The sequence below is a fragment of the Thalassophryne amazonica genome, chromosome 6, assembly GCF_902500255.1.
Source record: "Thalassophryne amazonica chromosome 6, fThaAma1.1, whole genome shotgun sequence".
In the NCBI taxonomy this organism is placed as follows: Eukaryota; Metazoa; Chordata; class Actinopteri; order Batrachoidiformes; family Batrachoididae; genus Thalassophryne; species Thalassophryne amazonica.
The window spans coordinates 129,333,735-129,405,823 of NC_047108.1; the positions used below are offsets into that span (position 1 = coordinate 129,333,735).

The following is a 72,089-nucleotide window of genomic DNA, read 5'->3' on the forward strand; positions in this document are numbered from 1 at the left end:
CGGTTGAAGATGTATGTATGCATAAATTAAGGTACTTAAATTTTGTGAATTGTTAAGATGGTATTTTGGCATGCCAGGGTATTGGTAAGCCCCCTTCACGTTAATGCACCCCCTCTTTTTACAGCCTCGCAAAGTAATCTACTCCTAGGAAAAAACACCACCCAGCATTTTGAACAAATATACAAAATTGTAACATCCATTTGGCACTCTATTTTGTCTATTTCATTAATTTCTCAGTCTTTGTTTTTTAGTAATCTTGCTCAGACTTGTGTCAAAACCAAACAACAACAAAAAACAATGAAACTGACTGTTTAAATATAACTATCTTTAAAATAAATCTTCAGAACAGCCGTAATTGAAAATTTCCTCTTGAAACATTTTTGTACCATAAAGAAAGTGACACGTAAAAAACAAAAAAAAAAAATCTTTATTTTTTTTTTTTCCCTTAGGTTTTCATTATTTATGCTTCAAGGTTTTCTTTCCCATTCGACCCATCCAGCCTCTTCATCTGTGTGTTTCTCTGATTAATCGGACAGCCGTAAATTTGTCCCTAGTTATCATGTACAACCTTTTTGTTCGATGATTAAAATAACCTGATGTCTTTAAAAGCCAACCCAAGAAAGAACAGTACAATAAAACACCTGTGAATGCCAGAAGGAAGACTGCAGCAAAGCAATTTCAAACAGAACTGGCTAACATGTTAATGAACACAGTCCAGCTTCAAACACAATACTGGAGTGTCGATAAACCCAGCAGCGGCACATTAAGCCGCTTCCAAAGGTCGACTTAAGAGCAAGCTTGAAACATTTGTGTGAAAGACCTGAAATGCAGCTGGCTGACACCAGCTACACACAAGGACGCTGGGCGAGACATACAAGATAGCTGCAGTGATTCTGTTTGTTAAGCGTTCAGTGACCTGTGAGGCCGAGCGCAACAATACGGTAAACTACAGCAATCGTGGTTACTACAAGCAAAATGTAAGCGCAAAGCTTATACATTCAAACTATACATATATATACCTATATACAAAAAGTATAAATAAAGCTCACAAAGATTTATAGTTTGTACATATTCAACACCAACAAATTCTGTATAAAGGGGCACAATCGTCCTCAAGTTTCTATTGCTACAAATTAGGAAATCCAATCAAGCAAGTGCTCATTTTGGAGTAGGCCATGTTTAAAAATCATGCTCCTGTAGGGATGTAAAGACGTGAAAGTACACTCAGGTAAGGCGGGGCTTCCAACAAATACAAAGCTCCCCCCCCACCACCACCACCACTGGACACATTTTGTTCAAGCTTGCTCTTAAGGAATTACATCGGCTGCCAATAACACCCTGTGTTCAAACATTTGGTAAATTCTTATCCATGATTCTCCATCATTCCAAAGACTCACAGAAAGTTATTTTGATCAGACAGGTTATTTAAGTCAAGATTAATTAGAAAAATATCAGAGAAAAAGGGGAAAACTTGAGATTTAAAGGGGCAGTATCTTTCAAAATATTTTAAATATTTTATTTTTTTACAGGACCTTTTTCCAAACTGGAGTGTTCACAACAGGAGTGAAAGGTGCAGACAGTTGAGGCGGAAAGACATCTAAGATTTCGTAGAAGAAACTAAACTAATAATCGTGATTGGGTAAAATCTACCCACTAAAATGAAGTGAAACAACATGAAGCCTGAACAAAAAGAAAAGGTCAAGTCAGGTTACGAGACTAACTTTTCAAGAAATACGAATGAAGTGTAATTCTCTCTAAAATTCCCTTTGGAGACCAAACTTGCAGCATCTTAGTGATCACAGACCTAAAGCTGTACATCGTTTGAGCGCGCTGCGGCTGCGTGTCTAAAATTATTGATCCATATCTTCCAAATATTGAGACATGGTGAGAAAACCTGACTGGTCAGCTGAACAGACGTAAACACTTAACGGCGTGATGTATTTCAAAGGCCCTTCTCATGAAATGACATTAAAAGTGTACTGTCCCTCTGAATCCCATGTCGCTGGGTTTGGGAATTTAACATTGGGGTTTAACATTGCATGTGCCTCATCATCATCATCATCATTATTATTATTATTATTTTTTATGCTAACCCCCCCATCTCTTTTTAACTTGTTCTTCAGCCTGACGTGGCTCCCACCAAAGTCATCAGTCCATTTGTGCTCATGGACTTTGGGCGCTCCAAGGGGAAACCGAGGGCTCGACTCCACACCAGCTGGGACAGCACGCCGAGTGCTCGCGACACACCAAACAGTACGGTGTAGTAATTCATCTCAGTCATTCCGTAGTACTGCAGAGGAAAGTGTTTCAGGTCACAACACTGGCCACAACAGGATGACTTGAGTAATTACATGTCACATGTCTCACCTGCAGCAGCACGCCGCTGTGGGCATCCACGTTGGGCCAGGGGTTCTTGGCCTTACCCTGTTCCAGGAGCACATTGGGTACAATCTTATAAAGTTGGGAAACCAGCTTGAACATGGGGTCATTAGGCAGATGACTGAGCGCAAACTCGCGCTGGCAGGTGTAGCGCGGGTCCGTCTTCCTCAAGACAGCGTGGCCGTAACCCGGCACCACCTACGACCACAATCCATTTTTTTTTTTTAATGTGCCAAAATGCTACTTTCTTTTTTCCAAAGTCATCACATAATGTAAAAACAAAAAACATTACTCATAACACTGGACAAAAAAACATTTTGCATATCAATCACTTTCAGAGCTTTTTTTTGTGGGAAACTGAAGTAGCTAGAAAATGGCTCGCAGTAAACCCAGGCGATGTTCATAGAAGTTTGTGTGGTCTCAGACAGTCCAGGTTTGTAGATAATAGCTCTCTGGATTCATCAGTAAAATGGTTCCACAAAAACAATGAATTCATATATTTACATAGATTATGGTTCGTACTTTACATGACATGAATGCCCCCTGATGGCAACTGTGTGAATTAAAAGTACATAAGCAAGGTCTTCTATATCTTCCAGGCAATAAGAGAATATATATTATATATATATATTTAAATGTAAGGACCTAGTTACTCAACACTGGGATTTGAGACTGACAAGTGAATTCTTTGAAATAAGCGAAGTCTAATCACGGACATCGTGCAACTTTACCCTTCCTGACTTGAGTGTGTTCCAGATGTAATCCCTCATCTTCTCATCAGACACTTCTCCACCCAGATCCTTCTGCAGTGCTGTCAGCCACACCAGCACCTCCTGAGAGAAGCAAGAAAATAAAGTTACCCCAACTCCAGAACGCGTCACTATTATCTACATATTTTAAATGCCAACACATGTGCCGATGTTTCAGCACCACGATGACTCTGAACATTCATGGTGCATAAGAAGCACAAACAAGAAACTTCCAGTGATATTAAATCCACAGTCACAAACATTAAGCAAGCACCAATGGTAAATATTCCACATCTAAAAACTCAAGAGTTAAAGAAAAAGTCCAGGAGACAACGAACCTGATTGGCGAGGCCATGCAGCGGACCAGCGAGACCGTTCATGGCAGCACTGAAGGACAGGTAGGGGTCAGAGAGGGCACTGCCCACCAGGTGACTTGTGTGGGCACTGACGTTGCCTCCTTCGTGGTCACTGAAACATTTGAAGACAGAAACTCTGAAACTGTTGACAGCAGCCATGTTCAAAGCAAACAATTCCTAAAGTGGCTTAATTTAAACATTTGCCAGGGAATATGTCAAGTCCTCCATGATAAGGGTGAGAAGGTTTACACTGTAAAACAAACTTTACTGTCCTCCTCTCTTTTTTTACTTTGCTTCTCTGGGAGGTTGACAGATTACACATTATCGAGTTCCCAGTGTCAACACTGAGAGCCATCTACCCCGCTTGCTGTTGATTTATCAACTGGAGAAACACGGGTGCTTTGAAGAGTTGCTGCAGGCCAACAGAGGTTAGTACAAGCTAATGTTCAACAATGTGGTTACTGGAGCATCTGTTAAATAATTACCCATAGTAGCGTTGGACAATTCCATCGTCCATCACAGATGGCTGGCTGACAAACATCTCTGTCTCACTCACAATTACTCACAGGAAATTGTGCAATGATGAAATATATATATATATATATATATATATATCTCTCAGAGTGCACAAATGAAGGATGGGAAATGACTGAGATGCACCATGACTACACGTGGTCGCCTACTGGAGGCTGCCATTTGTGCCATTAAATTAGCAGCAAAATCAGACACCTAGCCCTGAAGACTGAAAATTCACTCATATACGCAGTGGAATTTAGTGCACTGCCTAAAAATGGAATTCAGTATATACACTGATATGAAAGAAACTCATCATTCACACCCGAACACAAACCTGTTCTAAAAACACATAATTCCCAAAATGCTATAAAACACAAATACAAATGTAAAGTATTGCACTATAAACCTGTTATAAACACTTACACAAGATGTTAAATTAATGAACAGATTACAGTGTTGTAGATCGTCTAGAGGCTGTGTGATTTCAGTGTGATGATGGCTTTAGCATTAAAACTGTTCATCTTGTGCCAAGTGCTTTGATGGAGCTCCATCGCTTGCCTGAGGGCAGATGTTCCAACATCTGATGGGCGGAGTAGGATGAATCCTTTAGGATGCGGAGTGTTTTCTGCAGGCAGCAGGACATGTTTAGGTCTTCCAGCGCAAACAGGTCTGTGTTGGTTCATGATTCCGTAGTGCCTTCTTGTCTACTGCAAAACTGTTGCCATGCCATTTTAAGATGCCAGGAGTCTAGACACTCAACGTTGCAACAACAGAACACCAGCAGGTTTGTTCAGGGAGATCTCAGGATGTAAAGTCGCTGTTGAGCTTTCTTAAATCAGACCGTTTGTGTTCTATGTCCATGTGAAGTCTTCTGAGATGTGTGTAGCCAGGAACCTGAAACTAGAGACTCTTTCCACCTGCTCTCTCCTTTCATCTCCAGAGGCGGGCGAACATCTGTCTCTTCCTCCTGAAATCAATGATCAGTTGTTTGGTCTTTTAGCATTGAGAGCAAAGGTGTTTTGCACATGAAGTCCATCAGCCTCTGTACCTCCTCTCTCATTTCACCCAGCGATCAGTTCCAACACTGATGTGTTGTCTGCAAATTCCATGATGGCGTTATGAGGTAGTATGCGGTCATAAGTATACAGAAAGTAAAGGAAAGGCTCAAAAGAAGAGCAACTGGGCCCCATCCTGAATGAGCATGGTCAGTTTAAGTCTGTTAAGTCTGGCAACAGGCAGATATTTATGTTGATGGCCTAAATCTGACATTGGTGAAAAAGTCAGCTGGGGTGAGTATTAAATGCAAAGCTGTGGTGGACAACAACAGTCATGCAAATGCTCCTTGTAGCTCCACGTGGCACAGCACAATGTGGAAGGCAATGGTGACTCAGTCATCTGTTGACCTGCTGGTTCTGTATACATACTGGCAAGGGTCCAGAGTAGGTAGGACAGTAGTCTTGATGTACTTGAGGACCAGTCACTGGCCTACAGTCAGAGGCAAGTTATTGTCCGCTTAGGAATTGGCACTACTGTGGATGTCTTTAGACGGTTGGGGATGAGGCACACATATTTGTAAATGTCTCAGTTAATTCCAGAGCAATCTCTGAGAACCCATTCTGGGACACCATCCGGACCAGCTGCTTTCTTCCCATTTATATTATGAAGTGTGCAGGGGACATCAGCAACCTGTATGAAGATGCAGTTCGTGTCTATAGTTGGAGCAGTGGTCATGACGGTTGAGTTACTCTGCCAGTGAGGCACTGCTGTTGCCAGCGGTTAAATTGTTGGGAGTTATTTTGATTTGTGATGTGGTGTACACCCTGACATCCTCGGCGGGGATCCAAGTTGTTTTGGTGTCCCTGATGCCCCTCTTCAGTTTAGACCTGGCAACACTGTAATGCTGTGTGTTGCCAGACTTTGAAAGCCATGTTATGGTTCTTTGGAGGAGTCAGTAGTGACAGTGTCCATGTAGCTTTTTACACACAAAGCAGTGTAAGTTTAGATATTAATTTCACTATCTTTGAATATGATCCAGTCAGTGCGCTCAAAGTAGTCGTGAAGCTATTCAGAAGCTCCCTCTGGCCACAGTCATAACTAGCAGTTTGACCCGATACTGAGCACACAGTGACACTGCAGTGTGTTTTGCTAGTTAAAGCCCAGGAGGTGTTAGCATCATTCTCTGTACTGTAGACATCTCAGGTATGCTATAGCCAAAAATGCTGTACTTAAGGGTAATTAAATAGTGTGTGATGCCTATACTCAGCTTTAGGAACAGCAGTAAACAAGAGATGCCTCATATGCAGTGTGTGGGGGAAGTTAAAAGAGCAGAGAATTTTGATAAGCTTCAGTTTGATAGTCTGAGAGGAAAAAAGGTTCAGAGACAGCTATGCTGACAGACTAATCAGAGGGACCATGTGTCTCAATACACCGACCTGACTGGGGCAGGAAGTGTGATTTTGGACCAAAGGTCTGTCAGTGAATTTGATGATGATCCACAGCAGGATGTTTTAATTTATCCTCAGGCAGAGAAAAACAAATATGCTAGAAATTTTTTTTTTTTTTGACAGGGGCACATTAAGTAATTTTAACAAGCACATAGTCTGCACTAACCCACGGCACCCTGGGCAAACGCTGATAAGCTTACAAGTGCCTGCATAAGGCTTGTACAAAGTACAGTTCAGCGATTTTGACCTTTGGACCCCAAAGTCAATAAATGGGCTTCTAGGGGGTCAATATACCAAACATACTTGTAGTGTTTACACACTTTATGTTACAACCTTATTCAAAATGGAGTATATTCATTTTTCCCTTCAAAATTCTATTCACAGCACGTAATGACAACATGAAAAAAGTTTTGATTTTTTTCTTTCCAAGTTTATTAAAAAAAACAAAAGGAAATCACATGTATGCAAGTATTCAAACCCTTTGCTCAGTACTTTGTTGATGCACCTATGGCAGCAATTACAGTCTTCTTGAATATGATGTCACAGGCTTGGCACACCTATCTTTGGGCAGTTTGGTCCATTCCTCCTTCCTGCACCTCCCAAGCTCCATCACGTTGAATGGGAGGCATCACTCAGTCGGTGCACAGACATTTTCAGATCTCTCCAGAGATGTTCAGTTGGATTCAGGTCTGAGCTCTGGCTGGGCCACTCAAGGACATTCACAGAGTTGTCCTGAAGCCACTCCTTTGGTATCTTGGCTGTGTGCTTAGGGTCATTGTCCTGCCGAAAGATGAACCATCGCCCCAGTCTGAGGTCTAGAGCTCTCTGGAGCAGGTTTTCATCCAGGATCTCTCTGTACATTGCTGCATTCATCTTTCCTCCTGCTGAAAAACATCTCCACAGCATGATGCTGCCACCACGCTTCACTGTAGGGATGGTACCTCGTTTCCTTCAAACATGACACCAAAGAGTTCAATCTTTGTCTCATCAGACCACAGAATTTAATTTTTCATGGTCTGAGAGTCCTTCAGGTGCCTTTTGTCAAACTCCAGGTGGGCTGCCATGTGTCTTTTACTAAGGAGTGGATTCTGTCTGGCCACTCTACCATACAGGCTTGATTGGTGGATTGCTGCAGAGATGGTTGTCCTTCTGGAAGGTTCTCCTCTCTCCACAGAGGAATGCTGGAGATCTGACAGAGTGACCATTGGGTTCTTGGTCACCTCCCTGACTAAAGCCCTTCCCCCGATCGCTCAGTTTAGACGGGCGGCCAGCTCTTGGATGAGTCCTGGTGGATTCTAACTTCTTCCATTTACAGATGATGGAGGCCACTGTGCTCATTGGAACCTTCAAAGCAACAGAAATGTTTCTGTGCCCTTTACCAGATTTGTGCCTCAAGACAATCCTGTCTTGAAGGTCTACAGACAATTCCACTGACTTCATGTTTGATTTATGCTCTGACTGCCAAATGTGGGACCTTATATATACTGACAGGTGTGTGTCTTTCCAATTCATGTCCAATCAACTGAATTTACCCCAGGTGGACTCCAACTAAGTTGTAGAAACATCTCAAGGAAGATTAGTTGATACAGTAGGCACCGGAGTTCAATTTTGACCTTCATGGCAAAAGCTGTGAATACTTATGTACATGTGATTTATTTGTTTTTTTGTGTGTGTGTATACACACACACACACACACACACACACACACACACACACACACACACACGAGGTCTGTTAGAAAAGTATCTGACCTTTTAATTTTTTTCAAAAACTATATGGATTTGAATCATGTGCGCTTGCATCAGCCAAGCTTGAACCTTCGTGTGCATGCAAACGTTTTTTCACGCCTGTCGGTTGCGTCATTCGCCTGTGGGCAGGCTTTGAGTGAGCACTGGTCCACCCCCCTCGTCTGATTGTTATTGTCAGGGAAATGGCTGAGAGGCTGCCGCTTTGCTCCATGAATTTTTTTTCAGAAAAAGTTAGAGACAGGCAGTTGGAAACCATTCGAAAGACTCAGATGGATTTCGGTGAAGATTCATCACGGCGTTGCTTTGCGCCATGCGGCTCTGCCGCGATGCGCGGAATTCCTCCGCTCCTCTTTCCATGACAAAAACTCCTGTAACAGTGGAATGTGCCATTCATTTCTAAACTGGACGCTGTGTTGATCCGGGACGTCGTCTGACTAGCACGGAAATTGCGGAAGACGTGGACATCAGCACTTTTTCGGCACATTGAGACAGATGTGCGGAGAAATTCCGCGCGTCGGGACGTTTCCGCATGGCGCAAAGCAACGCCGTGATGAAGCCTCACAGGACATGTTCTGGCATGTCCAGCTGATGCAAAATTTCTCTGATATTCACACGACTGAAAAGCAACCAAAAGCCGTCTGAAAGCCGTCCTGTGAGACCAACACAGAGGCGGTTTTGTGCCGCGCCATGAGCGGCTCCGTGGCGCATCCCTCCGCTTCTCTTTCCATGAAAAAAACTCCTGTAACAGTGGAATGTGCCAAAAAGTGCTGATGTCCACGTCTTCTGCCTTTTTTTGTTGAAGTCAGACGACGTCCCGGATCAACAAAGCCTTCACGTTGGAAATGATCTGGTTGTTTCAGCGGGGTGTCAGCCTGTCGATCGGCGCTCGGAGCGCACCGCGCTCTCAGCAGCTGTGGGCGGTCTTTAAACCGGCTGGAGAACTCAATCTGTGTAATCCCCATAAAATTGTCCCTGAAAGCCATATGAATTTTTCCGAATGGTGTCCACCTGGAGGTCTCTCACATTTCCTGGAAATATTTGATGCAGCAAAGATCCAAATCGTTCAGACATTTATTCGCAATAAAAAACGACGAGAGGGGTGGATCAGTGCTCACACAAAGCCTGCTCACAGGCGAATGACGCAACCGACAGGCGTGAAAAAACTCACGCATGCGCACGAAGGTTCAAGCTTGGCTGATGCAATCACACGTGATTCAATATATACATACATACATACATACATACATATACACACATATATACACATACACACATATACATATACACACATATATATATACACACATATACACATACACACACATACACATACACACATACACATACACACACACACATACACATACACACATACACATACACACACACATACACATATACACACATACACATACACATATATATATATACACACATATATATACACATACACATATACACACATATACACATACACATATACACACATATACACATACACATATACACATACACATATACACACATATACACATACACATATACACACATATACACATATACATATATGTAGGACTGCTTTTTTGCATTTACGCAATATCTCTAAAATCAGAAAGGTCTTGTCTCAGAGTGATGCTGAAAAACTAATTCATGCATTTATTTCCTCTAGGCTGGACTATTGTAATTCATTATTATCAGGTTGTCCTAAAAGTTCCCTAAAAAGCCTTCAGTTAATTCAAAATGCTGCAGCTAGAGTACTGACGGGGACTAGAAGGAGAGAGCATATCTCACCCATATTGGCCTCTCTTCATTGGCTTCCTGTTAATTCTAGAATAGAATTTAAAATTCTTCTTCTTACTTATAAGGTTTTGAATAATCAGGTCCCATCTTATCTTAGGGACCTCGTAGTACCATATCACCCCAATAGAGCGCTTCGCTCTCAGACTGCAGGCTTACTTGTAGTTCCTAGGGTTTGTAAGAGTAGAATGGGAGGCAGAGCCTTCAGCTTTCAGGCTCCTCTCCTGTGGAACCAGCTCCCAATTCAGATCAGGGAGACAGACACCCTCTCTACTTTTAAGATTAGGCTTAAAACTTTCCTTTTTGCTAAAGCTTATAGTTAGGGCTGGATCAGGTGACCCTGAACCATCCCTTAGTTATGCTGCTATAGACGTAGACTGCTGGGGGGTTCCCATGATGCACTGTTTCTTTCTCTTTTTGCTCTGTATGCACCACTCTGCATTTAATCATTAGTGTTCGATCTCTGCTCCCCTCCACAGCATGTCTTTTTCCTGGTTCTCTCCCTCAGCCCCAACCAGTCCCAGCAGAAGACTGCCCCTCCCTGAGCCTGGTTCTGCTGGAGGTTTCTTCCTGTTAAAAGGGAGTTTTTCCTTCCCACTGTAGCCAAGTGCTTGCTCACAGGGGGTCGTTTTGACCGTTGGGGTTTTACATAATTATTGTATGGCCTTGCCTTACAATATAAAGCGCCTTGGGGCAACTGTTTGTTGTGATTTGGCGCTATATAAAAAAAATTGATTGATTGATTGATATATATATATATACACACATATATATATATACACACACATATATATACACACACACAAACAGTTGGGTAGGATTACTTTGAAAGAATACTAATAATCTATTAATCCAAATAGTAATCCAAATGTATGTACATAGATGTAATCCACATGTACAATCCCTGGCAAAAATGATGGAATCACCGGCCTCGGAGGATGTTCATTCAGTTGTTTAATTTTGTAGAAAAAAAGCAGATTACAGACATGACACAAAACTAAAGTCATTTCAAATGGCAACTTTCTGGCTTTACGAAACACTATAAGAAATCAGGAAAAAAAATTGTGGCAGTCAGTAACGGTTACTTTTTTAGACCAAGCAGAGGGAAAAAAAATATGGAATCACTCAATTCTGAGGAAAAAATGATGGAATCATGAAAAACAAAAGAACGCTCCAACACATCACTAGTATTTTGTTGCACCACCTCTGGCTTTTATAACAGCTTGCAGTCTCTGAGGCATGGACTTAATGAGTGACAAACAGTACTCTTCATCAATCTGGCTCCAACTTTCTCTGATTGCTGTTGCCAGATCTGCTTTGCAGGTTGGAGCCTTGTCATGGACCATTTTCTTCAACTTCCACCAAAGATTTTCAATTGGATTAAGATCCGGACTATTTGCAGGCCATGACATTGACCCTATGTGCCTTTTTGCAAGGAATGTTTTCACAGTTTTTGCTCTATGGCAAGATGCATTATCATCTTGAAAAATGATTTCATCATCCCCAAACATCCTTTCAATTGATGGGATAAGAAAAGTGTCCAAAATATCAACGTAAACTTTTATTGATGATGTAATGACAGCCATCTCCCCAGTGCCTTTACCTGACATGCAGCCCCATATCATCAATGACTGTGGAAATTTACATGTTCTCTTCAGGCAGTCATCTTTATAAATCTTATTGGAACGGCACCAAACAAACGTTCCAGCATCATCACCTTGCCCAATGCAGATTCGAGATTCATCACTGAATATGACTTTCATCCAGTTCGTTTAGTTTTTCTGTATGTAAATCCCATTTCCTTTAGGCGGTTTCTTACAGTTCGGTCACAGACGTTGACTCCAGTTTCCTCCCATTCGTTCCTCATTTGTTTTGTTGTGCATTTTTGAGACATACTGCTTTAAGTTTTCTGTCTTGACGCTTTGATGTCTTCCTTGGTCTACCAGTATGTTTGCCTTTAACATCCTTCCCTTGTTGTTTGTATTTGGTCCAGAGTTTAGACACAGCTGACTGTGAACAACCAACATCTTTTGCAACACTGCGTGATGATTTACCCTCTTAAGAGTTTGATAATCCTCTCCTTTATTTCAATTGACATCTCTCGTGTTGGAGCCATGATTCATGTCAGTCCACTTGGTGCAACAGCTCTCCAAGGTGTGATCACTCCTTTTTAGATGCAGACTAATGAGCAGATCTGATTTGATGCAGGTGTTAGTTTTGGGGATGAAAATTTACAGGGTGATTCCATAATTTATTCCTCAGAATTGAGTGAGTCCGTATTTTTTTTCCTCTGCTTAGTCTAAAAAAGTAACCGTTACTGACTGCCACAATTATTTTTTCCTGATTTCTTACAGTGTTTCTTAAAGCCAGAAAGTTGCCATTTGAAATGACTTTAGTTTTGTGTCATGTCTGTGATCTGCTTTTTTTCTACAAAATTAAACAACTGAATGAACATCCTCCGAGGCCGGTGATTCCATCATTTTTGCCAGGGATTGTACATGTGGATTACATCTATGTACATACATTTGGATTACTTGTAATCTGATTACATTTCAAAGTAATCCTACCCAACCTTGTGTGATATATATATATATATATATATATATATATATATATACATACATACATACATACATATATATATATATATACATATACATACATACATACATACATATATATATATATACATATACATACATACATACATATATATATATATATTATGGGGTGCTGTGTATAAAATTTTGAGGGGGGGTAATCACCCATTTTGGAATAAGGCTGTAACATAAAATGTGTCGTGAAGACTTTTTGGATGCACCGTACATCAGCTTCATGTATCAACATGAGGGACAGAAAATTAAATTAAAAAAATATAATACTTGGCTGTATTTGTGTGGGTTTTCTTTGGGGGGTGGGGTGGGGGGGTTGGCACATTGATTACCAGTAAATTCTGTTTTTAATCCAATTTTTTCTGCTGCACCAATTCTGTTTTTAACAGAAAAATATACAGCTAAATTTAAAATCCGTTGCTGCTGCTCCAGTGCTCTTAGCTTTCATTACTACTGGTCACGTGGCAACAATGTTCCTATGAGGATCCAACGTTATTCTGATGCGCTGGATTCCTTTATTATGCCGTTAGCACTTATTTTCATTGGAAATATATTTCGGGAACTCAGTGCTATGAAGGCTACGGGTTTGTGTATCATTTCTGCACCATTACTGCAGATCCATGTCTATTCCAATTTCTTTTAGGGAGAGGTGTGTGTCCATCATTGCCAGTGGATGGAGTTGACTTTTTGCCTGGTGACCATCTTTAGTAATGACTGGTAGAGCTACAAGGGGCGATTGAGAGGATTTGAGACTGACTCAGAAAAAGTAGGATGTGGTTCTCCATCTTTTGCATTCTGAGAAACCGACATTTGTCAACACTGCACCTAGTGAGTTAAAACTTTACACATTCTAGATAAATGTTGGTTTCTCAGAATTCAAAAGATGGAGAACCATGCCCTAACTTTTTCTGGGTCAGGCTCACAACATCTTGCCCCTCATACATGATGTGTATTTTTTCATATTAGTTTGAAGCTGTTGGCCATTTAGAATCCAATCAAATTACCAGCTTTCCTCTCAATTTCTCAGTTCCACTATATATAGTCAACATGAAGAACTTGAAAATCCTGGAACACCAAATTCAAAACCAGAAGCTACATCCTGTTCTAGGAATAAGGGTTTGAAGTAGCACCTGTGGATCGTGAGGTAGAGCCGCATTAGCTCAGTGAATTGTGCATCACTGTAGCCCAGCATGTTGGTGAAGTTGTGGGACCAATCCAGGTTGGAGTCAATCGCTCCAATACTACTGCCTTCACGATACAGGTTACGGTAGATCTTCGCAGCAATGCAGGGCAGCTTGGCAATCAAGTCCATGGAATCCTCATAGATAAACTAAAAAACAAACAACAACAAAAAAAAACCCTAGTATAAAAATGTTAAGTCAGAAGACCCACCTAATAATCCAGTAAACAGGCTGTTATTCACATATTCTTATCACAAGGGGAGAATACAAAGAAGAACAGTAGTGACTGTTTGTGGACGTTCAACTCACCTCCCAGTATTTGGACTTGTGGACGCCCTCAGAGTAGGCCCTTGCAAAACTGCTCTCACTGTTCAGTGCTGTAATGGCAGCGCTGAACTGAGACATGGGGTGCAGGTTTGTGGGGAAATTGTCTAACATTGTGACAACGTGAGAGGGAAGTGCTGCTCTCTTCGCCCATTCTTTGGACAGCCAGCTCACCTAGGAGCCCAGGAGCACAGCAACATCAGCAGGTGACCTGAAATACTTGATCATCTACATTTCAACTCCTCAACACTTACAAAGGGTGTGTCACTTCATACACAAAAGTACAGATTTAACAGAAACAAATATCATGTCATACCAAAACCTACATGCAAAGTCCCAAAAGTATTACTATTGATTCAAAAGCAAAGGCTTTGTTAGCTGAGGTAAGAGTTGGTGAAATAAAGGTTAAAGAGTACAACTCTTTCTATAAAAAAGAAGAAAAAAAACTGTCACCTGAAAGAAAACCTTTGTTTGGTAATAAAGTTATTTTTTCTGTGATTGCTGGCAGTTACAGTTATAAAATGCATGTGCACATGCCTCACATGTCAAAATGAAAGTTTTATGCAACAATTTCATGGGGTCACATTATTTCCCAAGCTGCATCCATTAGTCATGGTGTCAAAACATCTGGTGATCTGCCTTTTTATTTTACAACAGACCTACAGTAATATCATCTTGTGAAAGAGCTTTCCTTAAAAAAAATGCAAGAGATTGTGCCAAGTGTCAAATTCGGCAGAGATAGAGCAGCAGCCCAGAGCATTTTGGTCAAACGAACAAGGTACCAATATCTGAGTACAGGATCATGCACTGTGTAACCAAACATATACAGGTATTAATGTCTGGCGGGAAGCCCCTGCTGCTTTTGGCCCCTGGGACCCTGAAGAAGGGGCAAAAAAATGTGCTGGGTCAAACATTGTGGGTACCACATAAAACCAAGTTTTTCAAAATGGGCATACTTCACAGACTTTTGAATAGGCCCTGGCAGACATATCGTCCTCTGCGTAAGGGTCGCCAGACCCCCTCAAAGGGGTCCCTAAATATGGGCTGGATTAAACATTGAAGGTACCACACAAAACCAAATTTAAATGAACAATTACACTCCACTAAGTATAACATGACCAATGCCAGACAAATTGTCTGCTGCATTGGCGCTGCCAGACACCCCCAAAATTGGACAGTTTTTACAGCAGTGGTTGAGCAGTGGTTTAGCTAGGTTAAACTTTAAAAGTACCACCAAAAAGTAATGTCAATTGAAAAGGTAGTTCACACAAAACTCAGAATGACCTTTGCCAGACCGATTGTCCTCTGCATAAGGGTCGCCAGACCCCCTCAAAGGGTCCCTAAATATGGGCTAGATTAAACATTGAAGGTACCACATGAAACCAAGTTTAAATGAACAATTACACGCCACTAAATATAAAATGATTAAAAAAGGGCCAGTGCAACAAAAGATTCATCTGGCATTTACGTTTTATGTTTTACCTTTTTGTGCCAATGCATTATAATACAATAAATGTATTTTGTTATTTTTTTTATATAGTTTTCAATTATTGTATAAAAAAAATGTATCATAAAAGTGTATCAACATAAGTTACATAATTCCTACAGTATGCCATGAATACAATCGTTTGCCGATTCATATCTGACCCATTTTCAGGCAGGAAAAAAGCAGTTTAAATGGGTCAAAGGAATTCTCTCCTGCCTCACATTTTACTGTATTCTTTTATTTATTAAAATCACGCAAAGCACATTGATGCCTACACTTCAATTATTCTTTTAATATTACAAAATGCATGTAGTATTTAAGTATTTGTAATGCAGAAAAATTAATTTAATTTATAAGCTAGGAGCTGGGGGAGGTCTGCGCGGCTTTGCTTGAGCTGCTGCCCCCGCGACCCAACTCCGGATAAAGCGGAAGAAAATGGATGGATGGATGTCTACTAATACACAGTGGCAATTATGTACCATGCTGAAGCTCAGTATGTGGCTCTTGTGATTTTGCACTGACAAAAGGTATTCATTAAAATGTATAAAAATAATAATTTACAATATGTCTGGTGAGATAATTCTTAATTTTTTTGTAAAGTACCTTTTTAATTGATATTACTTATCAGTGGTACTTGTGAGGTTTAACTTAGCTAAATTCAACCACTGCTGTAAAACTGTCTAATTTTGGGGGTGTCTGGTAGGGCCAATGCAGCAGACAATTTGTCTGGCATTGGTCATTTTATACTTATTGGAGTGTAACAGTTCATTTAAACTTGGTTTCATGTAGTACCTTCAATGTTTCATCTAGCCTGTATTTAGGGACCCCTTCGAGGGGGTCTGGCGACCCTTATGCAGAGGACAATCTCTCTGGCAAAGGTCATTCTGAATTTTGTGTGTAGTACCTTTTCAATTGACATTACTTTTTGGTGGTACTTTTAAGGTTTCACCTAGCTAAATTCAACCACTGCTGTAAAAACTGTCCAACTTTGGGGGTGTCTGGCAGGGCCAATGCAGCAGACAATTTGTCTGGCATTGGTCATTTTATACTTACTGGAGTGTAATTGTTCATTTAAACTTGGGGAGGTGATGGTCTAGTGGTTAAGGTGTTGGGCTTGAGTCCAGAAGATTATGGGTTCAAATCGCCGCCTGACTGGAAAATCACTAAGGGCCCTTGAGCAAGGCCTTTAATCCCCTATTGCTCCCGGTGCGTAGTGAGCACCTTGTATGGCAGCACCCTGACATCGGGGTGAATGTGAGGCATAACTGTAAAGCGCTTTGAGCTTCTGATGCAGATGGAAAAGCGCTATATAAATGCAGTCCATTTACTTGGTTTTGTGTGGTACCTTCAATGTTTAATCCAGCCCATATTTAGGGACCCCTTCGAGGGGGTCTGACGACCCTTACGCAGAGGACAATATGTCTGGCATGACCTATTCAAAAGTCTGTGAAGTATGCCCATTTTGAAAAACTTGGTTTTATGTGTCCGAAGAGGAAGCAGAGACTGGGGACTCGGACGCGGACTCATCCATTACCCAGGCCGAAGTCACCGAGGTGGTTAGAAAGCTCCTCGGTGGCAAGGCTCCTGGGGTGGATGAAATCCATCCTGAGTACCTTAAGTCTCTGGATGTTGTGGGGCTGTCTTGGCTGACACGCCTCTGCAACATCGCGTGGCGATCGGGGACAGTGCCTCTGGATTGGCAGACCGGGGTGGTGGTCCCTCTGTTTAAGAAGGGGGACCGGAGGGTGTGTTCCAACTATAGGGGGATCACACTCCTCAGCCTCCCCGGTAAGGTCTATTCCAGAGTACTGGAGAGGAGAATTCGACCGATGGTTGAACCTCGGATTCAGGAGGAGCAGCGTGGCTTTCGTTCTGGTCGCGGCACACTGGACCAGCTCTACACGCTCTATCGGGTGCTCGAGGGTTCATGGGAGTTTGCCCAACCAGTCCACATGTGTTTTGTGGATCTGGAGAAGGCATTCGACTGTGTCCCTCGGCGCACCCTGTGGGGAGTGCTCCGGGAGTACGGGGTCCTTTGCTAAGGGCTATCCGGTCCCTGTACGACCGCAGTAGGAGCTTGGTTCGCATAGCCGGTAGTAAGTCAAACCTGTTTCCAGGGCATGTTGGCCTCCGCCAGGGCTGCCCTTTGTCACCGGTTCTGTTCATTATTTTTATGGACAGAATTTCTGGCGCAGCCAGGGTGTAGAGGGGGTCTGGTTTGGGAACCACAGAATCTCGTCTCTGCTGTTTGCGGACGATGTGGTTCTGTTGGCTTCGTCAAATCAGGACCTTCAGCGTGCACTGGGGCGGTTTGCAGCCGAGTGTGAAGCGTCCGGGATGAAAATCAGCACCTCCAAATCCGAGGCCATGGTTCTCGACCGGAAAAAGGTGCTTTGCCCTCATCAGGTCGGTGGAGTGTCCTTGCCTCAAGTGGAGGAGTTTAAGTATCTCGGGGTCTTGTTCACGAGTGAGGGACGGATGGAGCGTGAGATCGATAGACGGATCGGTGCAGCATCTGCAGTGATGCGGTCGCTGTATCGGACCGTCGTGGTGAAGAGAGAGCTGAGTAGGGGGCAAAGCTCTCAATTTACCGATCGATCTACGTTCCGATCCTCACCTATGGTCATGAGATTTGGCTCATGACCGAAAGACGAGATCGCGAGTACAAGCGGCCGAGATGAGTTTCCTCCGCAGGGTGGCTGGGCGCTCCCTTAGAGATAGGGTGAGGAGCTCGGTCACTCGGGAGGAGCTCGGAGTCGAGCCGCTGCTCCTCCAAGTCGAAAGGACTCAGTTGAGGTGGCTCGGGCATCTTTTCCGGATGCCCCCTGGACGCCTCGCTGGAGAGGTGTTCCGGGCACATCCCACTGGGAGGAGGCCCCGGGGAAGACCCAGGACACGCTGGAGGGATTACATCTCTCTGCTGGCTTGGGAACGCCTTGGGGTTCCCCCGGAGGAGCTGGAGGAGGTGTGTGTGGATCGGGAGGTCTGTGCGGCTTTGCTTGAGCTGCTGCCCCTGCGACCCGACTCCGGAAAGCGGAAGAAAATGGATGGATGGATGGATGGTTTTATGTGGTATCCACAATGTATGACCCAGCACAGTTTTTTGCCCCTTCTTCAGGGTCCCAGGGGCCAAAGGCAGCAGGGGCTTCCCGCCAGACATTAATACCTGTATATGTTTGGTTACGCAGTGCATGATGCTGTACTCAGATATGGGTACCTTGTTCGTTTGACCAAAATGCTCCGGGCTGCCGGTCTAAGAGTGTCTGAGATGACTGCATTTAAGATCAACAGAAGAATGAACAGAGTGGCACCTTCACAGTCCAGCCGTAATGCAGTTAAAGGTTTTACAGCACTGGTGCACCTGTCCCACTCACCTGCTCCTCAGTGGGCACCTGTCCTGTGATCAGTAACCAGAACAGACCCTCAGGCAGCGGTTCTTCACCTCCTGAAGCTTTGGGCAACAGCTTCTGACACTCAGGAATACTGTAACCACGGAAGCGGATGCCCTGCGTATTAATGTGGAAAGACAAAAATATAAAAACAGTAATCAGGTCCTGCTACATGAACACTCCAAATTTAGGTTAGTTGCTATGATTGTTGTGCTGGAGTCTATAAGCCACAATGCTCAAAAATGTGCACAAAGGTGTTCTTTGACCCCATTACAGATCAGTACCCAAATGACAAACCTGGTGAATTTCATGTCAATCTTTTTAGTCATATATGTTGTCGCTTGTGCTACAGATTTGGGCAGGTGACCGGACACCTCAAGTATGAAAACTATTCATTTCAATATGTGGTAACGGCTATTTCATGTCTGTAAACAAAAATTGAAGATACAATTTTGAACGCAATTATAATGTATTCATTTATGTTGCTATTTTCATGCATAACAGGGGTTTTTCTAAAGTGGGGAAATAGAGGTGCCGCACTCCCCTGTTATACCTGCCCCCCCGGCTTTTTTTATTTAAAGCATTATTCTGAGCATACAGCCTTCTCCTAGGCCATGGTCGGCAATACTACTACTACTATTTATAATAATATTTTTAACAACTACAATGGTTAGATCATTACAGGGCTGTGGAATGAAAATTGTGAAATCTGAGGAAAATTTGCAGGGAGTCAGGGGGGCATAGGCCGCAGGAGCCAGTGTCTCAGGCCCCGTGGGATCCCAGAAACCAAATTAATTTTTTATCTAATGATACATTTTCTGCATCTCCTGGGGAAAAAAACAAAACAAAACAAAAAAACCTCTCAAAATTAGTGCATATTTAAATGACCCCGTATTCAACTTTTCATTTGAACAGTAATAATAAAACTCTGTTGTCAAAGCCAGTTTTTCCAGCTACATCTTCTGGTTCTTCCTGAGTAGATGTGATCTTCAGAGAGCCATTCATGCTTTCATCAGATTCAGACTTGATTACTGTGTTGCACTTGACGCTGGTGTTAACCAGTCTTCTCTTGCATGCCTCCAACTTGTGCAAAATGCTGCTGCTTGTCTTTTAATGAACACTTCCAGAATTAAGCATATTACACCTGTACTTTACTCACTCCACTGGTTTACAGTTCTTTTTAGAACTGATTTTAAAATTTTAATGTTTGCTTTTACAGCTTTTAATGGCCTTGCACAATCTTACTTGCATGAAACTGTAACTCTCCACACACACAGTAGAACATTAGGGGCATCTGGTCACTTTACTTAGATGTTCTGAGGTCAAAATATAAACTTTGGGGTGATCATGTTTTTTTTGGTGGCTGAACCCAGACTGTGGAACAAGTTACCTCCTAATTTATGCAGTATTTCTGACCCAGCACTTTTAAAATCAAAGCTCAACACTTATTCATTTAAAATGGCTTTGAACACCTGGTGGCATTGTGACATGTTTTGTTTGTATATGCCTTTTTTTAATTCTATTGTCTGTTTTATTTTTGTGACTTCTTGTTCCTTGCCTCTCCGGGAACCATCACCTTATCATGGTGGAGAGGTTTGTGTGCCGCTATGACCCTGAAGCTGTGTTGTCTGGAGCCTTTGTGCTCCTGGTAGGTTCTCCCATAGCAAATTGCTCTCAGGCGAGAGGCCAGACTAAGAATGGTTCACAAGAGGTAGAAGAAATGTGACCCGGCCCGGAGGAAGCCCGGGGCCCTCATCTGGAGCCAGGGTGGATGTAGGGCTCGTCAGCGAGCACCTGGTAGCTGGGCTTGCCACGGAGCACAGTCGGGCACAGACCGAAAAGGAAATGTGGACCTTCCATCTCCACCCTGTGGGCTCACCACCCGCAGGGGGAACCGCCGATGTCGGGTGCGCTGTCCTTTGGGTGGCAGTGAAAGACGAGGGCCTCGACGGACCAGACCCGGGTAGCAGGGGCTAGCTCTGGGGGTGTGGAACGTCACCTCACTGTGGGGGAAGGAGCCGGAGCGATACCAGTTAGATCTAGTGGGCCCAGGCACAGCCTCAGCTCCGGAACCACTCTCCTTGATAGGGGTTGGACCTTATTCTTCTCGACATCCTGCACCCACTGCAGTTCACCTACAGGCCCAACATTGGGGTAGATGATGCTGTCATCTACCTACTGCAGCGAGTGCTCACCCACCTGGAGACAGGCGGGAGCGCTGTGAGAGTCATGTTCTTTGATTTCTCCAGCGCTTTCAACACCATCAGACCGGCGCTGCTGCATGGGAAAGCTGGAGGACGCAGGTGTGGATGGACATCTTGCTGCCTGGACCACCGACTACCTCACTGACCGCCCGCAGTACATGCGGCTGCGCAGCTGTCAGTCTAAGGTGGTAAGGTGCAGCACAGGGGCCCCCCAGGGCACTGTCCTCTCGCCTTTCCTCTTCACCCTCTACACCTCGGACTACACCTACAACACGGACAGCTGCCATCTCCAGAAGTTCTCTGATGACTCCGCCATTGTGGGTCGCGTGTCTGAGGGGAAGGAGCTGGAGTACCGGTCGGTCATCACAGACTTTGTGGACTGGTGTGAGCGCAATCACTTGTGTCTCAACACCAGTAAGACGAAGGAGATGGTGATCGACCTCAGGAGGAAACCACCACCTCACCCACTGGTGAACATCCAGGGGGAGGACATAGAGACTGTGGACAGTTTTAAATATCTGGGTGTTCACCTCAACAACAAACCGGACTGGACTCACAACACTGACGCCCTGTACAAGAAAGGACAGAGTCGCCTCAACCTCCTGAGGAGACTGAGGAGCCTCTGCTCTCCTCTATGCTGTCGTCTGTTGGGTCCCGGGAAGCACAGAGTGGGAGAGAAAGAGACTGAACAAGCCGGTCAGTAAGTCCAGCTCTGTTCTGGGCTGTCCTCTGGACTCTCTGGAGGAGGTGGCTGAGAGGAGGGTGTTAGCCAAGTTCAAATCCATCATGAACAACTCCTCTCACCCTCTGCACCGGACTGTAGTGGAGCTGAGCAGCTTCTTCAGTGACAGACTGAGGTACCCTCAGTGCAAGAAGGAACGAAACTGCAGGTCATTCCTCCCTGCTGCTGTCAGACTGTACAATAACACTGTGAAATAAACACATGCAATAATATGTCCACAAATCACGTGCAATAACAACTTGTTTACAAATCCCAGCACTAGTGTCACCTTATCACATCTAAACTCCACTTCACATATTGTAACTAAGATGCTCCTATCTTTTTTCACAATTCCAATCATGTTTATATTATACACATACATATACATACATACATATACACATACATACACATACGTATACACATACATACACATACATATACATACATACACATACATATACATACATATATTGTATTGTATTGTAGTTGTAGTCTTACACACCTCTCTGCAGCTTCTCTCCCCCTGCCATCCCCTCATTACCCCATCCCCGTAGAGATGGTGCCTGCTCCCAGACCACCAATAACCAGTAAAAATCTATTTAAGCATAAAAATTCAAAAAGAAAAAATAATATAGCACCTTCAACTGCACCACAGACTAAAACAGTTAAATGTGGTCTATTAAACATTAGGTCTCTCTCTTCTAAGTCCCGGTTAGTAAATGATATAATAATTGATCAACATATTGATTTATTCTGCCTTACAGAAACCTGGTTACAGCAGGATCAATCAATCAATCAACTTTTTTCTTATATAGCGCCAAATCACAACAAACAGTTGCCCCAAGGCGCTCCATATTGTAAGGCAAGGCCATACAATAATTATGAAAAACCCCAACGGTCAAAACGACCCCCTATGAGCAAGCACTTGGCCACAGTGGGAAGGAAAAACTCCCTTTTAACAGGAAGAAACCTCCAGCAGAACCAGGCTCAGGGAGGGGCAGTCTTCTGCTGAGACTGGTTGGGGCTGAGGGAAAGAACCAGGAAAAAGACATGCCGAGAAGGGGGGCAGAGATCGATCACTAATGATTAAATGCAGAGTGATGCATACGGAGCAAAAAGAGAAAGAAACAGTGCATCATGGGAACCCCCCAGCAGTCTACGTCTATAGCAGCATAACTAAGGGATGGTTCAGGGTCACCTGATCCAGCCCTAACTATAAGCTTTAGCAAAAAGGAAAGTTTTAAGCCTAATCTTAAAAGTAGAGAGGGTGTCTGTCTCCCTGATCTGAATTGGGAGCTGGTTCCACAGGAGAGGAGCCTGAAAGCTGAAGGCTCTGCCTCCCATTCTACTCTTACAAACCCTAGGAACCACAAGTAAGCCCGCAGTCTGAGAGCGAAGCGCTCTAATGGGGTAATATGGTACTACGAGGTCCCTAAGATAAGATGGGACCTGATTATTCAAAACCTTATAAGTAAGAAGAAGAATTTTAAATTCTATTCTAGAATTAACAGGAAGCCAATGAAGAGAGGCCAACACGGGTGAGATATGCTCTCTCCTGCTAGTCCCCATCAGTACTCTAGCTGCAGCATTCTGAACCAACTGAAGGCTTTTTAGGGAACTTTTAGGACAACCTGATAATAATGAATTACAATAGTCCAGCCTAGAGGAAATAAATGCATGAATTAGTTTTTCAGCATCACTCTGAGACAAGACCTTTCTGATTTTAGAGATATTGCGTAAATGCAAAAAGGCAGTCCTACATATTTGTTTAATATGCGCTTTGAATGACATATCCTGATCAAAAATGACTCCAAGATTTCTCACAATATTACTAGAGATCAGGGAAATGCCATCCAGAGTAACGATCTGGTTAGACACCATGCTTCTAAGATTTGTGGGGCCAAGTACAATAACTTCAGTTTTATCTGAGTTTAAAAGCAGGAAATTAGAGGTCATCCATGTCTTTATGTCTGTAAGACAATCCTGCAGTTTAGCTAATTGGTGTGTATCCTCTGGCTTCATGGATAGATAAAGCTGGGTATCATCTGCGTAATAATGAAAATTTAAGCAATACCGTCTAATAATACTGCCTAAGGGAAGCATGTATAAAGTGAATAAAATTGGTCCTAGCACAGACCCTTGTGGAACTCCATAATTAACTTTAGTCTGTGAAGAAGATTCCCCATTTACATGAACAAACTGTAATCTATTAGACAAATATGATTCAAACCACCGCAGCGCAGTGCCCTTAATACCTATGACATGCTCTAATCTCTGTAATAAAATTTTATGGTCAACAGTATCAAAAGCAGCACTGAGGTCCAACAGAACAAGCACAGAGATAAGTCCACTGTCCGAAGCCATAAGAAGATCATTTGTAACCTTCACTAATGCTGTTTCTGTACTATGATGAATTCTAAAACCTGACTGAAACTCTTCAAATAGACCATTCCTCTGCAGGTGATCAGTTAGCTGTTTTACAACTACCCTCTCAAGAATCTTTGAGAGAAAAGGAAGGTTGGAGATTGGCCTATAATTAGCTAAGATAGCTGGGTCAAGTGATGGCTTTTTAAGTAATGGTTTAATTACTGCCACCTTAAAGGCCTGTGGTACATAACCAACTAACAAAGATAGATTGATCATATTTAAGATTGAAGCATTAAATAATGGTAGGACTTCCTTGAGCAGCCTGGCAGGAATGGGGTCTAATAAACATGTTGATGGTTTGGATGAAGTAACTAATGAAAATAACTCAGACAGAACAATCGGAGAGAAAGAGTCTAACCAAATACCGGCATCACTGAAAGCAGCCAAAGATAACGATACATCTTTGGGATGGTTATGAGTAATTTTTTCTCTAATAGTCAAAATTTTGTTAGCAAAGAAAGTCATGAAGTCATTACTAGTTAAAGTTAATGGAATACTCAGCTCAATAGAGCTCTGACTCTTTGTCAGCCTGGCTACAGTGCTGAAAAGAAACCTGGGGTTGTTCTTATTTTCTTCAATTAGTGATGAGTAGAAAGATGTCCTAGCTTTACGGAGGGCTTTTTTATAGAGCAACAAACTCTTTTTCCAGGCTAAGTGAAGATCTTCTAAATTAGTGAGACGCCATTTCCTCTCCAACTTACGGGTTATCTGCTTTAAGTTACGAGTTTGTGAGTTATACCACGGAGTCAGACACTTCTGATTTAAAGCTCTCTTTTTCAGAGGAGCTACAGCATCCAAAGTTGTCTTCAATGAGGATGTAAAACTATTGACGAGATACTCTAACTCCCTTACAGAGTTTAGGTAGCTACTCTGCTCTGTGTTGGTATATGACATTAGAGAACATAAAGAAGGAATCATATCCTTAAACCTAGTTACAGCGCTTTCTGAAAGACTTCTAGTGTAATGAAACTTATTCCCCACTGCAGGGTAGTCCAACAGGGTAAATGTAAATGTTATTAAAAAATGATCAGACAGAAGGGAGTTTTCAGGGAATACTGTTAAGTCTTCTATTTCCATACCATAAGTCAGAACAAGATCTAAAATATGATTAAAGTGGTGGGTGGACTCATTTACTTTTTGAGCAAAGCCAATAGAGTCTAATAATAGATTAAATGCAGTGTTGAGGCTGTCATTCTCAGCATCTGTGTGGATGTTAAAATCGCCCACTATAATTATCTTATCTGAGCTAAGCACTAAGTCAGACAAAAGGTCTGAAAATTCACAGAGAAACTCACAGTAACGACCAGGTGGACGATAGATAATAACAAATAAAACTGGTTTTTGGGACTTCCAATTTGGATGGACAAGACTAAGAGACAAGCTTTCAAATGAATTAAAGCTCTGTCTAGGTTTTTGATTAATTAATAGGCTGGAATGGAAGATTGCTGCTAATCCTCCACCCCGGCCCGTGCTACGAGCATTCTGACAGTGTGACTCGGGGGTGTTGACTCATTTAAACTAACATATTCATCCTGCTGTAACCAGGTTTCTGTTAGGCAGAATAAATCAATACGTTGATCAATTATTATATCATTTACCAACAGGGACTTAGAAGAGAGAGACCTAATGTTTAATAGACCACATTTAACTGTTTTAGTCTGTGGTGCAATTGAAGGTGCTATATTATTTTTTCTTTTTGAATTTGTATGCTTAAATAGATTTTTGCTGGTTATTGGTGGTCTGGGAGCAGGCACCGTCTCTACGGGGATGGGGTAATGAGGGGATGGCAGGGGGAGAGAAGCTGCAGAGAGGTGTATAAGACCACAGCTCTGCCTCCTGGTCCCAACGCTAGACAGTCACAGTTTGGAGGATCCAAAAAAATTGGCCAGATTTCTAGAAATGAGAGCTGCTCCCTCTAAAGTGCGATGGATGCCGTCTCTCCTAACAAGACCAGGTTTTCCCCAGAAGCTTTGCCAATTATCAATGAAGCCCACCTCATTTTTTGGACACCACTCAGACAGCCAGCAATTCAAGGAGAACATGCGGCTAAACATGTCACTCACGGTCTGATTGGGGAGGGGCCCAGAGAAAACAACAGAGTCCGACATTGTTTTTGCAAAGTTACACACCGATTTAATGTTAATTTTAGTGACCTCCGATTGGCGTAACCGGGTGTCATTACTGCCGACGTGAATTACAATCTTACCAAATTTACACTTAGCCTTAGCCAGCAATTTCAAATGTCCTTCGATGTCGCCTGCTCTGGCCCCCGGAAGACAATTGACAATGGTTGCTGGTGTCGCTAACTTCACATTTCTCAAAACAGAGTCGCCAATAACCAGAGTTTGATCCTCGGCGAGTGTATCGTCGAGTGGGGAAAAACGGTTAGAGATGTGAACGGGTTGACGGTGTACACGGGGCTTCTGTTTAGGGCTACGCTTCCTCCTCACAGTCACCCAGTCAGCCTGCTTTCCCGACTGCCCGGCATCTGCCAGGGGGGAACTAACGGCGGCTAAGCTACCTTGGTCCGCACCGACTACAGGGGCCTGGCTAGCTGTAGAATTTTCCACGGTGCGGAGCCGAGCCTCCAATTCGCCCAGCCTGGCCTCCAAAGCTACGAATAAGCTGCACTTATTACAAGTACCGTTACTGCTAAAGGAGGCCGAGGAATAACTAAACATTTCACACCCAGAGCAGAAAAGTGCGGGAGAGACAGGAGAAGCCGCCATGCTAAATCGGCTAAGAGCTAGTAGCTGCACTAAGCTAGCGGATTCCCAAAAACACACAAAGTGAATAATGTGCAAATAATCCAGAGGTGATTCAGCAGAAGGAGTGCCCCAATCAAGGCACCAAACAGGCCATGAAGCAGCACAGGCAACGCACGACAACAGCGAACGCACGACAACGGTGCTAAAATAAAATAAAATAAAAAATAAATAAAAACGAAAGCGTTAGCAAGCTAGTTAGCTTGCCAACGCTAATGAAAGTTAGCTGATAAAAGTGCTCTGTCGCGATGTTTCGACCGTTAGAGGTCTTCCTTAGGCGTTGGAGCACAGTAAAAAAGTTAAAAAAAGTAAAAAGGTAAAAAAGCAAAAAAGTCTTGAAAAAGACTGTTAGTTCAAGTCCAAAGCAGCAGGTAGCAGTCTCTGTGTAAACAGTCCCAACAGAGAGCCAAAATTCTGATGCAATCTCACTCCGAATGATGAATATGTTAGTTTAAATGAGTCAACACCCCCGAGTCACACTAACTGCCAGAATGCTCGTAGCATGGGCCAAGGCGGAGGATTAGCAGCAATCTTCCATTCCAGCTTATTAATTAATCAAAAACTCAGACAGAGCTTTAATTCATTTGAAAGCTTTGACTCTTAGTCTTGTCCATCCAAATTGGAAGTCCCAAAAACCAGTTTTATTTGTTATTATCTATCGTCCACCTGGTCGTTACTGTGAGTTTCTCTGTGAATTTTCAGACCTTTTGTCTGACTTAGTGCTTAGCTCAGATAAGATAATTATAGTGGGCGATTTTAACATCCACACAGATGCTGAGAATGACAGCCTCAACACTGCATTTAATCTATTATTAGACTCAATTGGCTTTGCTCAAAATGTAAATGAGTCCACCCACCACTTTAATCATATCTTAGATCTTGCTCTGACTTATGGTATGGAAATTGAAGACTTAACAGTATTCCCTGAAAACTCCCTTCTGTCTGATCATTTCTTAACATTTACATTTACTCTGATGGACTACCCAGCAGTGGGGAATAAGTTTCATTACACTAGAAGTCTTTCAGAAAGCGCTGTAACTAGGTTTAAGGATATGATTCCTTCTTTATGTTCTCTAATGCCATATACCAACACAGTGCAGAGTAGCTACCTAAACTCTGTAAGTGAGATAGAGTATCTCATCCTCATTGAAGACAACTTTGGATGCTGTAGCTCCTCTGAAAAAGAGAGCTTTAAATCAGAAGTGCCTGACTCCGTGGTATAACTCACAAACTCGCATCTTAAAGCAGATAACCCGTAAGTTGGAGAGGAAATGGCATCTCACTAATTTAGAAGATCTTCACTTAGCCTGGAAAAAGAGTCTGTTGCTCTATAAAAAAGCCCTCCGTAAAGCTAGGACATCTTACTAATCACTAATTGAAGAAAATAAGAACCCCAGGTTTCTTTTCAGCACTGTAGCCAGGCTGACAGAGTCAGAGCTCTATTGAGCCGAGTATTCCTTTAACTTTAACTAGTAATGACTTCATGACTTTCTTTGCTAATAAAATTTTAACTATTAGAGAAAAAATTACTCATAACCATCCCAAAGACGTATCGTTATCTTTGGCTGGTTTCAGTGATGCCGGTATTTGGTTAGACTCTTTCTCTCAGATTGTTCTGTCTGAGTTATTTTCATTAGTTACTTCATCCAAACCATCAACATGTCTATTAGACCCCATTCCTACCAGGCTGCTCAAGGAAGCCCTACCATTATTTAATGCTTCGATCTTAAATATGATCAATCTGTCTTTATTAGTTGGCTATGTACCACAGGCTTTTAAGGTGGCAGTAATTAAACCATTACTTAAAAAGTCATCACTTGACCCAGCTATCTTAGCTAATTATAGACCAATCTCCAACCTTCCTTTTCTCTCAAAAATTCTTGAAAGGGTAGTTGTAAAACAGCTAACTGATCATCTGCAGAGGAATGGTCTATTTGAAGAGTTTCAGTCAGGTTTTAGAATTCATCATAGTACAGAAACAGCATTAGTGAAGGTTACAAATGATCTTCTTATGGCCTCATCTCTGTGCTTGTTCTGTATTAAAGGCACTGCGCTGCGGTGGTTTCAATCATATTTATCTAACAGATTACAATTTGTTCATGTAAATGGGGAATCTTCTTCACAGACTAAGGTTAATTATGGAGTTCCACAAGGTTCTGTGCTAGGACCAATTTTATTCACTTTATACATGCTTCCCTTAGGCAGTATTATTAGACGGCATTGCTTAAATTTTCATTGTTACGCAGATGATATCCAGCTTTATCTATCCATGAAGCCAGAGGACACACACACCAATTAGCTAAACTGCAGGATTGTCTTACAGACATAAAGACATGGATGACCTCTAATTTCCTGCTTTTAAACTCAGATAAAACTGAAGTTATTGTACTTGGCCCCACAAATCTTAGAAACATGGTGTCTAACCAGATCCTTACTCTGGATGGCATTACCCTGACCTCTAGTAATACTGTGAGAAATCTTGGAGTCATTTTTGATCAGGATATGTCATTCAAAGCGCATATTAAACAAATATGTAGGACTGCTTTTTTGCATTTATGCAATATCTCTAAAATTAGAAAGGTCTTGTCTCAGAGTGATGCTAAAAAACTAATTCATGCATTTATTTCCTCTAGGCTGGACTATTGTAATTCATTATTATCAGGTTGTCCTAAAAGTTCCCTGAAAAGCCTTCAGTTAATTCAAAATGCTGCAGCTAGAGTACTAACGGGGACTAGAAGGAGAGAGCATATCTCACCCATATTGGCCTCTCTTCATTGGCTTCCTGTTAATTCTAGAATAGAATTTAAAATTCTTCTTCTTACTTATAAGGTTTTGAATAATCAGGTCCCATCTTATCTTAGGGACCTCATAGTACCATATCACCCCAATAGAGCGCTTCGCTCTCAGACTGCAGGCTTACTTGTAGTTCCTAGGTTTTTTAAGAGTAGAATGGGAGGCAGAGCCTTCAGCTTTCAGGCTCCTCTCCTGTAGAACCAGCTCCCAATTCGGATCAGGGAGACAGACACCCTCTCTACTTTTAAGATTAGGCTTAAAACTTTCCTTTTTGCTAAAGCTTATAGTTAGGGCTGGATCAGGTGACCCTGAACCATCCCTTAGTTATGCTGCTATAGACTTACACTGCTGGGGGGTTCCCATGATGCACTGTGTTTCTTTCTCTTTTTGCTCTGTATGCACCACTCTGCATTTAATCATTAGTGATTGATCTCTGCTCCCCTCCACAGCATGTCTTTTTCCTGGTTCTCTCCCTCAGCCCCAACCAGTCCCAGCAGAAGACTGCCCCTCCCTGAGCCTGGTTCTGCTGGAGGTTTCTTCCTGTTAAAAGGGAGTTTTTCCTTCCCACTGTCGCCAAGTGCTTGCTCACAGGGGGTCGTTTTGACCGTTGGGGTTTTTATGTAATTATTGTATGGCCTTGCCTTACAATATAAGGCGCCTTGGGGCAACTGTTTGTTGTGATTTGGCGCTATATAAATAAAATTGATTGATTGATCAATATAATAATTGATCAACATATTGATTTATTCTGCCTAACAGAAACCTGGTTACAGCAGGATGAATATGTTAGTTTAAATGAGTCAACACCCCCGAGTCACACTAACTGTCAGAATGCTCATAGCACGGGCCGGGGCGGTGGATTAGCAGCAATCTTCCATTCCAGCTTATTAATTAATCAAAAACCCAGACAGAGCTTTAATTCATTTGAAAGCTTGTCTCTTAGTCTTGTCCATCCAAATTGGAAGTCCCAAAAACCAGTTTTATTTGTTATTATCTATCGTCCACCTGGTCGTTACTGTGAGTTTCTCTGTGAATTTTCAGACCTTTTGTCTGACTTAGTGCTTAGCTCAGATAAGATAATTATAGTGGGCGATTTTAACATCTACACAGATGCTGAGAATGACAGCCTCAACACTGCATTTAATCTATTATTAGACTCTATTGGCTTTGCTCAAAAAGTAAATGAGTCCACCCACCACTTTAATCATATCTTAGATCTTGTTCTGACTTATGGTATGGAAATAGAAGACTTAACAGTATTCCCTGAAAACTCCCTTCTGTCTGATCATTTTTTAATAACATTTACATTTACTCTGATGGACTACCCAGCAGTAGGGAATAAGTTTCATTACACTAGAAGTCTTTCAGAAAGCGCTGTAACTAGGTTTAAGGATATGATTCCTTCTTTATGTTCTCTAATGCCATATAACAACACAGTGCAGAGTAGCTACCTAAACTCTGTAAGGGAGATAGAGTATCTCGTCAATAGTTTTACATCCTCATTGAAGACAGCTTTGGATGCTGTAGGGTTTGTAAGAGTAGAATGGGAGGCAGAGCCTTCAGCTTTCAGGCTCCTCTCCTGTGGAACCAGCTCCCAATTCAGATCAGGGAGACAGACACCCTCTCTACTTTTAAGATTAGGCTTAAAACTTTCCTTTTTGCGAAAGCTTATAGTTAGGGCTGGATCAGGTGACCCTGAACCATCCCTTAGTTATGCTGCTATAGACGTAGACTGCTGGGGGGTTCCCATGATGCACTGTTTCTTTCTCTTTTTGCTCTGTATGCACCACTCTGCATTTAATCATTAGTGATCGATCTCTGCTCCCCTCCACAGCATGTCTTTTTCCTGGTTCTCTCCCTCAGCCCCAACCAGTCCCAGCAGAAGACTGCCCCTCCCTGAGCCTGGTTCTGCTGGAGGTTTCTTCCTGTTAAAAGGGAGTTTTTCCTTCCCACTGTAGCCAAGTGCTTGCTCACAGGGGGTCGTTTTGACCGTTGGGGTTTTACATCATTATTGTATGGCCTTGCCTTACAATATAAAGCGCCTTGGGGCAACTGTTTGTTGTGATTTGGCGCTATATAAAAAAAAAAATTGATTGATTGATTGATTGAATCTGGTGTTGCCCATTTTGTAAATTTTCCTAGAAAAACTCCTGTGTACTGTAGACAATCATTAATACTCGAGCGATTTTGTGTCTGTTAGAGTTTTACAAACAGGGAGATGTGGTAAATATTTCCACTTTACACTTTTGAAAATTTGCCTACAAACATGTTACTTATAAAAATAAAGTCCCCAGTGTAAAGTTTTAACAGTATTTCATATTCATACAGAACTGATACTACAAGTGAATACTGAATTGAGAACTGACTCAATAGCAGATGAGTGGTTCCATCACTCCCTACATTTGTAATGCATTACAGACCACCCAAGTAGGTTGAGTCAGATCAACTGGATTTGTTTAGTTCCTAAAGGATATTTACTTTTGTATCTTTTTTTTTTTTAATCCAAGGAAATAAACAAGTCCAACTGACCTGACACAACCTAATTTGATACCATGACCTGGATGACTGAGAATCTCCAGAACATCAGACCATGTGATTTCATCTGTACAGATGTGTGATAGGAAACAGGACACACCCACAACACCTACAAGGCTGCATATCTCTCCGAGTCAAAGGATTACAACTAAAGGATTAATGTCAAGAAAATGTTTTTGCTGTGACTGATCATCAAACCCACCTCCTCAGGATCCAACACAGAGGTCTCATAGACCAGACCCTTCATTCCCCTCATACCTCCATAGACCTGTTGATGAAAACCAACACATTTCAGGTTCAGCTACAGTGCATCTACTGGTACTAGATGGTTCAGAGTAATCATCTATCTGCTGCACCAGGAAGAAACATTATTTCTTTTGCAAGCAGCTGGAACCAAAGAAAACCTCACCTCCAATCAGATGTGAAGAAATTCCGGCCAGATACCACAGATCTCTGCAGTTTTCCTGCACTCCGCTCTATATCATTTTTCAAAAGGCATCACGAAATCTATACATTTAAGTGCCTAATACTGCTTACATAAATTTTACTGAAATGCATACATAAATTATAGTATATGGTGTTACTGTGTAAGTCAGCTTTTTCATATTTAGTTATCCTGCTTAATGTGTGTTCTATTAGAACACAGTTATTATTTTGCACATTTTCACCTTTCCTTTGCAGTTACCGTATCCCAATCTACATGTTTATTTAATGATTAGAATTGTGATATACTGCAAATTTATGGGTTCCCTAAACCCAGCTGACCTGATTTAAAAGCTGGAACTCCAAACAGACCCAGTTGTGTACTAGCTTGGATATTGCAAAAAATAAATAATAATTTATATATGTCCAGGTAGAAACTGTGATTCTACCAGTGGAGATTGCGATTGAAGTCTCTACCAGTAACTAATGTGTGTCAAAATAAAATGATTTTTTTTTTCCCCTGAATGGAACTTTACATGTTTGTGCTTGAATCGGAATAAAATGCATGATATTGACCATTTACGTTTCCTGTGTTTTTGCCTTTACTTACTGAGTACTACTTTGACAACATTTGGATCAGAGTTTCTACCAGTAAAGACTGCAACAACAGATATCAACTACACTTTTAAAAAAGTAAACATTGATCAGAAATGTAATAAAATGTTAAAGTAAACATTGATCAGAAATGTAATACAATGTCAATCGGTAAGTCATAGTCATATTTTGCTATATTCAGCAATTAAAATAGTGCAGACATTATGATCGCAATCTCTACTGGTAGAAACTGCAATTCTATGAGATCGCAGTTTCTACCTTGACACATACACATATAACCAGCAAGAATTCTGGCTCTCACAGACCTGTTAGTTTTTTTTTTTAAACACCCTCCTATTCTGCACTCTTTACCTGTATTAATTGCACGTGTTTGAACTTGTTGCCTGTATAAAAGACACCTGTCTGCACACCTAATCAATCACACTCCAACCTATCCACCATGGCCAAGACCAAAGAGCTGTCTAAGGACAGTAGGTATAAAACTGTAGACCTGCACAAGGCTGGGATGGACTACAGGACAACAGGAAATGAGTAACATCATCATCGGAGGGAGTTTTTCATTGCCACTGTCACCTGTGTGCTTGTTCTAGGGGTTGGTAAGTTTAGACCTTACTCATGTGAAGTGCCTTGAGGCAGCTTTGTGGTGATTTGGTTTGAAACTGAATCCAAATCCCCATGGCAATTGAAATCCAGTCAAAGGTGAAGGTGATAATGTAGCAGCTGCAACAGAATGTGTCCAAAGATGCAGGTGTGTGTGTGTGTGTGTGTGTGTGTGTGTGTGTGTGTGTGTGTGTGTGTGTGTGTGTGTGTGTGTGTGTGTGTGTGTGTGTGTGTGTGTGTCATGTGAGATTGGAAACTTAAAGGAAAGCTTTGAGTGATCTGAATTGTTGGCAGGTAAAAATCAGGCTGGGCATAATTTGCTGATGCCAAAATACTGTATCAAATCCATACCATGGCTGAATACTTAACCTTGCTTCCAAATTATTCTTTCCAGACTCACAATTGAAATTGTACAGGATTTGTGTGTAACTGGCCTTCTATTGTGATCCTACTTTGTTAAACCAGTCACATTCTCACCATGTCAACAGTAATCTCTCCTATGGCTGTTTTGCCATATTGCTGTTTAAAGTTCCTGATCCTGTTCTGTTCTTTGGGGATAAGATCTGCCAGAACATCTTTCAGATTCTGTTTTTAAAAAAGAGAGAGATTAGGACAGTTATATATTAAGTCTTCAAATACTTTTTGTTGTAAATAAAAGTTATTATGTACCATTAATATTTACAATTCTTTTACTAAAAATACACAGATTTACTACAGTACAGGGTGACCCCCGCCCAAAAAAACCCAGAACCCATGAAAATTGTAATAAATCCTACAGAGGCCCATCAAATAATTTATTGGACATAAACTTCAGTCTGTGTACAACCATTCCCCAAAAGTTTCAGTTACCTTGGTCGCTTTGCATAAAAGTCATGTTGGGGAAGACTACTGTTCCAACCATCTTCCCCAACTTGTCTAGGTCAAGTAAGGAAAAGACATTTTGCCTGGAGGCCTATTTCGCCAACAAATCATACCATTTGGAGCATAATTTTGAGAACATTACTTTTATACAAAGAGACCAAGACAACTCTAACTTTGGGGAAGGATTGTACACAGACTGAAGTTTACCTTTGTAGAATTTATTACAATTTTTACGAGTTTTTTTTTTTGGGGGGGGGGGGGTAATCACCCTGCATAACAACCCACTGATGTGATCAGTGTGTACTTACTGTTGATGCACTTGCATGTCGAGCAGCCACAATGAAGTAGGTGCCATTCTGTTTAGAAGAAAATAATAACAGTATTAGTGATGGTACAATAAATCACAACTAAACTAAGTAATGAAAGAAAGAACAAAAGAAAGAAAATAAAAATAAAGTATTTTTAGGATATTGTCCCTGTTCAGTTAGGGTATTGCGAAGACTTTGTGTCCATCCATCTGTCCATCTGTGCTCAGCATAAGTCCAGTCCTATCCGGTTGTTAAGTGTGATGTAGCGCATCATGTGATTTTCAACTTCCGGCTCCAAACAAAAAAGGCGCGCTGTCATTAACATTGAGAACTGCACTGAAACGCTCTGATCAGGCTGCACACGGGCAACAGCATTAACAATGCAACATAAAACTCTTTGTATATTGTGCCTTAAACTCTCTTGGATATATTAACTGGGTATTTAAATGTTGTTGCTGCGTTTGTTTTATGTAAAAATGTCAGAAGCTCAGGTCGTTTCTTCGTTATTTTCAATGGGAGTTGCTGTGAGCTGCAACTGCTTCCTGTTCATGTCATTCGGGGGGAAAGTCAAGTTTGCTCTTTAACGTCCTGTTTATTGTCCTTTACAACGCCGTTTGTCCTCTTTTTTCCAGAGTAATATATATATATATATATATATATATATAAAAAAGATGTCTGAAATTCGGTTTGCGTTTACTAAATTCCACGCAGGTTAAACAGACACGGATCATTGGTAGTATTTAACAATTTTTCAGGGTCTCATGGATGCAGTTTCTTATTAACATAATGAAAACATTAAAAATTACATTTTAGTAGTACAGTGGAACCTTGATCTACAAGTTTAACTTGTTCCGTGACCAAGCTCGTAAGCCAATCTGCTCATATTTCAAACGAATTTCCCCCATTGAAAATAACTAAAGTAATTTTAATCCATTCCAGCCTTGTAAAACAAATCACTCTAAATTATGAAAAAAAAAATTTATTAAACAGATGTATATTTTACCTGTGCATAATAAAATATATAAAGTAAAAGAAAAAAGTTTTATTAAGTGATCTTACCTTAGAAACAAACAAATGCGGTTAACGGACGTGGAGGCGGAGAAGGGAGGGACGGAGGTTTGCGCACACTGTTAACACAAACTAAACTTAAACTGTAGATCCTTAAAGGGATCATACAGACATAACTTTCATTGTAAACCTTCAGGTCTTTGGACCCGGAAACAGATTTATCACATGATGCGTTACATCAGAGCTTAACAACCGGATTATTGCTGGGGTCTTCAAAGTCACAGGAAGCATTCTTGGAATACAGACCTTGGACAAGTTCAAAGATGGCTAAACTTGACCTATTCTAAGGGGTCAAAAGGTCACATTCTTTCTACAGACTTTCATTGATTACATGCTTATACGGCCAAGGGTATTTTAGCATTGCGTTATATTTGAAATATGCAATCATAATAAACACCCCAAATATTGAGAGTTAAAAAAAAATGTGTTATGGCTCGTAATTTTGGCTGCAACAAAATGACAAGCTTCAATTAATTTCAACTATAGTGGAATTTGAGGAATTTTAATTAACAGGCCACCAGTTCCTGTTATCCATTCAGTGAAACCTCTAAACATATGAAATAACAATTAACACTAATATGTTTTAGCACATCACTTTATTATTATTACGTCTGCCAAGCATGTAATAAAATCATTGGCGTTTATTTGTCTGTCTGTCTGTTAGCAGGATTACGTCTAAACTACTGCACGGATTTTGACAAAATTTTCACCAGATAGATATCAGGCCATGGAAGACTCCATTAAATTTTGGAAGTTATCCGGATCCGGATCTAGACCAAGATTTCACTTTATATAGGCTTTGAAGGATTACGTCAAAACTACTTCACGGATTCTCACCAAATTTGCACAACAGACAAATATTAGGGCATGGAAGACTCCATTAAATTTTGGGGGTGATCTGGATACGGATTCTGGAACAGGATTTCACTTTGTAGACTTTTAAGGATTATGCCAAAACTACTTCACGGATACAATGTCACAATGTAAAACCAAGATCAGGAACACACTATTTTGTTTCATCTTGTGAATTAAATATCAGATTGCAACATCTTGATCAGTCGGACCATTCTGGATCAGTATGCAATTACTGCATTGCGTTGCGAAATCCAGATCCAGGTAAAGTCCGGGTCACAATGTGAATCACCTATCTTTTGAGTCCTTGTCAACCCTTGGCGGATGTCAGAAATGTTCGACTGATCTTGTTACAGGTTGTATCTGACTCATCCCGCAAAGACCAGTGAGCAACCTGACGCACATCACCGTTTGAAATAATTCATGCTGGCTAGAGGCATGGAAGGGAAATGGCGTAGTTCCAAATTAGAGGTGTTCCACCTTGCGTGGCGTGATGCTTAGATTATAAGCATGCACTACTGGCTACAAAGCGGACCTATTATTCTGATTTGATCAACAAAAACAAGCATAACAAAGTTTATGTTTGAAACTGTAGCTTCTCTCATTCATGGACGGCCACCTGTTATTCACTCTCCCTTTTCAGCACAGGACTTCTTGGACTATTTCAAGAAGAAAATTGAGGATATTAGGTTGAGCATATCTCAGCAGGCCTTGGTTCAACCATCGCATACGGCTATGGAGGTGGATGGTCCCACTGAGTTGTTACCCAGATTTACAGATTTTGATGGTGTCTCGCTAGGCGAGCTGACGAAGCTCGTTGCGTCTACAAACTGCTTATTTAATCCCATACCAACAAAACAGTTTAAGGACCTGTGGCCCACTCTTGGGCCGACTGTGCTGGAAATTATAAATCTCTCATTAACTTCAGGATCTGTTCCTAAATGTTTCAAGTCTGCAGTGATTAAACCATTGCTTAAGAAATCCAATCTCGACCCTAGTGTATTGAAAAATTATAGACCAATATCACATCTATCATTTTGTTCTAAAATCCTGGAAAAAGTACTTTTGCGACAGCTCGTGGACTATCTTAATAATCTTTTTGAACCACTGCAGTCTGCTTTTAGAAAATATCACTCCACAGAGACAGCACTTTTGCGAGGAATGGACTTGGATACCACTACAGTCTTGGTGCTGTTCAGGTTCAGGTTCCTTTATTCGTACCCGTAGGTAAATTAGGTTTGCAGTTCAGAAAAGAGGGGCATCCCCAAACCATGCACTCATACATACAATACAACATGAATAAATAAACAGTAAAAACAAACCAGGACTTGGTGTTCAGAGTCAATTGTTCTTAGTGGCACTGATTTTTGTTTAGCACAGATATTGCTGCAGGAACAAAACTGTTTCTAAATCTCTTTGTTCTACATTTTGGAACAGAAAATCTCTGAGCAGACGGCAGGAGCACAAACAGAGAGTTCAGAGGGTGGGATTGGTCCTGACTGATACTAGAGCCGAGCCGCTGTAACTGTCTGATGTACAGTGAGTCTAGGCTCAGCTGTGGTTGCCTAGTCTGCTTACTCGCCCATGTAACTATCTTGTTTAGAGAGTTCCTGTTCGTCATAGATAATGACCCAAACCAAGCCACTAAAGAAAATGATAAAACTGACTCAATAAAAGCACGATAGAACAAGGATATAAGAGTTCGATCAACATTAAAAACAGCCAGTTTCCTGAGACCGTACAGGCGCTGCTGTCCTTTCTTGAAGACTTCCTCGCAGTTGGCTACAAAGGTCAGTCCAGAGTCAATTACAGTTCCAAGGTATTTGTATGTGGTGACCTGCCCCACAGTCTCACCTTTGATTGAGGTGGTCATGCTATGAGTTTGACCACTCTTCCTGAAGTCCATGACCATGTCCATGGTTTTGGACACATTTAATATGAGGTGAGAGGCCTCACACCACTCAACAAAGTCATTGACAATCAGCCCATGGCCACTTTCCCCATCCTTCAGCAAGCTCACAATGACAGAGTCATCTGCATATTTTAAAATGAATCTGTTCTCATACTTGCTTTGACACGTTTGTATACAAAATATACAGCAGTGGTGAAAGAACACACCCTTGTGGAGAACCAGTGGAAGTGCAAACAGGATCAGATAAAACACCACTGACTCTTACTCTGTGTCCTGTCAGATAAAAAGTTCAGAATCCACCCCACTAGATTCTTACTCAAGTTAAAATGATCTAAAAGCCTATTAGTTAAAATATGGAGCTGGATAGTGTTAAAAGCCGAGGTAAAATCCACAAATAAAAGCCTGGCATGGGCTCTGTGCCCATCCAGGTGGTTCAAAACAAGATTCAGTAAAGTGGCTGTGGCATCCTCAACTCCCCTGTGCGGCCTGTATGCAAACTGTAAAGGGTCAAACTCCCCCTCCACCAACCGTAAGATTTCAGTTCGTACAAATTTTTCAAGGATTTTCATTACAATTATGTAAGTGCAACAGGCCTATATTCATTCAAGGTCTTTGGGCAACTAGATTTGGGGACAGAGACTACATCAGCTTCTTTCCATATTTTTGGAATAGTTTGTTCCTTCAAAGACATATCAAAAATTGAATGAAAGATAGGGCTGAGTACTGATGCACATGTTTTTAACAGATGCCCACACACTCTGTCAGGACCTGGACTTTTGTTAACTTTAATTTTGTAAAAGGCTTTTTCTACGTCTTTTAGTTCAATATTAAAGTGCTGAGTATCCACAAGCTCATCCTTCAGTTCCTGAATCTCAGAGTTAAAATCCACAGTGTTAAAACGGTTATAAAAACTGTTAAAAGCACTGGCTAACTCAGTGTCAGAGCTAAAAGCTTCCAACCACAGATGGCTCTTATTCTTAGTGCCCCCCGGGCTACAATGGTTTTCATGCTAGACCATGCGGAGCCCATCCTGTTGGCAGCCACATCCTCCTCCAATTTGGCTGTATGGGCTCTTCTTGCTTTAGCAATTTCAGCTCTAAGTTCACTGGTAGCTTCTTTTTGAGCTGTCACACTTCCCTGTTTAAAAGCCCGAGTTCTTTTGTCCAAGGCACCTTTAACTGCCCTAGTAACCCAGGGTTTGTTGTTAGGATACATCCTTACTGTTTTCACAGGTATAATCATATCCCTGCAGAATGTTGCACAGGAACAACAGACGTCTGTCAGCTCATCAAGACTGTCACAGGAGCTTTTAAAAACATCCCAGTTTGTGCACTCAAAACATTCTTGGAGGCATTGTATAGAGTCCTCAGTCCACACTTTCACCTCCTTTGTCTCAACCTTTTCTCTTCGCAACATATTTTTATATGTTGGAATAAGATGCACGCAGTTGTGATCCGCCAATCCAAGCGGGGGAAGCAGGACGGATTTATACGCATCTTTGATGGACCCATAACATAGGTCCAGCGTCTTATCCCACCTGGTGGGACAGGAGACTTACTGTTGGAAATTCTGTAATGTCTTTTTGAGAGACGTCTGTTGAAGTCTCCCATTAAGAGCATTGGCGCATCGGGGGAAACAGACTGCATTTTCTGCACTGTTTCAAATATAGTGCTACATGCTGACACCGCGTTTGCTTTGGGGTAAATGTACACAATACACAGAAACAGTTGGGGGAACTTGCGGGGCAAATAGAAGGGGCGCAGGGATACGCACAGGAGCTCAATGTCGGGCATACAGCTATGGGCCCTGACAGTTATAGATGTACAGTACCTCTTATTGATGTACACACAGACTCCTCCTTGCCTTTTCCCCGTAACTTCAGGGTCCCGGTCCAGTCGAATGGGCACACCAAAGTCCCCCACAGCCAGATCGCTGTCTCGGTCCCGTGAGCCAAGTCTCAGAGAACGCCAGGATACAGCAGTCTTTAAAATCCTTTTGGAAACGAGTGTTGCCCTGTAACGCGTCAAGTTTATTCCTCAGTGAGCGAACATTTCCCAGAATGACAGAGGGTAGAGGAATCCGTCATAGCTGCTGTCTCTTGAAGCGCTGTTTAACGCCTCCTCGCTTGCCTCTTTTTCTTCCTTTAAACGTTGATCCTCCACAGGTATGAGGCAGAGGTCTCAGTAGAAAGTCTGGTATGTCCCGCAGAACGTCATACCTTCTGATCTGGCTGAAAGACTTTAATTCCAACAGCTTCTCGCGTGCGTACTGCGTCCTAGCTTGGCCGGCTGCCAAGCTAAGACTTGCTAACAGCAACCACATAAGAGTCTCCAACACGACAAACTGCCTCAGATCCATGATTGATCTCCACACTTGGACACACTCTTCATAAAACAATCAAAGCTGGCACTTTAGAACCATAAACCAACGTTTAAAACATACATCAACATTCACTCAGAGATGCCACTTTCACGCTGCTGGTCGCTGCGTGCGCATGCACCCACCAATGCCCCAATGTTGGATCTTAGTGCTGCATTTGATACTGTGGATAATCATATTTTACTCAATACGCTGGAGAATCAGTTTAGGATTACGGGAACTGCCCTTGCATGGCTGACGTCATACCTGTCCAGTTGTTCTTACTGTGTGTTGTGCAATGGCACATCTTCTGATCTTAGGGATATGAAGTTTAGGGTTCTGCAGGGATCCGTTTTAGGCCCCCTGCTTTTTTCCCCTTTATGTAGCACCCCTTGGGAATATACTGCAGAGTTTTGCCTTTCATTGCTATGCTGATGACACCCAATTGTACGAGGTCTGATAGAAATGTATCCAACCTTTTTATTTTTTTCAAAAACCTGATGGATTTGAATCACGTGTGCTTGCATGAGCAACCTTGAACCTTCGTGCGCATGCGTGAATTTTTTCACGCCTGTCGGTTGCGTCATTTGCTTGTAAGCGCCTTTGTGTGAGGATGGGTGGAGTCTCTCGTCGTTTTTTCTTTGCAAGGAAATGGCGGATCAACTGGAGCAGCGCGACTGCATCAAATTTTGCCAGAAACTGGGCCGACAGCCAGGTGGAACCATTCGGATTATTCAGACGGCTTTCGGTTGACGATCCTCTGGGCATCACACAGATTAAGGAGCGGTACAACCGGTTTAAAGACGTCCGCACAACGGTGGAGAGCGTGCCACGCTGCGGTCGGCAATCAACATGCTGAAATGACCAGATCATTTCCAAAGTGAACGCTGTGGTGATGTTGGGACCGTCGTGTGACTGTCGAGAAATTGTGGAAGAGGTGGACATCAGCACTTTTTTGGCACATTCCACTGTGACAGAAGATTTGCCATGAAAAGAGTTTGCAGCGAAATTCATCGGCACGAAGATGTTGGCACAGCAAAGCGCCTAAGTGTTGAAGTCTCACAGGACATGTGACATGCCCACCTCGTCCACAATTTCTCGGATAGTCACTTGACTGAAAAGCCACCGAAAGCCGTCTGAATCTTCCGAATGGTGTAAGAGCTGGGCATGTCCCCAGCATATCCTGTGAGACTTCAACACGAAGGTTCAAGGTTGGCTCATGCAAGCACACGTGATTCAAATCCATCGGTTTTTGAAAAAAATAAATAAATAAATAAAAAGGTCGGATACTTTTTCTAACAGACCTCGTACATGCTGATAACTGCTGGTAATTCATTCACATAAAATCTTTGGAAGATGCCTTGCATCAGTGAGAAGCTGGATGTCTAGTAACTCCTACTTTTAAATTCTGATAAGACTGAAGTGATGGTTCTTGGTTCTAGCGACGTATCGGCATCAATTTGATCAGCTAGCACTCAGCTTAGGTTTGTGTGTTATACATCATACGGATAAAGTGAGGAACCTTGGGGTAATTTTTGATCCTATGTTGTCCTTCGACCTCCACATTAGAGACATTACTAGGACTGCTTTCTTCCATTTGAGAAATAAAGCGAAGAATCGTCCCATCCTGTCTATGGCTGATGCTGAGACTTTGATTCATGCATCTTCTAGATTGGACAATTGTAATGCTCTATTTTCTGGTTTACCGCAGTCCAGGATTAGGGATCTTCAACTGGTTCAAAATGGGAGGTGATGGTCTAGTGGTTAAGGTGCTGGGCTTGACTCCAGAAGATCATGGGTTCAAATCCCCACCTCACTGGAAAATCACTAAGGGCCCTTGGGCAAGGCCTTTAATCCCCTATTACTCCCGGTGTGTAGTGAGCGCCTTGTATGGCAGCACCCTGACATCGGGGTGAATGTGAGGCATAATTGTAAAGTGCTTTGAACGTCTGATGCAGATGGAAAAGCGCTATATAAATGCAGTCCATTTACCATTCAAAATGCTGCTGCCAGGCTTTTGACACAAAGCAGAAAGTTTGACCACATTACGCCCGTTTTGGTATCTCTGCACTGGCTTCCAGTCGCTGCAAGATCGGATTTTAAGGTTCTGTTATTAGTTTATAAGATTGATCATGGACTTGCTCCTCCCCATCTGGCTGACCTGGTAAGGCCCTATGCACCAGCTTGGGCCCTGCGTTCTCAGGGTGCAGGACTTTTATGTGTTCCCAGGGTGAATAAAAAGTCTGCCGGTCACACAGCTTTCTCCTACCGTGCCCCAGCTCTGTGGAACAATCTCCCGGCACACATACGACATACTGTGGAGACTTTTAAATCACATTTAAAGACTCATTTGTTTTGCTTGTTTTATCATTAGTGTTATGTGTTTTTTATTCCTGTATTCTTTTATGGTTTTGTCTTTTTAAATTTTTAATTCTGTTTTTTTTCTGTTTTTATAATGTTGTGTGAAGCGCCTTGAGACAATCTCATCGTGAATTGGCACTATATATAAATTAATAAATTTGGTGTTTGCATTTGTTCTACAAAGTTTGAAAAAACACAAACAAAATGTTAACACTTTTCTTTATAGCAGTTCTTTAATTTCAGAAATGGAACAGAAACAACCACAAATCAGAAAAAGTTGGGACTGGATGTAAAATGAGGATAAAAATAAAAATATTGCACTATTCCCAGTTTCTCCACTCACACCCACAGAAGCCAAAAAAAAATCTTCCAGAGTTGTGTCTTGGTGGCTTCGATAACTTGTCTTCTTCCAGCATGGACATTTCGTTTTTGAGAACTGCCTACCTGACACAGATTTACCATAAAGTACCACACTGTTTGTATTTCTGAATGATTGATATAAGAGCGTGTTCACAATGCTGGGCATCAAAACCAAATACCTTCAATTCAAGTTTCAGAAACAGACAAAACTCATTTTTCAAAGAAATTATTGGCCTTATTGTTTTGCCACTGCTCTGAGAAATCTGTCAAGACAAATTCAGGTGGCTGGTGTGTAGGGATGGGTATAGAGAACCGGTTACCGATACCGATTTCTTAACGGTACTGCTGATGCTGTGCAACAATCTACCTGCTAAAATTAATCAGGCAAGTTATATTAAGATTTGTAACACTAAACTTAGGACTTTTTCTTATCTCAGCTCCCCACAGTAAATAATGGTGAGTAATTTTATTCTTAAAGTTTTTAATGATTTTCTGATTTTAAATATGTGGTTTTATTGACTTTTATTCTAACATTATCAGACTGCATCATTCATGCATCATATCTTAGATCTTGTTCTGACTTATGGTATGGAAATTGAAGACTTAACAGTATTCCCTGAAAACTCCCTTCTGTCTGATCATTTCTTAATAACATTTACTCTGATGGACTACCCAGCAGTGGGGAATAAGTTTCATTACACTAGAAGTCTTTCAGAAAGCGCTGTAACTAGGTTTAAGGAGATAATTCCTTCTTTATGTTCTCTAATGCCATATACCAACACAGTGCAGAGTAGCTACCTAAACTCTGTAAGTGAGATAGAGTATCTCGTCAATAGTTTTACATCCTCATTGAAGACAACTTTGGATGCTGTAGCTCCTCTGAAAAAGAGAGCTTTAAATCAGAAGTGCCTGACTCCGTGGTATAACTCACAAACTCGCAGCTTAAAGCAGATAACCTGTAAGTTGGAGAGGAAATGGCGTCTCACTAATTTAGAAGATCTTCACTTAGCTTGGAAAAAGGGTCTGTTGCTCTATAAAAAAGCCCTCCGTAAAGCAAGGACATCTTACTACTCATCACTAATTGAAGAAAATAAGAACAACCCCAGGTTTCTTTTCAGTACTGTAGCCAGGCTGACAAAGAGTCAGAGCTCTATTGAGCAGAGTATTCCTTTAACTTTAACTAGTAATGACTTCATGACTTTCTTTGCTAATAAAAACTATTAGAGAAAAAATTACTCATAACCATCCCAAAGACATATCGTTATCTTTGGCTGCTTTCAGTGATGCCGGTATTTGGTTAGACTCTTTCTCTCCGATTGTTCTGTCTGAGTTATTTTCATTAGTTACTTCCTCCAAACCATCAACATGTCTATTAGACCCCATTCCTACCAGGCTGCTCAAGGAAGCCCTACCATTATTTAATGCTTCGATCTTAAATATGATCAATCTATCTTTATTAGTTGGCTATGTACCACAGGCTTTTAAGGTGGCAGGAATTAAACCATTACTTAAAAAGCCATCACTTGACCCAGCTATCTTAGCTAATTATAAGCCAATCTCCAACCTTCCTTTTCTCTCAAAAATTCTTGAAAGGGTAGTTGTAAAACAGCTAACTGATCATCTGCAGAGGAATGGTCTATTTGAAGAGTTTCATTCAGGTTTTAGAATTCATCATAGTACAGAAACAGCATTAGTGAAGGTTACAAATGATCTTCTTATGGCCTCAGACAGTGGACTCATCTCTGTGCTTGTTCTGTTAGACCTCAGTGCTGCTTTTGATACTGTTGACCATAACATTTTATTACAGAGATTAGAGCATGCCATAGGTATTAAAGGCACTGCACTGCGGTGGTTTGAATCATATTTATCTAATAGATTACAATTTGTTCATGTAAATGGGGAATCTTCTTCACAGACTAAGGTTAATTATGGAGTTCCACAAGGTTCTGTGCTAGGACCAATTTTATTCACTTTATACATGCTTTCCTTAGGCAGTATTATTAGACGACATTGCTTAAATTTTCATTGTTACGCAGATGATACCCAGCTTTATCTATCCATGAAGCCAGAGGACACACACCAATTAGCTAAACTGCAGGATTGTCTTACAGACATAAAGACATGGATGACCTCTAATTTCCTGCTTTTAAACTCAGATAAAACTGAAGTTATTGTACTTGGCCCCACAAATCTTAGAAACATGGTGTCTAACCAGATCCTTACTCTGGATGGCATTACCCTGACCTCTAGTAATACTGTGAGAAATCTTGGAGTCATTTTTGATCAGGATATGTCATTCAAAACGCATATTAAACAAATATGTAGGACTGTTTTTTTTGTTTTTTTTGCATTTACGCAATATCTCTAAAATTAGAAAGGTCTTGTCTCAGAGTGATGCTGAAAAACTAATTCATGCATTTATTTCCTCTAGGCTGGACTATTGTAATTCATTATCAGGTTGTCCTAAAAGTTCCCTGAAAGCCTTCAGTTAATTCAAAATGCTGCAGCTAGAGTACTAACGGGGAATAGAAGGAAAGAGCATATCTCACCCATATTGGCCTCTCTTCATTGGCTTCCTGTTAATTCTAGAATAGAATTTAAAATTCTGTTCTTACTTATAAGGTTTTGAATAATCAGGTCCCATCTCATCTTAGGGACCTCATAGTACCATATCACCCCAATAGAGCGCTTCGCTCTCAGACTGCAGGCTTACTTGTAGTTCCTAGGGTTTGTAAGAGTAGAATGGGAGGCAGAGCCTTCAGCTTCAGGCTCCTCTCCTGTGGAACCAGCTCCCAATTCAGATCAGGGAGACAGACACCCTCTCTACTTTTAAGATTAGGCTTAAGACTTTCCTTTTTGCTAAAGCTTATAGTTAGGGCTGGATCAGGTGACCCTGAACCATCCCTTAGTTATGCTGCTATAGACTTAGACTGCTGGGAGGTTCCCATGATGCACTGAGTGTTTCTTTCTCTTTTTGCTCTGTATGCACCACTCTGCATTTAATCATTAGTGATTGATCTCTGCTCTCTTCCACAGCATGTCTTTTTCCCCGATTCTCTCCCTCAGCCCCAACCAGTCCCAGCAGAAGACTGCCCCTCCCTGAGCCTGGTTCTGCTGGAGGTTTCTTCCTGTTAAAGGGAGTTTTTCCTTCCCACTGTCGCCAAGTGCTTGCTCACAGGGTGTCGTTTTGACCGTTGGTGTTTTTACGTAATTATTGTATGGCCTTGCCTTACAATATAAAGCGCCTTGGGGCAACTGTTTATTGTGATTTGGCGCTATATAAATAAAATTGATTGATTGCTGTACACATCTGCAGTTTTTACATATGTAACATTACATTGTGTACAGTCACATATTTTCTAACCATATCAGATAACCCAGGGTGTTTCCCAAACTACACAATAGGTGACAGGGTTTTGGCGTTTGTTCTAAAAGTTACATAATTGCTTGTTAGGAAAATCTGACAAGGGACATTTTTTAAAATCTGACAAGGGACATTTTTTTTTTAATCCTAAGATATTAAAAGTAGAAAATTAAAAATCAGAACTGGGTGCATTTCACTAGGTGGTCCTTTTTTGGAAGTTCCTGGTTTACTTTCTTTAAAATGGTAGTGCAAGCTTCATTTTTTGTGCTACAACAACTATCTATATACATCAATGGAAAGCTACCAGCATACTCTGTCCAACTGTATAATTGCTGAAATTGCTGGGGAAATTCTCCTGGGCAGCTAACTAGCTCCAACCTTCTGGCTAATATTTTAGAATGCTACGTGATGATGCACAAAAAACCCCAAATAAAGTTAGAAAAGTCTAAAAATCTTTATGCAGTTGCATACGATAGACCTAAAACTTAAAGATGCATTTCTTCAGTTGCTTTTAGACCAATTTAGATTTCAATTTAATTAGCTTATAATGCACGAAATCACAGCAAAAGCCACCTCAAGGCGCCTCACACGAAACAATTCAACATAAAATTTAAATAAATAGTTAAAAAATGAATAAAAAATTTAAAATACATAATTAAAAACAGAAGTAAGTCCCTTCGGCTGCTCCCTTGTTTGCACTCGGGGTCACCACAGCAAATCCAAGGTGGATGATGCTGCATGTTGAATTGGCACAGGTTTTTCGCCGGATGCCCTTCCTGACGCAACTCCACATTACATGGAGAAATGTGGCAGGGGTGGGATTTGAACCTGGAACCTTCTGCACTGAAACCAAGCGCATTAACCACTTGGCCACCACCCTTGCTAATTAATATTCATATTCGGATTCACAATAGGAGGGCTGGTACTTATTGGCTTATGTGCTGCCCTGACCTACCAGAAGATTGGCAAGACGGCTGCCGCCAAAACCACGACTCCTCGCTTGTCCGTCATGATTAATGAGTTGGGCAAGGCGATGCATTCTCAAGACTGCATTAACCCTTGAACTCAGATGCAAATTGGATAACATCTCGGAGCAAATGCGCGTCTTGCAGGAGATGGTGAAGATTTCAGAGGCTGGGGAATTTTCATAATTGGGATCTGGTTTGTTCATGTGAAGTTGGAAAAGTGTTTTTCACTACTCATCCACAAACACGGCAGGCTTATCAGTCTCTGAAGGATAAAATGCCCATTGTTTATCCTCCAGAAGAATCTCTACGGCCTTAGATATATTGGCTGCCTCCCCATCCCGGCCACCACTCACGCCACCCTTCTCCCCTCAGGGGGCTGCACAGTTTTAGCTGCGGCAGTCCCCGTTCCCCCCAAGGTAGTGGCGGCGCGACTCCTGTTGCAGCGGCTACCACACACTCACATCGCCTCAATTTGACAGACTGTTTCAGTTTAGTGCACATAAACAATGTCAAATGTATATGCGTTGTCTTAATTCTGATGTGTGCCATTATTACGGTAAACAATAATTGTGGATTAATTGCTGTATTTTGCCTGTGGAAACGTGAGTGTGGACGTAATCTCATTGTTGTGCACTTGTAATGACAATGACAATAAATCTTATCCATCCATCCATTTAGTCTGCAGAAGCCTGAAACAAAGAAAATTCTGTCTATTAGTCTGGTATTATTGAACAAGTAAAATAATTATTCTATTGAAGCAGAGTTGGAGATACGAGGTCTGTTAGAAAGTATCCGACCTTTTTATTTTCTGCAAAAACCTGATGGATTTGAATCACGTGTGCTTGCATCAGCAACCTTGAACCTTCGTCGCGCACGCGTGAATTTTTTCACGCCTGTCGATTGCGTCATTTGCTGGTAAGCAGCCTTTGTGTGAGGACGTGTTGTGCGCTTGGCGGATTTTCATTGCAAGGAAAAAGACGGAACGACTGGAGCAGTGCCGCATCACATTTTGCCAGAAACTGGGCGACAGCCAGGTAGAAACCATTCGGATGATTCACACGGCTTTCGGTGACGATCCTATGGGCATCACACAGATTAAGGAGCAGTACAACCGGTTTAAAGACGTCCGCACAACAGTGGAGAGCAAGCCGCACTCTAGTTGGCCATCAACATGCTGAAATGACCAGATCATTTCCAAAGTGAACGCTGTGGTGATGTGGGACCGTCGTGTGACTATCCGAGAAATTGCGGAAGAGGTGGACATCAGCACTTTTTTGACACATTCCATTGTGACAGATTTGGCCATGAAAAGAGTTGCGGTGAAATTCGTGCCGAAGCCTTTGGCACGAAGCTGCTGACGGCGGAGCAAAGCGCCCCGTGTTGAAGTCTCACAGGACATGCTGGACATGCCCACCTCTTCCACAATTTCTCGGATACTCACACGATTGAAAGTCATCGAAAGCCGTCTGAATCATCCGAATGGTTTCCACCTGGCTGTCGCCCAGTTTCTGGCAAAATTTGATGCGGCGCTGCTCCAGTCGTTTCGTCTTTTTCCTTGCAATGAAAATCCGCCGAGATCACAACACACGTCCTCACACAAAGGCTGCTTACAAGCAAATGACGCAATCGGACAGGCTGTGAAAAAACTCACGCATGTGCACGAAGGTTCAAGGTTGGCTGATGCAAGCGCACATGATTCAAATCCATCCGGTTTTTTCAAAAAATAAAAAGGTCCGATACTTTTCTAACAGACCTCGTATAGCTAAGGTTTTGACACAAATAAATCAAGGACTTATTCTCAGCGTTACGCTTGCGACAGTTTTACCTTGCTTTAGAAAGATGATGTTTTTTCTAGGAAATGACATTTCTACCTTTACAAAAATGTATTACTGTGTGTTAGTATGAAGCACAAACTAACAAACTGACAAAATTCAAAGTTATTTCTTTAACATTCAACTTTAAATGATAATGCTAAATATCAATGTCACACAAAATTGATGAAAAAAGTGCTATTTTGGGGGTAAATTTCATGCATATCTCTGGAAACCGTGCGGAGATTTTTCCATGAAATTTCAGAACCTGTCAAAGAGACAATGCAAATCAGCAGTTAGGCTTCATTATTTTTGAACTAGGCCATAAGGAAGAACGTCCAGCCAAGGCAAGAGTGAAGAAAGCAGAAACCAAAACTGCCACAGTCAAATGTAAAGTAACCACAAGTTCAGAAAGTCAGAGTAAAAGCACACAGAGAAGAAAAAAGATCTACTGAAAGGGACAGAGGACAGCATAAATGCAGTTCATCCCACAAAGAAACTCAACTCTATGACTATTTTTTGTTTCAAAGTCACGTGTGTACGTTCTAATCTCTTACCAGATGTGGTAGGCTATGGATGACACAGGGACACTATTTCCCAAAGGTTCAACTGTGTTCGACATTACTTTTTGATGATCATAAAGAAATGAAATGGGATCTCAGTGTAAGTTAAGCAGGAAAGAATCTTATGTCCATGCGGACTCTGTTTCTGGCATAAACTTCAATATGAAAATGGTAATTACTTTCTAATGCTGCATTTACACATAGGCAGATGCGTTACCAATGTCATATCTGCATCATTCTTGGGCACATTCCTGACATTCTAACCTGTCATCTGCAAAGTTGACAAAGCAACATCTTTGTCAATTTGCAGATGACACTACTGTGGTTGGGCTGATTCACAACAACGATGAGGACGGCCTACAGAGAGGAGGTCCTGAACCTCACTACTTGGTGCTCCCTAAATAACCTGGCACTTAACTCCTCAAAGACAAAGGAGTTGGTGCTAGATTTTAGGCAGAAGAGGGAGGAGACCCCCCCCCTCTCATTCAGGGAGACACTGTAGAGAGGGTCAGTGACTTCAAGTTCCTGGAACATACATTCTCAGGACCTTACATGGGGCACCAACACCAGTGCCCTTGTGAAAAAGGCACAGCAGCGTCTGTACTTTTTAAGGTCACTGAGGAAGGTCAACCTGTCACAGGAACTGCTGCTGTCCTTCTATAGGTGTTCTGTAGAGAGCGTACTCACCAACAACATCTTGGGGTGGTACAGGAGCGGCTCTCAGGCTGACAAGAAGGCTCTGGAGAGAGCCAGGAAGTCAGCACAGAACATCATAGGAGCACAGCTGTCCTCTCTGTCAGACATCTATAACACCAGATGTCTGCGCAGAGCCAGAAGCATCAGCTTTGATGGTTCACACCCCAGGCACAGCCTGTTGTCACTGCTGCCCTCAGGAAAGAGGTACCAGTCCATCAAGGCCCGCACATCCAGACTCAGCAAGATGTTCTACCCAAGTGCAATACGGGTATTGAATGCACATTAGCCTTCAGTCTGCACTGTTCATTGCATTTATTTTTTAGAAAGGTGAATGCAATGAACAGTGCAGACTTCTATTTATATAGAACCCTAACCAACTGGCTCCTTTGTAAATACATGTATATATTCTTATTTGTCTTTTATATTTACTTTTACACCTTTGCACTACAGGAGTTGTCTTTTAATTTCGTTGTACCTTGTGTATAATGACAATAAAAAGCATTCTATTCTACTTAAAGGGGCTTTCACATTGGCGTATTCATAGAGCTGCTCATTGCAGCGTTGTGTTTCATTTAAATACGCCCAAAATACGCACGTACTCAGCCTTTAACAGTGTTCGTTCATACTTGCAGCTGCGTGTGTTTTGCATTTTAATGTGTGCACACAGTCACGTGTGCCATGCCGCACAAGTTTCAGTGCTATTTTCTGCCTTTGTGGAAGTGCGCTCTGTTCTCTACTGCATGGTGTGGTGCGGCTTAAAAACAGTCTTAACATTATTTTTTTTTTTTTTATGCAGCGAGTGCGCGTTTATTTTAGAGTCACAGCTCTTTTCAGCTTTGATTAGACTGACTGATCAGGGCGTTTGATGAGCGCACTGACATGCAGCAAGTGCGCGTTTATTTTAAAGAGTCACAAGAGAGAGAGAGAGAGAGAGCTTATGAAACGATACGACACAGTGAAACAGTCCTCATATAATGAGTCCACTATGATAAAGTGAAGCAAAGATCTTGCAGTATTTATAGCTCCAGAAGAACAACAGGGAGATGTGAAGCGGCGCACAGTACCGTGTTGAAGCATGAAAACTAAACTGGACGCTGTGTTGATCTGGTATGTCGTCTGACTAGCACAGAAATTGCGGAAGAAGTGGACATCAGCACTTTTTCGGCACATTGAGACAGACGTGCGGAGGAATTCCGCGCGTTGGGACGTTTCCGCATGGCGCAAAGCAACGCCGTGATGAAGCCTCACAGGACATGTTCTGGCATGTCCAGCTCATGCACAATTTCTTGGATATTCACACGACTGAAAAGCAACCGAAAGCCGTCTGAGCCATCTGAAAGCCGTCCTGTGAGACCAACACGGAGGTGCTTTTGTATCGCGCCATGAGCGGCTCCGTGGTGCATCCCTCCGCTTCTCTTTCCATGAAAAAACCTCCTGTAACAATGGAATGTGCCGAAAAAGTGCTGATGTCCACGCCTTCTGCCTTTTTTTGTGGAAGTCAGACGACGTCCCGGATCAACAAAGCCTTCATGTTGGAAATGATCTGGTTGTTTCAGCGGGGTCTCAGCCTGTCAATCGGCGCTCGGAGTGCGCCGCGCTCTCAGACGCTGTGGGCGGTCTTTAAACTGGCTGGAGCACTCCTTAATCTGTGTAATCCCCATAAAATCGTCGCTGAAAGCCATATGAATTTTCCGAATGGTGTCCACCTGGTGGTCTCTCACAGTTGCTAGAAAAATTTGATGCAGCAAAGCTCCAATCGTTCAGACATTTATTCGCAATAAAAATCCAACAAGAGGGGTGGACCACTGCTTACACAAAGCCTGCTCACGCAACCGACACGCGTGAAAAAACTCACGCATGCGCACGAAGGTTCAAGCTTGGCTGATGCAATCACGTGATTCAAATCCATATGGTTTTTGCAAAAAATAAAAAGGTCCGATACTTTTTGGACAGACCTCGTAGAGCATGACAGCGTTCTTCTCTGATGTGCACACAACTAAACCCTGCTGCACTGCATTCAGTTTCAATGCTGCAGTATGCTGAAGGACAGTGACGCCAAGTCGGCTAAAAGTTTCATTCCAATGCTCCTCAGCGCGCTCCTGCAGGTGTTCCACCTGCTGCATGTGCCTGATATTTGGGAAAATGAGCAAGACAAGAGGTGCGTGAAGCCACACATCTGGCTCTCTCAGTCTCCTCGTCCTTTCTGCACCACTCCATGGCACAGAGCCCAACTAAGCATGTAATCACAAAGTTCCGAAGTGCCGAAAATGGCTGTGTGGAAATCCAGAAATGTGGTCTTTTTGCACATATGAAAGAATACCTCAAAAATACTGCCCCAGTAACTGTTTAGAGAGGGGCAGGCCCAAAACATGTGTCCCACTGAGGCTGGGCTGTTACCGCATCTTGGGCAGGCAGAGTTTGTGATGAGAAAAATTCTGGCAAGTTTGTCCTTCGAGTAGTGGAGACGGTGGAGCACCTTAAATCGAATTAATCCGTGGCGTACACACAATGAAGAGGTGTGTACCCGAGAAAGACCGTCCCTCCACGGCCTCTGAGAGCACCGCCCCCAAATCACTATCTTCATGCAGTTTTAGTTTTCTCCCCAGGATATACGATTTAAACCCCTTATCAAAGTGTATATCACGAAACCCGGTTCTTCTCAAAGAGCTGGAGCTTCAAGATGCTGTCTAATTGGCTTTTAGGTGTGCAGGTAAGGAACGGGAGAACCTTTCTTAGTGAAACTGCGTAAACTTGGAAATATCTAAAGAAATGATGTTGTATAAATTGTGGTCTTTCCTTGAGTGTCTCAAATGAGGAGAATGTGTCATTTGTAAATAAGCCACTGAAAAATGTCAATCCCTTCAATGTCAATGTTGAAATGCATTATCCAACAAAGATGGGGGGAAGAAGGGATTATTTGCTACTGTAAAAACCACTGGCCTCTTTTTAATCAAAATGTCTCCTGAACTGGAGCCAAATTTTTAGTGACTAACCACTGGATTTATTATTTCTATCTTATGACTATATGGCAGCGGAGAGGTGAGGTAGTGCCCATTCTGCCCATTCTACGGCCCTGTTTATTTTTGTATGTAAATACCCAATGTAAAAAATTTTAATAAATGTTTGCAGACGAGCATAGAAAATAAAGCCTGGCAGTCCAGACCACCTGACTCTTTAGGTACCTCTAAATATATTTTCTTCATTCTGGGGTTCAAATTATTCCAAGTAAATGACGCAATTAACCTATATAGCTGTTGAAATGTTATCTTTGGTATAAATACTGAAATCATCTGAAACAGATAGAGAAATCGGGGTAGCACTGTTATCTTCACAATTTTGATTCGGCCCACTAAAGAAATTGGCAGTGCTGACCACTTCTTAAAATCTTGAGTCACCCTGTCTAGTAATGTGTTAAAATTATTTTTGTACAGACCTCCTATTGAGCGAGTAATTTTGATCCCTAGATACATACTCATTTTTTTCCAGTTTGAATGGGAAAATAGAACAGTTATCTATATCATATCATCATCATATCATTAATTGGGAATAATTTGAATAATTTAATTTATAACCTGACAGACGACCAAATTCATCCAGAATATGTAGTAATTTCAGTATAGACTCTGCCGGGTGAGATATATAGCAAAAGGTTGTCGGTGTAAAGGGACACCTTGTGGAATTTACCTCCCCGAGTGATTCCTTTAATATTGCCCTCTGCTCTCAGAGATATTCTGAGTGGCTCAATCGCCAGGTCAAAGAGATAAGGGGAGAGACTACAACCTTGCCTGCAACCCCTATAAATTTGGAAGAAATCACAAACTGTAGTGTTTGTCTGCACTGCAGCTGTTGAGGAATTGTATAGGATTTTGATCCACGAAAGAAAAGAGGGCCCAAATGCAAACTATTCCAAAACAGAGAAAAGATATTCGACACGGTCGAATGCCTTCTCAGCATCTAAGGGTATCACAACCTCTTACTATTCCAGGGCTCGAAATAATGCTTGCATGTGCTAGTTTGTGCACGTTATTATTGAGCAGTGCACGGAAAAAAAAAAAAAAAAAAAAAAAAAAACCTGGCTGGCTGTGGTTCCTTTACAGAACCCGGGAGAGGTCAAAGTGATATTTTTCTGGCCATGATAATTTGTGCGCACGCTTTCCTTTAACTGAGCCCCTCGAATTAATAAAACGTGCGCACGCTTTCCTTTAACTGAGCCCTCGAATTAATAAAACGTGCGCACGCTTTCCTTTAACTGAGCCCTCGAATTAATAAAACGTGCACGTTTTCCTTTCGTTCAAAATGAACTCCATAATATGACCTAAACTGTCATCCTCACGACGGGGAGACGCTTCGTCCTCAGCATCCTTTTTAATGTGCGTAAACTCCAGATGATGCCATGCTGGGCAGCTGGAGTGCCCTATATGTCCTTGTGCGCCCAAAGCATGATGATACACTCTGACCACATCCATTTCTATTGGGGGAATGCATTACACTGCCTCATGGTTTGTTGGCTAATAGCCGACATTTATGCGTCAAGACAATATTGAGTGCACGTTTTACAAATTGTGGCCACGTTTAAGTAGATCCTGCCCTTGTTTTACTCAAATGATGCTTAAAACGTGCGCACAATATCATAAAACGTGCGCACACTCTCTCCACATGCAAAACATTTTGCGATGACACTTCCAGGGCTTCGTAGTTCCTCGCTCTCCATCTCCCTCAACTCTGTCATAACTGTGTTATAAACCTGTCACCATTTGTTTTATTATACTATATCTGTGTAGTTAATAAATACGGACGATTCGTTCACGTGCGCACATGAAAAAAAAAAAAAAAAAAAAAAAAAAACTGTCGCTGCTACTGCTGCCCTCCCTTCAAACTCTCATCCGGGCAGGGTGCTTTGTTACTCTGCATGGATTTTAGCGCCTGTATCACCTCTGCTGTTGATATGTCTCTGTCCAGATACACTTGATCCTCTGGTGTTATTTCTGGAACAGCCAAGCTCCATGCGTCGCGGCGGAACCGCATGGCGCAAAGCACCGCCGTGATGAAGCCTCACAGGACATGTTTGGGCATGTCCAGCTCATGCACAATTTCTTGGATACTCACAGGACTGAAAAGCAACCGGAAGCTGTCTGAAAGCCACCTGAAAGCCGTCCTGTGAGACCAACACGGAGGTGGTTTTGTCCCGCGCCATGAGCGGCATGGTGGCGTGTCCCTCTGCTTCTCTTTCCATGAAAAAAACTCCTGTAACAGTAGAATGTTGCCGAAAAAGTGCTGATGTCCACGCCTTCTGCCTTTTTTGTGAAAGTTAGATGACGTCCCGGATAAACAAAGCCTTCACGTTGAAAATGATCTGGTTGTTTGAGCCAACACGGAGGTGGTTTTGTGCAGCGTAATCAACGGCTCTGTGGCACGTCCCTCCGCTTTTCTTTCCATAAAAAAAAAAAAACTCCTGTAACAGTGGAATGTGCCGTTCATTTCTAAACTGGACGCTGTCTTGATCCGGTATGTCGTCTGACTAGCACAGGAATTGCAGAAGACGTGGACATCACCACTTTTTCGGCACATTGAGACAGACGTGCGGAGGAACTCCGCGTGTCGCGGCAGAGCTGCATGGTGCAAAGCACCGCCGTGATGAAGCCTCACAGGACATGTTGGGGCATGTCCAGCTCATGCACAATTTCTCAGATACTCACACGACTGAAAAGCAACCGGAAGCCGTCTGAAAACCACCTGAAAGCCGTCCTTTGAGACCAACACGGAGGTGGTTTTGTCCCGCGCCATAAGCAGCATGGTGGCGCAATCCTCCGCTTCTCTTTCCATGAAAAAAAAACTCCTGTAACAGTAGAATGTGCCGAAAAAGTGCTGATGTCCACGCCTTCTGCCTTTTTTGTGAAAGTTAGACGACGTCCCGGATCAACAAAGCCTTCATGTTGGAAATGATCTGGTTGTTTGGCAGGGTTTGAGCCTGTCGACCGGCGCATGGAGTTGTTCCGCTCCTCTTTCCATGACAAAAACGCCGTTCATTTCTAAACTGGACGCTGTCTTGATCCGGTATGTCATCTGACTAGCACTTTTTCGGCACATTGAGACAGACGTGCGGAGGAGTTCCGCGCATCGCGGTGGAGCCGCATGACGCAAAGCAACGCCGTGATGAAGCCTCATAGGACATGTTGGGGCATGTCCAGCTCATGCTCAATTTCTCGGATAATCACACGACTGAAAAGCAACTGACAGCCGTCTGTAATCCACCTGAAATCCATCCTGTGAGACCAACACGGAGTTGGTTTTGTGCAGCGTAATCAACGGCTCTGTGGCACGTCCCTCCGCTTTTCTTTCCATAAAAAAAAAAAACTCCTGTAACAGTGGAATGTGCCGTTCATTTCTAAACTGGACACTGTCTTGATCCGGTATGTCGTCTGACTAGCACAGGAATTGCAGAAGACGTGGACATCACCACTTTTTCGGCACATCGAGACAGACGTGCGGAGGAACTCCGCGTGTCGCGGCAGAGCTGCATGGTGCAAAGCACCGCCGTGATGAAGCCTCACAGGACATGTTGGGGCATGTCCAGCTCATGCACAATTTCTCAGATACTCACACGACTGAAAAGCAACCGGAAGCCGTCCTTTGAGACCAACACGGAGGTGGTTTTGTCCCGCGCCATGAGCAGCATGGTGGCGCAATCCTCCGCTTCTCTTTCCATGAAAAAAACTCCTGTAACAGTAGAATGTGCCGAAAAAGTGCTGATGTCCACGCCTTCTGCCTTTTTTGTGAAAGTTAGATGACGTCCCGGATCAACAAAGCCTTCATGTTGGAAATGATCTGGTTGTTTGAGCAGGGTTTGAGCCTGTCGACCGGCGCTCGGAGTGCACCGCGCTCTCAGCCGCTGTGGGGGGTCTTTAAACCGGATGGAGCACTCCTTAATCTGTGTAATCCCCATAAAATCGTCGCTGAAAGCCATCTAAATTTTCTGAATGGTGTCCAGCTGGAGGTCTCTCACAGTTTCTGGAAAAAATTGATGCAGCAAAGCTCCAAATCATTCAGACATTTATTCGCAATAAAAATCCGACGAGAGGGGTGGACCACTGCTCACACAAAGCCTGCTCACAGGCGAATGACGCAACTGACAGGCGTGAAAAAACTCACGCATGTGCACGAAGGTTCAAGCTTGGCTGATGCAATCACACGTGATTCAAATCCATATGGTTTTTGCAAAAAATAAAAAGGTCTGATACTTTTTGGACAGACCTCGTATTGCCCAGCCCTGTTGTGCCCAACAGCACAGCCAAAGGTGTCATTATTTAAGCAGTCTTTGTGCGCAGTTGTCATGGAAAAGCATACACAGAGACTACTATGGACAGGCATGTACACAGATGGTTTACAGCTGAGTTGACTGTAGTCACAAGTAAAAACACTGTGAGGTAGCTGTGGTACTACATGCAGAAGCAAGTCTTGCCTTAAAAGTTATCTGAAGGGACTATGATAGGACTATGCAAAACTGGGAAAACAAAGTGGTTTTGCTTTTGGCCCAAAGCATCAGTCTTTCATTATCAGCCAAATGTGAGTCAAACTTGTCTCAGTTAAGGGGAAAGTGGAATAGGCAGGTTACTAGGCACGTTTTGCAGTGCTTTATCAGAATGGCCCAAGCATTAAATTCAATGTAAACCTTACTGATTTGTACTCACAAATCACAACTGATTGATTTTATGATTAATATATGCTATTGTAAAAAATCAAATACAATCCCATCACAATAAAAGGATATCACAATAAAGCAACTACCACTTGTCCTTGTCACAACGCAAGATGTCAAAATCCAAACTAAAACTCGCTCCTGGTGTCAGGTATGTAAAGTTTAGAACAAAGTTTGAGGATGTTTTCTGGACTAAGTGCCATGAAGGTCAACAAGGCCGGGAAAAAACACAACGTTGTTGGTAAGTTTAAAAACAAATCACAAAGGCTTTAACCGTTGACAACGACAGTTTATATCTAGCCAAATAGCCAAAGCAAAGAGAGCAGCCTAGTAGCTTAAAGCCAAGTGAACACTGTCCAGCCAGTTAGTTAGCCACTGCTTAATAAGGAACATATTCTCAGGCTGTGAGCAGGCCAAAAGTGGGCACAGACGGTCCAGCTCAAGAAATTCTATCGCGCCGTTTCTATAAAACGGTTCACACAATTTTAACCTTCTCTTCCCCTCAACATGTCACAATTACAGACTGTGTCGGCTATTTATCAAAGTACCATGCACTTTAGCATAAGAGCTAACCGGCTAGCATTAGCTACCACGGCTTTGACTGAGAAAGTGACACGGAAGCGTTTTTTTTTTTCTCGTGTTCTCACCTTTGAACTGAGGAGTTTAGACGCTAGTCTGCTTACAGCCAAAAAGGACATTGTGTCTGTATGAAACTATAATCTCCACTTCTTACTACAGACCAAAGTCGCTACCACCAGTGCACCGCGGAGCTGCTTGAAGGTGCCCCAGAAGGTTGAAGAGGGATTTGGGCCCCGCATGAAGCAGCGCTGCTGATTGGCTGACAGTCTAGGTCGTTGAGGAGGCGTAGAGAAATATGATTGGTTGCATTGCTGCTCGCCGAGTGTTGATTGGATAGTTTTCCTGCTCAAACTCTGTCAGTTCAAGAACAATGACAAATCAGTAACTTCTTCAGTCACGCACGATCCTCTGTGAAATATATTCAGAGGTAGACTTTTCTGTCTAGTGAGCAGTACATTTTTGATATGAAAGCATAACAATCTGTCATACGACACAAATTGCATTGTGGTATTTCGGGGGGGGGGGGGGGGACAAGCGTACGTTTTGGGTGAGATTATTTTTTGTCGCATTTTGTAATTGTGTCATACTTTGCGAAATCCATTTTTGTTATGTTCTTGATGCTTGTTAATCGGGAATTTGATGTTAGAGCACAACCTACCGTCAGTAACATGTACTGCAGCTGTTATAAACCAGTTGAAAAATGCAGTGACTGAAATTTTGAAATAACTTCGAAAATTTTGTGTTGAAATCTGAGGTTTTCATCATGTTCAAAGTGGATCAGTATGTGTTGTTAAAAGTGTCACTTGGACACATAATTAACAATATTTTTTCTTTCTCTCGTGCAATAATACTACACATTCTTGCGCAATAATAACTTGTACACTCATGTACAACATGCACATGAGCACTCGTGCAATATTTTGAAGCATTCTTTTTTTTCTTGCTTGTAAATAGTGTATTCTACGATATATATTGTTATTCCGCACAGAACTTGACTTCCGTGTATTTTTGATATTTATTTTTCTTTTACCTTATTTCTGCATACTGTGCAGTTATTCTGTGACTGTTCCTTTGCTGCTGTAACATCGTAAATTTCCCCATCGTGGGACTAATATAGGATTTTCTTATTTTACCTTACCTTATCTTAACATCTGGTAAGTCATTAACATTTATTTTATGACTGATCCATACTTTATTAACCAACAGCTGACTGTGCAATTTCTCAAAGAATTTATCGTATTTTCAAATAGGTAATCCCTCTTGTACTGCTATTAGTTTGTGTGTACAGTGTGTTCACAGTGCATCATTGATTTCCAAAGTGTGGGTCGTGGGCACCAGATGGGCCATGAAGATACTGATGATGGGCCATAAGAGGTCAGTAAGACTTAGAAGTGGTTATTAAGAGAAATGGACTATATCACATTCGTAACCTTCTGTTTATTAGTGCATATTTACCCGCAACAACGAATCAACATCTTTTCATGAGTTTAGAATGATCCCTTCATATCTACAGGGGAGTGGGTCCCCTCATGGAGCCTGCCATGTGGCAGTGGTATGTTGATCCAGTAGTCCAAAAGGGACATACTTACTTAGTTTTTTACATTTTGCAGTGCAGCCATGAAGACTGAAGAAAATAATCGATGGTTACTTCCCCTATATACTGCCTACTTCTTACTAGTGCATGCAGTCAAGTTTGAGAACTCTCATTTTTGTGAAATGAAGATCATGCATATTGTGTATTATAACAGAAGGTAGGGGAGCATGAGTCCCTGTCGCCAAAGAAGTGAAAACATGAAGGGAAACAAAATTGTAACTGGCAACTGCGTAATACAATTTGCAACCTCACCATGATGTGACACTAAATCCTTCATACTGTAGCATAAAAAGAATAAAATAAAAAAATCTTATATATATATATATATATATATATATATATGAGTTTGTAATAATGCTTAAAATAACCCAAGAATGTCTGTGTATTTTAGGACCATAATCAAAAGTAACAAAATTAAGCCATGGTATTTAAATTACGTTCTTTTGGCTTCTTCGTTTTTCACTTGGCGTCGCCAAGATGGATCTGCATATGATGATATCACACAAGATTTACGCCAGATGCCTTTCCTGATGCAACTCCACATTACAGGAGCAGGGCTGGTCTTGAAGGGGGAACCTTCTGTTGTGTGGGCCGCTGAAGAGGAGGTACTGCTGGCCCACTACCACCAGAGGGCGCCCTGCTTGGAGTGCGGGCTCCAAGCACGAGAGGGCGCCAGACCCAGAGGAGGTGACAGCTGTCACTCATTACTCCAGCTGTCACTCATCTACACCACCATATAAGCCGGACTGCAACTCCACCTCCCCGCCGAGAAATCGACTACCAGTACTAAGGTAATTTTCTCTGCTGACTTATACGTTGAATAGTAATCTGAACTTCTGTTGCAGCCGTTTTCCTGGTGCTTTCCTTGTCTGGAGGATTGGCGTTTGGTGTGACAGTGACGGCTTCACCTCGCACCCCGTCCCAGATAAGTGGTTGATCAGGAGCTGCACGAGTGTGTGTGATTTGGAGGTGGAGGTGCTCCCTCCTAACGGTGTCTGGACTGTTAATTACTGAGTGTGCGGACTCACACTCACACATCATCTTTCTGTTTTCTGCCAGCAGTACCAGGGTCGACAGCCGAAGACAGAGGCCACCTGGGGACTCGGGACTTGGCGGCTCCGGTGTTCTTCAGGCCGTTGGTGGTGGAGGCCGTGTGGGACGCGGCTTCTCTCTCGTCGGGCGTCTTCTATCTTCGAGCCTGCCCACACGTCACCTGGTGTTTATTGACTGTGAACATTAAGACACGTTTTGTTGTGTAATATCACATTAAATTGTTACCTTTTGGCTTACTTATTGTCCGTTCATTTGCGCCCCCTGTTGTGGGTCCGTGCTACGACACCTTCCCAACACCTTCTGTGCTACAAACAAGCACACTAACCACTTCCACCAGGCCGTGGACAAACCATATGTTATTCTTTATTTATCTGACCTAGTTTAACATATAATGAATGAATTGTTGCTGTCCGCGTGCCATCAAACATCTAAAACTGACTGGTGACACAAGTCCATTCATTGATCAGTTGATCATTCTTCCATCATTTATTCATTTTCTGAAATTATTTGTCACCCAATTCAATAATTTATTAGTAATTTATTTTTGAAGCAAAGTTAATGGGTATGCTTACATTCTGTATTAGGACTTACTGCATGTCTCTGTTTTGTTGGCAGTTTCCTCGCTTGCGAGGATAGTGGGAAGGCCTTTTTTTTAAAATTTATTTTCTACAAGCCCTCTGGTGGCTGAAAAGTCCGATGTGGGATGCACAAAACCTGTTACACTTGGGGCAAATGAACACTTGAGTAGGCTGGGCTTGTGCTGCTCCCCGCTCTTTCTGTCTTTGACGCTTCTGGCGTGAGGCTTCACTTCTTTCTGCCTCAAGCTACAGGCTGGCGGATTTGATGCTGGAACACCAGCTGAGTCTATCTGTAGCTAGATGCTGCCATGACTGATGCTGAATGCCTGCAAGGGAGAGCTGTTTCTTCAGCTGGTCCTTATAGCGCTTTTTGGGGGCCCCTTGGTTTCGTCTCCCTTCCTTGAGCTCGCCAAAGAGAATTAATTTCGGCATGCGTGTATCATCCATCCTGGCTACGTGACCTGCCCAACGAAGCTGTTGTTTGAGAATAATAGACTCCATGCTGGGCAATTTGGCTCTGGTAAGAATGTCCTCATTTGAGACGTAGTCCTGCCACTTGATCCCGAAGATGTTTCGGAGACAACGCTAATGAAAGCGTTCCAGTAATCTGATCTGCTGGCGATACAGAACCCAGGTTTCAGCTCCATACAGGAGGGTAGGGACCACAATGGCTCTGTACACCTGCACTTTTGTGGAAAGGCACAGTGCATGATTCTGCCAGACTTTCTTTGAGAGTCGACCAAAAGAACTGCTGGCCTTGGCAAGGTGACTGTCTAGGTCCTTGGCAACAGATGCATCCTTTGAGATAACACTACCAAGATACATGAAGTGCTCTACTGCATTCAGGCTGGTACCCTCGATGTCTCTGTTTTCTAGCATTGTAAATCCCTTATCTTTGCATTTTGGGTCTTAGTCTGGCAGAAACAAGACATTTGAAGTTGCAAGCGGCTTCTGGAACATATTTAAGTACTTTGACAGCACAAATTGATGAGGAAAACCCATATTTAAGTCACCCTGGAGTATACGTTGCACTTTTTGTATTATCATCACTTTAATTTGAGGTGTTTGATTTGTGTTTTTGTTGTGCACTTTTTTATTATTGGCATTTATTCTTTTATTACTGACGTTTATTTTGTTTAGTGCAATGATTTTTTAAAAATCTACTTAGCCCTATTTTAGCAGCTTCACATAAAGGGTTTACCTTTGGTGTCTGCAATAAGTGTTGGATATGAAACACGTTTGGAATCCTTTTAGACCAGATTTACTGTACAATAGGTGATATGTGACTCTGTTGTGTATCTTAGAGAAATAACTGATGAATCCCCCTTGCTGGGAACACTAAGTGTACTTCTTATCGTAATCAGTAATAACAAATATTTGGACTTTTTCATAATTCGCCTTGAAATTAGACTTACTGAAGGTAAAGACTATAGAATCAACCCGCACCTTTCCTATAAAATGGGAATTTCAGTCTTTATTGTCAAGGAATATTCAAAATAAAACAGACATTCTTTTTTCAAAACAACTGCATGCAGATTTATCAGAATGAGGCATGATTTGATCGACACCTTGATGGCCAAACCTGCTACCTTCATGGATTGTAACGTAATGGTTCAACCACATGGCAAAGGAAACAAATTCATTCAGCAATACACACAAAACAGTTTAAAATATTAAGATGTATCAAACCACATACTGTCAAACAGTTGACAGGCAAAGCAAACAGACGGTAGCTCGTCTGTTTGCTCTTGCAATCATACTTGTTTTTGATCTTGATCACGCTAATGTGAATAATATCAATAAAACCAGCAGTCAAAGTCCACAAAATGCTTTCGGCACATTTAAAATTACCATAACGTATTATCTTCTTGTAAGCCGGGAACACACTATAAACTGGAAGGGGCACTTAGACATTGTAACACCCATGCCTGACCTCAACTGTTGTTTAACCTTCAAGCATATATATATATATATATACTGAAAAAAATGCTACTTTGGATCAACTTAAAAAATTGATGTAATTTGTTACAGCTAATTTTTTTAGTTTCTCACAATGTATATTTATGATTTTGTTAAGTGATTCCAGCACATTTAAACTGGAAACCACAATTTTCCGTTAGACCAATATAAATAAGTACTTTGAATGAAGTGCACTGTGTTTCACTTTTTTCAGTGTGTATATATATATATATATATATATATATATATATATATATATATATATACACTCAACAAAAATATAAACGCAACACTTTTGGTTTTGCTCCCATTTTGTATGAGATGAACTCAAAGATCTAAAATTTTTTCCACATACACAATATCACCATTTCCCTCAAATATTGTTCACAAACCAGTCTAAATCTGTGATAGTGAGCACTTCTCCTTTGCTGAGATAATCCATCCCACCTCACAGGTGTGCCATATCAAGATGCTGATTAGACACCATGATTAGTGCACAGGTGTGCCTTAGACTGCCCACAATAAAAGGCCACTCTGAAAGGTGCAGTTTTATCACACAGCACAATGCCACAGATGTCGCAAGATTTGAGGGAGCGTGCAATGAATGAATGAATGAAAACTGTTTATTTCGAACATTTGATACAACAACAATTACAAGATAGATCAGTAAAGACAACAACAAAAATGTTCCTACTGTGTACCCAACATGTCCGAAAAGGGGTAGGGTGAAGCATCAGCTTATTTATCCGTACCCCTTCTTCCCCACAACCAGTAATACCCTTTGCCACATATACACATAGATTCCTACACACCTAAACCGATATATATATATATATATATATATATATATATATATATATATATATATATATATATATATATATATATATATATATATCAACATACATACACACATATACGCACATATATACATATACACATATATATACACAAACATAAATATACACCTACACATACCTACTTACATACAATTGGCATGCTGACAGCAGGAATGTCAACCAGAGCTGTTGCTCGTGTATTGAATGTTAATTTCTCTACCATAAGCCGTCTCCAAAGGCGTTTCAGAGAATTTGGCAGTACATCCAACCAGCCTCACAACCGCAGACCACGTGTAACCACACCAGCCCAGGACCTCCACATCCAGCATGTTCACCTCCAAGATCGTCTGAGACCAGCCACTCGGGCAGCTGCTGAAACAATCGGTTTGCATAACCAAAGAATTTCTGCACAAACTGTCAGAAACCGTCTCAGGGAAGCTCATCTGCATGCTCGTTGGGGTCTCGACCTGACTCCAGTTCGTCGTCGTAACCGACTTGAGTGGGCAAATGCTCACATTCGCTGGCGTTTGGCACGTTGGAGAGGTGTTCTCTTCATGGATGAATCCCAGATGGCAGACAGTGTGTGTGGCGTCATGTGGGTGAGCGGTTTTCTGATGTCAATGTTGTGGATCGAGTGGCCCATGGTGGTGGTGAGGTTATGGTATGCGCAGGCGTCTGTTATGGACGAAGAACACAGGTGCATTTTATTGATGGCATTTTGAATGCACAGAGATACCGTGATGAGATCCTGAGGCCCATTGTTGTGCCATACATCCAAGAACATGACCTCATGCTGCAGCAGGATAATGCACGGCCCCATGTTGCAAGGATCTGTACACAATTCTTGGAAGCTGAAAATGTCCCAGTTCTTGCATGGCTGGCATACTCACCGGACGTCACCCATTGAGCATGTTTGGGATGCTCTGGACCAGCGTATACGACAGCGTGTACCAGTTCCTGCCAATATCCAGCAACTTCGCACAGCCATTGAAGAGGAGTGGACCAACATTCCATAGGCCACAATTGACAACCTGATCAACTCTATGCGAAGGAGATGTGTTGCACTGCATGAGGCAAATGGTGGTCACACCAGATACTGACTGGTATCCCCCCCCCCAATAAAACAAAACTGCACCTTTCAGAGTGGCCTTTTATTGTGGACAGTCTAAGGCACATCTGTGCACAATCATGGTGTCTAATCAGCATCTTGGTATGGCACACCTGTGAGGTGGAATGCATTATCTCAACAAAGGAGAAGTGCTCACTATCACAGATTTAGACTGGTTTGTGAACAATATTTGAGGGAAATGGTGATATTGTGTATGTGGAAAAAGTTTTAGATCTTTGAGTTCATCTTATACAAAATGGGAGCAAAACCAAAAGTGTTGCGTTTATATTTTTGTTGAGTGTATATATATATATATATACACACACACTGAAAAAAATGCTACTTTGGATCAACTTAAAAAATTGATGTAATTTGTTACAGCTAATTTTTTAGTTTCTCACAATGTATATTTATGATTTTAAGTGATTCCAGCAGATTTAAACTGGAAACCACAATTTTCCGTTAGACCAATATAAATAAGTACTTTGAATGAAGTGCACTGTGTTTCACTTTTTTCAGTGTGTATATATACAACCCCTGGCAATAATTATGGAATCACTGGCCTCGGAGGATGTTCATTCAGTTGTTTAATTTTGTAGAAAAAAAGCAGATCACAGACATGACACAAAACTAAAGTCATTTCAAATGGCAACTTTCTGGCTTTAAGAAACACTATAAGAAATCAGGAAAAAAAAATTGTGGCAGTCAGTAACGGTTACTTTTTTAAACCAAGCAGAGGGAAAAAAAATATGGAATCACTCAATTCTGAGGAATAAATTATGGAATCACCCTGTAAATTTTCATCCCCAAAACTAACACCTGCATCAAATCAGATCTGCTCGTTAGTCTGCATCTAAAAAGGAGTGAACACACCTTGGAGAGCTGTTGCACCAAGTGGACTGACATGAATCATGGCTCCAACACGAGAGATGTCAATTGAAACAAAGGAGAGGATTATCAAACTCTTAATAGAGGGTAAATCATCACGCAATGTTGCAAAAGATGTTGGTTGTTCACTGTCAGCTGTGTCTAAACTCTGGACCAAATACAAACAACATGGGAAGGTTGTTAAAGGCAAACATACTGGTAGACCAAGGAAGACATCAAAGCGTCAAGACAGAAAACTTAAAGCAATATGTCTCAAAAATTGAAAATGCACAACAAAACAAATGAGGAACGAATGGGAGGAAACTGGAGTCAATGTCTGTGACCGAACTGTAAGAAACCGCCTAAAGGAAATTGGATTTACATACAGAAAAGCTAAATGAAAGCCATCATTAACACCTAAACAGAAAAAAACAAGGTTACAATGGGCTAAGGAAAAGCGATCTGTGAAAACATTCCTTGCAAAAAGACACATAGGGTCAATGTCATGGCCTGCAAATAGTCTGGATCTTAATCCAGTTGAAAATCTTTTGTGGAAGTTGAAGAAAATGGTCCATGACAAGGCTCCAACCTGCAAAGCTGATCTGGCAACAGCAATCAGAGAAAGTTGGAGCCAGATTGATGAAGAGTACTGTTTGTCACTCATTAAGTCCATGCCTCAGAGACTGCAAGCTGTTATAAAAGCCAGAGGTGGTGCAACAAAATACTAGTGATGTGTTGGAGCGTTCTTTTGTTTTTCATGATTCCATCATTTTTTCCTCAGAATTGAGTGAGTCCATAATTTTTGCCAGGGGTATATATATATATATATATATATATATATATATATATATATATATATATATATATATATATATATATGTGTGTGTGTGTGTGTGTGTGTGTGTTATTTATTTGTTTTACAGTAATTGCCTCATTGGTATGGCAAGGATATTGGAAAGTTATGTGGGGTCATTTAAGTTTATAAACTAAAAATTTAATTATAAATGAAAACTAAGTATCTCAAAATATCCATTCATCCATTTTTTTTCTAAATGCTCACTTTGTTTTACTTTACAATTTAAATTATAGTTTATTAGATTTTTTTTTTTTTTAATTAAGATTGTGTGCATTTTAGCATAACATGCATCATTTTCCAGAATTGATTTTGAAATATTTTAAAATTATTTGGATTACATTGCAAATGTGATGGAAGCCAACAGAAGTGGCTGTGCATGTGGTACTCAGCAAACCTCATTCCCCGACAACTAAGGGTTTTAGCCTTCTGCTCAGAGAGCCCGCCTCCCATACTGGAGATCGTGAGTTGGCATTCCAAGGGGAGCTATAGACTCAAGTGAAACGTACACAATGCAGAGGTTAAATAACTCATTAACAAATTATTCCAGTGGTTTTGTATTTTGAATCCAAAAACTGATTACATTTCAAAGTAATCCTACCTAACTCTGAGGATAGGTTCCTCTTGCACTATTAACTATGTCTACTTTCACCTTTTGTGCTTTACAACCCCAGTTCCAATGCAGTTGGGATGTTGTGTGAAATGTAAATAAAAGCCGAATCCAGTGATTTTCAAATCCTCTTCAACCTATATTCAATTGAATACACCACAAAGACATGATATTTAATGTTCAAACTGATAAACTTTATTGTTTTTGTGCAAATATTTGCTCATTTTGAAATAGATGCCTGCAACATGTTTCAAAAAAGCTGGGACAGTGGTATGTTTCCCACTGTGTTACATCACCTTTCCTTCTAACAACACTCAATAAGCGTTTGGGAACTGAGGACACTAATTGTTGAAGCTTTGTCAGTGGAATTCTTTCCCCTTCTTACTTGATGTACGACTTCAGTTGTTCAACAGTCCAGGGTCTCCGTTGTTGTATTTTGTGCTTCATAATGCGCCACACATTTTCAGTGGGCGACAGGTCTGGACTGCAGGCAGGCCAGTCTAGTACCCGCACTCTTTTACTACGAAGCCACGCTGTTGGAACACGTGCAGAATGTGGCTTGGCATCGTCTTGCTGAAATAAGCAGAGACGTCCCTGAAAAAGACGTTGCTTGGATGGCAGCATGTGTTGCTCCAAAACTTGGATGTACCTTTCAGCATTGATGGTGCCATCACAGATGTGTAAGTTGTCCATGCCATGGGCACTAACACCCCCCATACCATCACAGATGTGTAAGTTGTCCATGCCATGGGCACTAACACACCCCCATACCATCACAGATGTGTAAGTTGTCCATGCCATGGGCACTAACACACCCCCATACCATCACAGATGTGTAAGTTGTCCATGCCATGGGCACTAACACACCCCCATACCATCACAGATGCTGGCTTTTGAACTTTGCGCTGGTAACAATCTGGATGGTCTTTTTCCTCTTTTGTCCAGAGGACACGACGTCCATGATTTCCAAAAACAATTTAAAATGTGGACTCGTCAGACCACAGCACACTTTTCCACTTTGTGTCTGTCCATTTCAAATAAGCTCAGGCCCAGAGAAGGCAGCGGTGTTTCTGGATGTTGTTGATGTTTGTCTTTCACTTTGCATGGTAGAGTTTTAACTTGCACTTGTAGATGTAGCAACGAACTGTGTTAACTGACAGTGGTCTTCTGAAGTGTTCCTGAGCCCACGCGGTAAGATCCTTTACACAATGATGTCGGTTTTTAATGCAGTGCCGCCTGAGGGATCAAAGGTCACAGGCATTCAATGTTGGTTTTCAGCCTTGCCGCTTACGTGTAGAAAGTTCTCCACATTCTCTGAATGTTCTGATTAAATTATGGACTGTAGATGATGGAATCCCTAAATTCCTTGCAATTGAACAATGAGAAACATTGTTCTTAAACTGTTGGACTATTTTTTAGTGCAGTTCACAAAGTGGTGATCCTCACCCCATCTTTGCTTGTGAATGGCTGAGCCTTTTGGGGATGCACCTTTTATACCCAATCATGAGTGTCCTCAGTTCCCAAATGCTTATTGAGTGTTGGTAGAAGGAAAGGTGATGTAACACAGTGGTAAACATACCACTGTCCCAGCTTTTTAAAAACATGTTGCAGGCATCCATTTGAAAATGAGCAAATATTTGCACAAAAACAATAAAGTTTATCAGTTTGAACATTAAATATCTTGTCTTTGTGGTGTATTCAATTGAATATAGGTTGAAGAGGATTTGAAAATCATTGTATTCTGTTTTATTTACATTTTACACAATGTCCCAACTTCATTGGAAGAATATTACATGCAAATCTGTGCAATAATTTTACCATATCTATACATACTTATACTCAAGTAATCTGCTCACATCAGTATTTATGAACCCAACAGCTCCCTTCTGTCTGATCATTTCTTAATAACATTTACATTTACTCTGATGGACTACCCAGCAGTGGGGAATAAGTTTCATTACACTAGAAGTCTTTCAGAAAGCGCTGTAACTAGGTTTAAGGATATGATTCCTTCTTTATGTTCTCTAATGCCATATACCAACACAGTGCAGAGTAGCTACCTAAACTCTGTAAGTGAGATAGAGTATCTCATCAATAGTTTTACATCCTCATTGAAGACAACTTTGGATGCTGTAGCTCCTCTAAAAAAGAGAGCTTTAAATCAGAAGTGCCTGACTCCGTGGTATAACTCACAAACTCGTAGCTTAAAGCAGATAACCCGTAAGTTGGAGAGGAAATGGCGTCTCACTAATTTAGAAGATCTTCACTTAGCCTGGAAAAAGAGTCTGTTGCTCTATAAAAAAGCCCTCCGTAAAGCTAGGACATCTTTCTACTCATCACTAATTGAAGAAAATAAGAACAACCCCAGGTTTCTTTTCAGCACTGTAGCCAGGCTGACAAAGAGTCAGAGCTCTATTGAGCTCAGTATTCCATTAACTTTAACTAGTAATGACTTCATGACTTTCTTTGCTAACAAAATTTTAACTATTAGAGAAAAAATTACTCATAACCATCCCAAAGACGTATCGTTATCTTTGGCTGCTTTCAGTGATGCCGGTATTTGGTTAGACTCTTTCTCTCCGATTGTTCTGTCTGAGTTATTTTCATTAGTTACTTCATCCAAACCATCAACATGTTTATTAGACCCCATTCCTACCAGGCTGCTCAAGGAAGCCCTACCATTATTTAATGCTTCGATCTTAAATATGATCAATCTATCTTTGTTAGTTGGCTATGTACCACAGGCTTTTAAGGTGGCAGTAATTAAACCATTACTTAAAAAGCCATCACTTGACCCAGCTATC

At 41.8% G+C, this 72,089-nt stretch overlaps 1 protein-coding gene across 1 annotated transcript; it reads right to left on the minus strand.

Annotated features, from left to right (window-relative positions):
• Positions 1-414: 414 nt before the first annotated feature.
• On the minus strand, positions 415-60,063 carry cs (citrate synthase). The gene is made up of 11 exons (XM_034173451.1): positions 59,893-60,063; positions 35,237-35,284; positions 34,545-34,652; positions 32,632-32,697; positions 18,967-19,098; positions 14,092-14,280; positions 13,732-13,931; positions 3,467-3,596; positions 3,111-3,212; positions 2,368-2,577; positions 415-2,290 (listed from the first exon to the last, which is right to left on the minus strand). The coding sequence occupies exons 1-11, from the start codon at positions 59,941-59,943 to the stop codon at positions 2,120-2,122; spliced, it is 1,407 nt and encodes a 468-aa protein (XP_034029342.1). The 5' UTR covers positions 59,944-60,063; the 3' UTR covers positions 415-2,119.
• Positions 60,064-72,089: the final 12,026 nt, after the last annotated feature.

What these genes read in the sequence shown, in the direction of transcription:
- cs (XM_034173451.1), bottom strand. Translation starts at nt 59,943, where the DNA reads ATGTCCTTTTTGGCTGTAAGCAGACTAGCGTCTAAACTCCTCAGTTCA. An exon ending in GACATGCAAGTGCATCAACA is followed by an intron (nt 34,653 to 35,236) that starts GTAAGTACACAC and finishes TTTTAAAAACAG; the next exon opens with AATCTGAAAGATGTTCTGGC. An exon ending in GAGAGATTACTGTTGACATG is followed by an intron (nt 32,698 to 34,544) that starts GTGAGAATGTGA and finishes TTTCATCAACAG; the next exon opens with GTCTATGGAGGTATGAGGGG.